Source organism: Pararge aegeria, chromosome 5, assembly GCF_905163445.1.
Source record: "Pararge aegeria chromosome 5, ilParAegt1.1, whole genome shotgun sequence".
NCBI lineage: Eukaryota > Metazoa > Arthropoda > Insecta > Lepidoptera > Nymphalidae > Pararge > Pararge aegeria.
Genome location: NC_053184.1, coordinates 6,680,979 through 6,753,067, shown reverse-complemented (window position 1 = coordinate 6,753,067; position 72,089 = coordinate 6,680,979). Strand labels below are relative to the sequence as shown.

Below are 72,089 nucleotides of genomic sequence, written 5' to 3'. Positions count from 1 at the left end.
CGTAATTTATCACTTTGTATGAATGTAAACAAAGAATGCTAAGAAATCCACACAGAGGAAAAAGAAAATGTATGAAAGAAAAAAGTCATAATGTTACTAGGAGGTCTTACAAAGTTACAAAACATACTACATGGGACTTTATACCATCGCTTCAAGCAGTACCTATTATTTTAATGTTGTTGACGCTCTTATTTTACTTTGTATGAAAGAAAACTGAGTATCAGGAAATCCACTGTGGAAACAGAAAATGTATGAAATACATAGTGTATATAAAATATACTACATGGATATTAACTACAATAGCTTAGAGTAGTATTATTTTTATTTGCTTATCGTTCTCGTTTCAGAATTATCGTCCTTATTTTAATTAAGTGAAGGTTTATGGTATGACAACAGTCATTTTAAGATAATATTCCTTACTCGATGGTATTTAGCCCACAGTTCTACTGAAAAGTACGGTTACTGATCTTAAGAATTAACATGATTAGCAAATGAAAGTGTTAATTAAAAGACTATGAGAAACGATGCTTTATCCGAGTAATCGATAGATCGTATCGCTATAATATTTTCTGTCAATTACGCTGATAAAGCAAAGTTACAAAAGTGGATAGTTAGCGCTTTTATCCGAGTGTCATCCAATTTATTCTCAGGGTATAGGATACTGAGTTTAAAAAAAGAAGATTACATATCTACGATAGACTATATTATGTATATTAGTTACATCATACTGTAGTTTGATTTTTCTAACTGCTTACTCAAACGGACACGTCTATCTTCAAATTTTAAGGAGACCTGTGGCGCCTTCCCACATACTGGGGATAAAGGTAAGATAAGTAGATATATAGGTCAGTACACGAACGAGAATTACAAAGAAAGCAAGTATAAAATCGAATTGCAAAAGAAAGACGAGCGCGAAAATGTAGGTAACTCTGAGAATTAAAACATTGAAATTTGATGTTAGTCTTGTACCAAAGTTGTAGTTGGGCCCCTTCCAGCTCATCTCGCGCTTCACGAAGCTAAAATAAAATTACACGGTAGCAGACTAACTCCTAAGTAATGGAATGGACCTACGAAATGGACAGTCTGCAGAAACTCGAGTAATCTCAACTAAGATTAAGTCCCGAAGTTACAGTATCGACTGTTCGGAGTGCATTATTTCGTATACTGGAGCTCCGATCGTTTTCCAACTTTAAATCCCAACAAACTTATTTTTATAAAGCAAGGGCCTTGAGTTGGACGTAGTTTAATCCAATGTACTAATTTAAAGACGGTGTTTTTCAAAGTTAGATAAGTTGTATCAGAAATTTCGGTTTATTCGGTATATTAGTATTCAGGCCTGTACGACTACTTATAATAGATTTTTTTTTGTAACCAAATTCTTTTGAAACTGGATTATAGAAATTTTCTACAGACAACGTTACGAGAATATAAATTAACAAAGTAATATTGCGAACAACAACGCGTTTGATTCACGCCATGTTAGGAATTGTAATTTGGAATATCACATTATTTTCAATACAATCTGATTGACACACTGTGTTGAATTCACCACGAGATTTCATAATATTATTGTTTGAGAATGGCACCGTTGGCTCAACGGCTTCTTTACTTAAGGTATTATTCCATTAAACTGAATTATTCTTCTAAATACTTTATTATTTCTCGCAGTAGAACTGTGGCTTGCATAGGGTATCAAACAGGCAGGACAGGGAAAAACTCCTCCAATATCATTTATATAAAAACCTTCTAAATGACAGTGTTCTTACGCATAAATTAGGTGCATAGTACTGAATTCAGAACACTTGCGGTACAAACGCAAACGCGAAATCATTCTCCTTTCATGTTTTCCATAACAAGTTATAGCGAGTGGGTTAAATATTTTAGTGTGTATACATGTATGCAGTGGCGTGCAGTTTATACATGCGCAAAAGCAGTGCATACCCAATTTATTTTACATAAGTCGTATTAGAGGGGAGTTTTGGCCGTTTCATGCAATTTTCCTACTGCATGCATACCCTGGTAAGAAACCCAGTGCACGCCACTGCATGTATGGTATAGGTAAGCTGAAAAGTTGGTTCATTCGTTTGTTTGATTGCCTCCATCTCCGCAATTACCCGACGGATTTAAAACATCTCTTATGATTTACAACACAACTCACACTACAACTCTTAGACGCTTAGATAATTATAATTTTATTATTATCTATATCTATATCGGGGTATATTGTGAAAAGTGGCGCGTTAAGTTATGTGTATGTTATATGTGTACAGTAAAGCACGGATCGAATGCAGTTTTATATTGCGTTGCGATAACGCACCGCTTAGTGAGCGTTTGCTTTTACGCGTATATTTTATAACAGAAACGAGAAAGTCGATTGGCACTAAATTGCGATTTTTTTATATCTTTATCTTTGCTTTATTGGTGTTCGCTTATTGCGACGGCTAGTAGAGTTTAGATGCTTTCGCTTTTCGATTAAAGCGAATGACATTTACGAATTCTCTTATTTTGATTGATGGTTTGTAGGTCAGTGACGCTTGGCATCCGTAGGTAAACATGGCTGAGTAAGAAACGTGTTTGCAGCCTCCTTGATCTTGACATAGATTCAGAGCAAAATAAATCTTTCTGCGACTAAACCTGTTTGTTTGGTCGTTCATTTGCTATCACTTACAGAAATAGACCATTAGGAACGCTGAATTCTAGAGATATGCGTAAATTGAAGGTTTGCTTTCTAAAACTTTCATTTTACATAAACACGAACGTATATTAGGTACTATATTTGCTACATACGAGTAGCAAAGATGCGTACCTACCACCAAACCAACCTGCTTCGGCTCAGCGTCTAAACCCCTCTCTCCTATAGGACAAAAGGATAGCAGCGGGATATTAATAGGCTTAGGGTGATAAAAGATACAGGCTCAGGATTTCTCCTTTCCCTCCCCTTAGGATTTACTAATGTTTCAGTTTTTCTTTTTAGTTGCAAAATTTTTATGTACCAATTATTGTTTTCAACGCATGTCTCATAGTCATTTATTTCTTAATCCATATTGTTTGGTTTATTTTGTGTTAACTTGAGGTAACAAGAAACTAACAAATGGAAAGGTCCGTGAATGGATTGCATTTCCATCTTATCTGTAACAGAAATAGTGTCATCTAAAATTTTTTACGTAACTTCTATGTTACGTAAAACGTTAAAAGTAGCTCTGTTTGTTACACTTGTAAGCGCTAGTTAACCAGATAATAAAAATGCGCGTCTTCCAACATTGAGAATTTAAATGCTGTGTAAAATCATATAAATGTTTATTTATGATAATGGCTGAGATAAAAACTGGGAGAATATGGTCGGAGCGGGCGGTTTCTTTTATATACAAAAAACTTGAAATTTACTGCGGGTTTTATAACTCTAAAACCATAGTTTTATCTTAATTCCAGAACATTTTCGGCACTACAATTTTATGAGGTATACGAATAATTTTGAGGTAGAAATTTATAATAAAGCATACGATAACCAAGCATTAAGATAATTTATATTTGTGGGAAGATAAAGATAGTTTTACTTTACCGATTAGAGGTACAAACATTTCGCATTTCAAAAAAGAAAGCATATCAGTTAAAAGGTATCCGAATTTACTTTTGATTTAAGGTAACTTGCCTGAGATTTATTTATTCCACGCATCATATACTTTTTTTTTTTTAAATAAGGAAAATATTGAAGAATGAATAAATATGACCACAAAGAAATATAAGCGTAGCGTATCCATCGTATGCAGTATTTACGGAGCCGTAGTAAGTCAAAAAAAAATCCTTGAGTCTGTCAAAATAGTGTCTGACACTAAGTGAAATAATTTGAGTTAACCTCCTAAAAGTAAAAATTGTAAACTTAATTCATTTAAACGAGAACAGGTTTTAATAATATTTAGAACACCTTAGCACCTATTAAGTCAAGTGTGAAGTATTTCTGATTGCATCTGCGCGTATGTACGCAAAGTCACACCTACAACTAAATTGATTCAATTTCAAACCGAACCAGTGCACAGTTTCCTTTTAGCCGGCATTCACCCTGCATCTAAAGTCAAGATCAGAGGAACATATCCGTCCACTTGACCGACTTGCAACCGAGTTCCATCTTTGACGCTAACTTTACCTTACAAGCCCGTATATTATAAGATATCTTACCATATTAAGTTTGCTCGGGATAATCGATTAATAGCTACAATATTTAGAGGTCGTGTCTAGGCATAAATTGCTTTAATCAAAGGAAACACTTAGAGCGCTATGTTATACGTCACCTTGTAGATAATTGTATTTACATACATACATTATGTAAACATCGAGACTCCGGGACGAGTATCAAAAGTGAGCTTCAATTGTTTGTACTAACTGTATATTTTACTATTAAAAAAAGTGATAAATCGTAGACTGGAATTCTGATTTGGGAAGCATTGAACAAAAATCCCTCTGTAATTGAAGATAAAACGCATGTTTGTTAGCTTCATAAGGAAGAGTCGTTTGTTTGGCTTTGAGTATCTCTGCGTGATAACATCAGAAATACGGCGATCCGTAGGTGGATCTAAGTTCCCGAGCTTAACGAGTTAAACTGGCGAGTAAGGCTAAAATAAATAATGGACGGTAGACTAGGCATAAGACCTCCTTACAAAAAACCTGTGCCTAATAGTTTTTTTTTTCAAGTTCCAATTAAAACGAAGAGGTCTTTACGTTGTTGATGACTAAAGAAATTGTTCTGATTATTCAACTCTCAAGACTTTTATAATTAATAGCATCTAAAATAATTAAGGTGTTCTGAAAAATACAATACAAAGACATTTCCATTTAAGAAGGAAAGCTTTATTTATATAAACTTTTGTCTCAAAGATTTTATATAACTTTGTTAGGGCTATCTGTTAATTAACATCCAAACGATTCTAAATATTGAATGTTGGACATTAAGAGCTAATGGATGTTCCAGACAATTGGTTTAAATTAGTTTTCTCTCTCTCTACAGGTTAATGGCTTTTATTTAAAGACAATCGGAGTTTGCTTTTTGTAAAAGCTGTATAATTTTGCATGTTATTTTTAAATCGTCGTGAACAAGGAATGAAATATATAGCTTGTTATCATGAGTTGCTTCGAAGGTTATCAATGTTGTAACAAAAGCTCCCAAGTTATATCCTGGTTTTAGTAAATCTTAAAATATTCAACGGGTTTTATTTTAAAACGGTATTATTTTAATAGGAAGATATTTGAATTTCGTTGGTGCATACATTTTTGAGCAATTTATGAACATCGTATGATTGCTTTCATAAGAATTTGTAAAATTCTTATCAATATCATTGAAGACAGAGCACGGAACTTCTCAACAGAAAATCACTCGCAGCCTATATTAATAGTTTAGGTTTTTCGACTCTTTGGTGCATCGCTGTATGCTATAAAATACGCTCCAGCCAGGATGAATTGAGATGACCATTTGTAGGTTAGCGCACTTCGTACTTAAACTTCTTTGCCACATAACAAAAGGTGCAGTCACACTTAAGAGCTAACTTTTACTGTTATACCGACTCTAAAATAAAAAAAAACGCCGAACATGAACCTCCATGTTAATAGTACAGTTGTCTTCCAAGAAAGGCTTGGAGGGAAATTAAGAAATAATTATTTCCTTTTTTGACGATACATTTTGGAAGTGTTCGAATACTCTGAGGTAAGTTAAGGTGGAGTTAAATAAAAAAAGTTAGTATTCAGGACATGTCGGGACGGGTGGAGTGAACTCGCTGGGTGCAATGACTCCCTGGTCGAACTGGTACTTTCCATAGAATTGCATGAACCGACCGCCATCTTGGAAGCATAAGGAATTTTATCTGATGCCGTTTAAGAATATCGTTTTGCGGTTCTTTTACTTTAATGCATAATGGATTGCTTACAATGGTTGATTATTCATTCCACATTATACAACATAGCGTGTACATATTTTATTTGATAAAAAATAATACAAAAATATATTTATATTGTTATATTAAGTACGTCTAGTTCCTATATGTTTTATGTACCTGTGTCTATGCCTGTAGTGTACTAATGACTTTTTCTAATTTTTTTAATACTTTAAAAATTTAATTTTGTGTCTCTCTTCAACTCATTCAATCGAAAGGTAAGATTCAGTAGAAATGAATCAAACGTTATAAACAGGATAAAGACTAAATACAGAACAATTATAAGCTCAAATTGAGACTCATCTTTCATCACAGCCTTTTGTTTGGTCTCATAGTGCTAATGTTTAAAACAGTTAAGAGTATATTGAGATTTTTTTTAATTCGTGTTGAAAATAAGTCTTCTATAAATCTTATAATAAATAAAATGAAAATCTGATCATTTCAACGCCGATTTCTGATCATTTGAGGGCCGACTAGTGCAGTGGGCAGCGACCCTGTTTACTGAGTCCAAGGCCGTGGGTTCGATTCCCACGACTAGAAAATGTTTCTGTGATGAACATGAATGTGTCTTGGTGTTTATATATATATTATAAGTATTTATTTATATTATTTGTACAAAAAAATTATTTATCAGTTATCTTAGTACCCATAACAAGCTACGCTTACTTTGGGACTAGATGGCGGTTAGTGTATTGTCGTAGTACCTATATTTATTTATTATTTATTTATTTATCGCCGACGAAAACGCCACCAAAGTTTTTTTATCCGTTGATGTTACTTATCTTCATCAAGTCTCAAGCAATATTTTTCTATTGTAGGAAATATAATTTTATCTGAATATTACATAAAAAATCAGCTTGCTTCCAGTATTATTTCAAAACTTTGCACAACGTTGCATTTCTATAAAGAGGATTCGTATATACTTTTTATTCCTAAATTAATACGTGAACGAGAATAAATAAGAGGCTGAGCCCATAGAGCGTATCTGAGGTATAATTAGTTTAATGTAAACTCTAGTCTTTGATTGTATTAAAATATCACGATTCACAGTTTTAAATGAATCAACAAATTAATTAACGTATACACAGTAACAACTTCATGAATATCGGGATTTTAATTAAACAATTGATTAACGTAATCGTTTAATTGTACTTAAGCTTTAACAGAACGAAATGTAAATGCAAGTTGCCAAATATGCATTTAAATTAAGATCTGTTCTTGATTTGATTCAATTTTATTTTTGTTGTTTTTTTATTTATTTCAACGATGATAAAGTGTATTAAAAGAAGATTGGGCTCTCAGTAATTCGCCTCTAAAGTAGGCATATGTTGTAGGTAAACGTTTTTGCATAAGTGCACGTATAATTTTAGTTTTGTGATCCTAATGTGTGTTGTGAAAATGTAATAGGGTTTTAAATATATCTAAACTTAGGTAGCTCTTTTTCACCCGAGTTATACTAAGAAGAGCTATGCCATTCTGAGGGTTGTTTCACAAGCATCTTCGTATATTTCTGATCTAAACACTGTTAGCTTCGTTGTATCGGCTATCACGTTTTTTTGCCAAACTTCATATTACGAACTTTCGCTTGAGTTCATATTATATTTATGCGAATAGTTCTATAGCGAGACATCGTATAATTAGTAGCGTCAGAGAACCCGCTACGTGCTTTATGCTTTACAACTGGAGGATACATGGTGAGCGGACGCGTTAGCATAATCTACCTGAGGCAGTTGAGAGAGTAAGCAGAGTTGAAAGCAGTTATAAAATATAATGGTTAAAATTTCGCTCGTAAAATTGTTGAAATAATTCTGTAACAAGAATATTTAGTTTCAATGCTTACAATTATGATAAATATTTTTGAAAGGTATTATTCTGGGTAAAGGTCTCTGTGTACATATTATAGTTTATGTTATAAAATGTTATTTATTAATTTCCAAATATATATTTTTGTATCATATTTTCAACTTAAATTTTGTTTGATTATTCATTAGAGCAGGAAAATTTAACTAAAAAATTTAATCTGGTTAAATGAAAATGACGAAATAATAATATTTAATACATTCAGTACTCAGTTATAATATACAAGATATAAAGATACATTACTCTAAATTATAATCACAGAACAAAATAATAAAAAAATGTGCTAAGCTCCTTCACACAATCTTGTAAGATGAGAAAATGCAGTTCAACTAGAGATAATAAAAAATATGATACAAATACCTCGAACTAATAATTGATTTAATACAGGGTTTTTTAATAGTTTCCGCTGTTCTTCTCTACTTTATGAAGAGTCTTAACGTCCATAGTTTGGTCGCGTGTATTGAATATTTTACGCGGAGCCACTTTCACAAGCGCGAGCAAATCTTCAAGCGTCTATAACGACGCGTTTAGCGACTCATCGCACGAATTTTACATTAAGATAAGTTTATAATAATAGATTTCAGATTGTGTTTACACATAACTTAGAAATGATAATATATTACTAGGAAAAAACAACTTTCCAGTCTTGTAAAATATCGATCGGATTTAAGGAAACAAGCAAGCTAAGTCATTCAAAGAAGGTTATTTAAAAGACAGAAATTCAAGAAGAGTATCAAGCAACATTAAATAACAGAAAGGTTTCCTGACTTCAAATATTATTGGTGTGATACTAACACTTAGATGCATTTTTTTGTATAACACTAATAGCAGATATAAATCTAAGATAAGTTATAAGAGTATAGAACACCAGGGTATTTTTTCCGTGGGTTTAAAAGAATTGAGCTGCCAGAAGGAATACATTTTCCTGAAGAAGTACTGTTTAATTACTGTAACTTCATAGTTAAATATCAATATTACTGTGAGACAGTGATAACAAGAAAACCCGAATTAGACTAAAGACCTAGACCAGGGCTCATGTGGAATTCTCCTAGCATAGTTTTAAGTTAAAGAATGTTCTTTTTACCTCTATATGATGGTAACATTTTATATAAATATGTATGATCGCTTCATAAGTGCCTGAGATAAGTCTACACGAATAAAACATTTTTGAATTTGTATTTCGATCAGACATTTCTTTTTTAAATGCCTAATTGAATATAAAGGCCTTGTGTTTATGCAACATGTTCAAAAAACCGATAATGTAAGTTGTTTAAATATACACGCACTAAACTGTCACCTTAGCTATTTATTAACGCTTATGTAACTTATTACGAGGCGTCCGACATAAGGCATGGTTCGTTAGTCGCGAAGTGTGAACAAAGCGATTTGCTTTCTTATTTGGTTAATGAAGTTTAAATAGGAGTCTTTAAGTGACAATAGCTATTTAATGTTGGAGATTTCTTCCGACGCCTACGCAGCACGTTCGATTTGGCATCGGGATTTTTTTTAAATATTTTTAACGTTACATCGTTTATTATAACCAATCATTTTATGCTAATAATAATAATCAAAGATTAATTACTAGACTTTTGTTTTAGTGAATTCAGCATATTAATAATAGTTTAAGACTTAATTTAAGAAGTTATCAACAATTGAACACAACTGATCCTAGGCTAGGAATTAACCTATATTATAGCCAATTGTGAACATTTCCGTATTAAGCAATTAAATATCACTTACTTTAACGGTAAAAGAAAGCATCGTGAGGCAACTTGTATGATTTATAGTTATCCATAATGTTTTAAAAGGCGTGTGAAAATCTACTAATCCACACTGGGCCAGTGGGGTGGACTACTACCTAAATCCTTTCAATTCTCAGAGAAGATCCGTTTTTTAGTAATATCTTTTATTATTAATGAGACAAACAGACACAAATATTTAATTTTTTATTAAAATAAAATACTAACGGATAGTTAGTTAGCTTAGTCGCTTAGCATTTGAACCGATCTTGACAAATTTTGACAGGTAGCCGCTGGATCCAAGCGGCACAAAAACGTGGAATTTGAAACTCCCTTCAAAAGACCTAGGTCTAGCAGTGGACGACTATCGGTTAATATGATGATGAAGATAATGAAATTGCAACCAAAGTGTTAAAAGTTTTTTGTAGCCTACAAAATACTTTCATACCAAGAAGTTTAACTAAGAAATAATACATACGGATGAAGCTCTTCGTAGCGAATATAAATTAAAACAAAAAAAAACCTTGTTTGTTTATTAAGTTAACTTTATTTCTTTTACTATACTTAGGAAAATATTAACGCACAATATCAGTTAATTCATAATTATTGAGGCATCAGTTTAACGTATATTTAGCGAAAAATGTTATACTTTGCATTTGATTGCAAAAGCGTATAGTTATTACCAACATTTTTTACCTTCATTGTTAGCCTTTATGCCTAGTAACTCTATGAATATTCATAGAGAATAATTAAATAATTTGCTTAACTATTTTGCTAATAAATTTTGCTGGTTGCATTAGTTTAATATTTCCGACTGAAACAATTTTATCAAGTTTACAATTTTTATTTCGGTATTGACATAATTAGAATTAGGAGAAAATAATTTTCAATGAAATAACTTTATTGCATAATAAAATAATTACTGACCCTACTATTTTTAAAAATATTCTCAAAAAATATATGCCGGCCAACTGATTGCTTAAATATTAAATAAACTGCATATCATAGTTAATTTTATTTTCTTCTCTTTTGTTTTAAATCTGTTATAATAATTTTAACAATATTGTTCAAGTCTTTGAGCGGCCATGAAAACAATTTGTGAATAATTACTCCTACTTAATAATCACAATGGATGAACGATGAGAAATAATATTATAACAATGGTGTTACTCTACAATAAAATTACTCTTATGAGCCCATTTCTCATAAGCTACTTATTTATAGTCTTTCTGTGTTTATCTGTACTAATAAAGCTGCAGAGTTGTTGATTTTGTTTGAACGGGCTAGTCTCTAGAACTTCCAGACGGATTTGAAAAAAAATATTTCTGCATCTGATAGCCCAATTTTTTAAGGAGGACCTTATACCTACTATAAAACGTAGAAGTCAATTTTGATCTGGCTGGAAATAGTTATATAGGTTATAATAGTTATATAGATTTGTAAAAAATTCACCCCCTAACGCTATTATAGGAGATGAAAGTTTAGTTGTTAGAACGCTCTACACTCAGGAAATATCAGTTCGATTTGAAATTCTTCTTTGAATTTGGTAGTCCAATTCTTGAAGAAGGCAAGCAGGCAAGATAACGTTAGTGTTTTGGGTATGTTATGTGGGATTGCGGAAGAAGAGCAGAGAGTTGATATATTAAAAGTTTTATGCGACCAAAAGTGCGGGGGATCGCTAGTATTAAAATATGAGTTAAATTTTGCACTCCGTCAAGAAATCACGATCATTCTATTGCACTTCACATTCGCGTTATTATTTTAAATGATAGTACAATTATTTTATAGCTCGGAGTAATATTTACTATTCAAGTATGATTGTTCAGTTTAATAGTGGATCTAATTTATATTTTTTAGTTAATATTATAATTTACCTTTCAATAAAATAATTTGAGACTCTACACTGTTCTTTGCTTCTGGTTAAAAGGAGTGTAATAATGTGACTGTAGTGTAGGTATATTTGTATGTATAAATTGCAAAACGAACCTACCAACCGTATTAAAATGGTTTAGTGAATATTCAAATTCTAAATTAATTTAATTTAAACCCTATAAGCATTTTTGAATAGGCATCAAGTCTATCTGTTCGTAGTGACTCTACCACCGGTTTGGAAGGCAGACTCTACCGAGAAGAAACCGGCAAGAACCTCAGCGGTTGCTCTTTTCCAATATTAACAATTTGCAATTTAATTTTCATTTACCTATATTATGAGAGAAGAAATGCAACCATGTCATTATGAGCAATACAGCTAATATGTTTTGAAATATATATATCTTGTTGGGGTTTACAGGTGCTGGAATGGCGATCTCACATAGGTAAACGCAACGTTGGTTGGCCCCCAACTAGGTGGGCAGACATCAAACGAATCGCTAGAGGCCGCTGGCAAAAACGTAGATTTTGGAACTCCGTAACAAAGATCTATCTCCAGCAGTGGACTTCAATCATTTGAACTGATGATGATGATGTTGATATCTCAAAATAGGTATTATAAATTGAATAGAGGTTAGATTTATTTTTAGTATACACGATGAAATGCGAATGTAAGGTGCGAGCGCATTAATATTATTAATGGATAGTAATTTGAAATGTAACTTATTATTATTCCAAGCCGATGTGTTCAAATTGACTTATTATAAGTTGTAATAAATCAAGGCACAAATTAAGTCGCTTGTCTACCGATAGTAGCCTATGCTAATTGCGCTAATCGAACTAATAAATTTAACAAAGCACTTCTTTGCCTGCCTATTTATAATGTTTAATTATTAAAATTACAATCCATAAAAGTTTTACTCGTATGGAAAAGTACTACTCGTATCATAGTATTAAGGAACAAGTAAACGGATAAAAAGCTTGGGCGGAAAAAAAAGGTTCTGACTCAGGTGAACGTTGTTGATACTAATGTACGCGCAACGCTGGTATTCTGTCATTTTTAGTATCTGTGCCATTCAGAGTTAATTAACATAATTAAAGATTTGACTTAAAATAGTAAAACGTTATTTTGGTCATAGATTGCATAATACCGTCCTAAAGTTTTTGCTTCCGTCCGTTGTTCGTGACAGTGAGAGTGGTATGTATTTAGTAGGTCGCCGAGATCGCACCTTAGAGCTAACTAGCGTGGGATATTTAGAGCAAGAGAAAACTCGTATAATACTACGTTTTGCTGTAAATTATTCAAAAAAACACGGCTTCATTAGAAATTGTTTTACTGAGGCAAGAGATCAATAAAACTCAATGCTTGTACTCAGAAAAAATTAAATTATAGTAAAAAAATATTTGTTTACTTAATTAGAAGCGGTGATAGTCCAGTGGTTAGGATTTCGGCTTCACTTTCGGGGGAGCGAGTTCGAATGCCAACTCGCACCGCTAACTTTTCTAAGTTATGTGCGTTTTAAGTAATTAAAGTATCACTTGTGAAACCGGAAAGCCTGAGAGTTCTCCATAATCTTCAGAAAGAGTTGTAAAGTCCACCAATCCGTACTGGGAAGAGATCCGTGCCCAGTAGTGGGTCGGTAATGGGTTGATATGATGATACTAAATTACAAAGGGTGTGCTGTCACTACAGAGTACATAAACATTACATAACCGATATTTAATACTTACTTACTACTGACGCGAGCAGAAGATAGCAGATATAGTATAAGTAGAATAAAGTAAATTAATTAAAAAAAAATGGCAAACAATAAATAAAGAATTGTTGGAAAAATAAAGCAAGAAAAAAGATTCCGAATGTTTTTTACAAATTCATACCTAGGATAACTACTTGAAAGTTAAATTTAGGGGTAGGATTAAAAAAAAATTACGCGAGGGGCTTCATGAATCTGGACCCAAGCCTGATTTTAACTCAACAATATTACTCAGTTAAAATAAGAATAATTTACTATTTAATTTAATAAAAATAGTAAATTCGATATAAAATTAACGAAAGATCTGCAGTTTCGTATCCTTTAAGGTAAAGCTATGACTGTTGTGGTTAATTTTATGGCCAGTAATTGAAAAGGAGTACGGTTTTCGAAACGTAGCTTATTGAATTCGTTATTGGGGCCAATTTTGATTTATTACTTATAATTAACTACCTTCCCACAGTAGCCGCAATTCAAGTTATTACTTTATATTGGAAAATATTAAGCTTGCTAGGTTTGATTGTGCGTATTATATTGTATTATTTTAATTATATTATGGCTAAACATTTATATTCACGATTTTGGTAGCCTATATCCATTAATTGGACAAATTGTTTATTTTATTAAGTACATAGTGTACCTCTTTTATAATTTATTGATTTATTTTTGTTGTGAAATAGCAATATCCTTTATTTTAAATTAAATCGTTTTGTTTTAAATATAAATAAGTAAAATTTAATAAAAAAAATTGACAAAGAAAATAACTTGGTACAAAATTAATATAGGTACTACGACAATACACACATCGCCATCTAGCCCCAAAGTAAGGGTACCTTGTGTTATAGGTACTAAGATAGCTGATGAATATTTTTATGAATATAATACACATAAATACTTATGATATATAGAAAAACACCCGGACACTGAAAAACATCCATGTTCATCACACAAACATTCGAATCGAACCCACGGCCTTGGACTCAGAAAGCAGTTTTACCCACTGCGCCAACAGAATTTTGTATGAAATATAATTATACTATAATATACCGTTCAAATGTTCGACTACAGTTACTCGAAACTCTTTTTACTGTTTGGATTGCTAGACATAGATAGACGTTGGCAAACTATCTAAGCATCAGCTCTTGGTCAACCGAGCACGTGGATGGTGGAATTGTTATTGGAACGCGATAATATGAACACCTAAAGCCCCTAGAGTCTTAAACGCAGACACTGCGAAAAACATAACCCTTAATAATAAATTAGTACTGAATAGGATACAGAAGGCAGTAGTCCTTGAAACGGCGCGTATTGTGAGGTTCCTCACTCTGGAGCCCTGACCGCCGCGCCGGTTGCTTGGGCATTCAAAAGCCCCGCAAGCGGAGGGTGTTATTTTTTTTTTCTCATAAATTTTTAATAGTGTTTTTTTAATTTTTGGAAGCATTGTTAAGAATTAAAAAAAAAAAAATTAAAATCAATAAATGATAGAATATAAAAATTAGTACCTATTTACATTTGAGCCTTGATTTAATATCTTACTATTTATTGTCCCTGCATGTGAGATGTAAAAAGGCTGTATTGAAATTTGGTCTTACATAAAATATTTCAGTTAGCCAAGGCAAGTCTAGTTTTTTTTTTAATAATTTTCAGTCTTGTAAAATTAACCGCAGTTTGCGAGTTTTAAAACTGACAGGCTTTCGCTATGTTGTTACATATTTCGTGCGAACCGTATCGGACGTTGCGAAATTAAGGCGAAAAAAAATCATCGATTGTTACAGGCATGCTAATTTGAATGTTGCCACATTGTTTTCAGTATTGCCACATTATCAGCTGTATTAGACAACACAGCTCCGTTGCCAATTTTCCTAATTGTTTCGCGAAATAGAACGAGAAGACGCCAAAGCGCTGGTTATGAAGTATTTTTCTTTTAATCGCGCTTCGAACTATTAACTCCTTCCGTAAATTCGGGTATTTACCCAAATAAACAGGTAGACTCTCTGAAATTTATTTTAAATTTAAATAAACTTTAAAAGTTTTATTCACCTTAGTATTCGAACCAGAAGAAATTCTTTTGTATAAACTCTTAATTTTTAAGGTAAATAAAAGTAGTATTTCTCAAATAGATTGAATTTAAACTGTACATTGATAAAATAATGTTAGAAATATTTTTTTACTCGTGAATACTTTGTTTCTGGAACAAATGATTAGAATTATTTTTTTATCTATGGATACATACATTTTGTAACTATTTAGAAAATATTAGTTGATGGATTAAGTATTAAACTAAATCTTTATTCTAATTTGAACCAAACTGAATTATTAGTTTTTATTACAAGGTGATTGAACTTTGCCAAAGTCAATGCTGGCAGCTTTGTAAAAGCGAACGGGTTCTGAGATAATTATATTTACTTTGACATAATATAGAATTATGATGTCAGTTGTTTTCGAACTTAAATTATATGTTAAAATAAGTCCTTTTACTCTAAGCAGGTATCTCTTAAAATTAAACTTAGTATTTAAAATAATTTAATTTTTTTTTTCATTTGATATTGAATATCAAGCATATATTTCACTTTAATTATTTTTCAATTTATTAATATAAACAATTAATTAAAATAGTTTAACTTATTTTTAAAACCTGTTTATCTAGGTTTTATCATTATTAAACTAAAAAAATGCATTCTTAACTTTTATTACGACTGTTACACAAATATAAGTCAATCTGTATAATAAATAGTTTTCATTAATGATATTTCGGAAGCTTATTATCATATTATATTCTATGCTAATGACACGATTTGTACCGTACATTGATACTATTTGAACTATAGAAAATAATTTTACTACTTACCGTTGTTTATTATACAATTCGACTGGCTAAAAAAGTAATCGATTACTTTTTTAGCAAGTCAAATTGTATTTAAAATTTTGACATTCAAATCAACTTCGCAATATTTATAGGTCATAGAAGCTCGCTAAATTTTGTAACGATAACAGAAAGCTCGGCAGTTTTCATTGTTTCAGGAACTGTATAATTTCATCCCACACTCAATACAGTAATTAAGCATTCCATAAATTTACATACAATAATAAGAAGTACCTACCTCTTGTACGAGTATAATCGAAAAACACACACCAACTTAAAGCACAGGAAAGTTCAAGCCACAGTTCACAAGTTATGCCCGAAGCGCGTATCGTTCGTCTTAACTTAGTTCGTACTCAACCACTGTCGTTATAACACTGAGCAAAACGGAAGAGTGTTACCTGCGCGGACGCACGCCTAAAAGTAAAACCGAAACCGTTCGCCGCATAAATCGAAAATATAACCAATCTATTCAACAATGCGTAGATTATATTAAGGTTAAGGTAAGAAATAGTAGCAATGGGAAATTCTCGATAATCGATTTGTAACATTGCTCTGCTCTCACTAATTCAGCTAATTCATACAAATGGGAGCGTGTGAGCAGTTGATATGTTCGGGTAAACGTAGGCAACAAACAACTAACAACTAGACCTAGTTGTGAAACAACTAAGAATTGTTTCTTAAGAAATGTGTGCGATCATTAAAGATTTATCGGTGAGTTACATATACAAGATTAATGATAAAATTTACTCAATTCCGCTAGTACATATGTATACAGAAATTACCGTAACAGTTTCAGTGTTTTGCCCATGTGTGTAAAATAATAACTATAAATTTATGTGTGTAGTCAAAATATAAAATAAATATTATTTTGAATTATGTGAAATTTTAGATAAAATAAATATTATTTTGAATTATGTGAAATTTTAGATCGATTTATTTATTTGTTACCTACTCAATAACGTCAGAAAGGCTGAACGAATCTGGATGAAATTTGGCCAAGCCTGGTTCTCGTGGGATAGTTTTTTTTTTTTTGCAGATTGGTGGACTCGCCACACCTTTGTGAACATTATGGATGTGATGCTTCACCGTTTAAGCAAGTGGTTTAATTGCTTAAGGTTGCTTAAGGTGCTAAAGGTTTAACGCACATAACTTATAAACGTTAGACGTGCGTGTATAGTTCTTTAAAATAATGTTCGATATTGCGTGTCTATAATTAATGTATATTTATAATTTCTCAATTTTGTGTGATCGGGTATGATGGTAGGCATCGGCTGTGGCTAGTTACTATCTTACCAGCTAGGCATGTCACCAAGGTATTTAGCGTTCCGGTACGTCGCCAAGTAGAAATCGATTAGGGGAATGGGTTTTATTTAATCTTAGGCCAGTACAGGTAATATTGCAGTCAAGGGCTAACTTGTAGTGGGAAAAGGAACCAAAGATTACTTAATAACCAAAGCTAAAAAAAAGGATGATAGGATAGGATACTTTTGAAGTATTTTTTTAATGGTTATGAGTTTCGTTACCTACATTAAATACCATCATATGCCATTTATACATGATTGCTATTACTATTGTATTATTACTATCATATATTAATGCATATTATTATATACATAAATTACTATCCATCGCACAGACAAGGAAGTATATACAGGAAGTCATCGTATTATGTTGGAGAAATTCTAGGGTTTGTCTAACCGGCTAACATTATATAGGTGCAGTAGATCAGCTGAGTGGCATTAAGCTTACGAGTTGCACTCTCTCTTTACTAATATATTACTAACCCATTGCGCATTACCAAACTAGCCGTAAGCAACGAATTAATCAGTTAATGATCAAATTTATAAATTAATTATTAGTGTAGGCTTATCACAAGCACATATGAAGAGTTCATATACAACGTGTAACTGAGTTACGAAATAATATTGAAGGATGCATAAGTATATTTCATAAGGAATCACCCTGTAAAAATATGAAATCAAAAATAGCATATTTGTTTTTCATACAAATGAATTCAAATCATTCTAAGTGACAACCCTATCGAAGATAAAAGGCCGATAAACACATAGTACCTACGCTACGCGACATGTAATTAATAAAGTGACAGACTCCTGTCACATGGTTTTAATTTTGCATGTGATGTTAGGGCTGTATCTGATTTCTTTCATTAAAAACTATGGCAATGGTATACTCAAAAACTAATATTTATAACTAAGTTTTCGATTTCACAAATAAGTCTTAGAAACAGAATATAATGTACCTATAAAGCCCGTAAAGTATTCATTCGGTTTTCATTTGCACGTTGTATATTTTCAATTATTTTGAGGAGATGGTGGACTGACTACATTAGTTAACCTAAAAGCTAAAGCTAAAATAGGAAATATCTATTTTTTTTTCAAATTCCGTTGATTTTTTTGTACAATTCTGTTAAATTTTTACTGCAATCTGTGTGACAGCATCCTTTAAATGTGTTGGTGTTCCGTACCAAATTAAATGAAATAAAGCGCAATTGCCCAATTTGCTTCAGCTGCTATTTTCAATATTTCTTTTTAAATAGTTAGCTAATTAATTCTGCAGTTTTAGTGCTCTTTTGATATGGGTATCTTTAGCATGCGGGAAGGCCAACTTTAACTAGTTTAAGTGACGAACGCTAAAACACTGCCATCTTTATATATTTTGAAACATTGTTTCTTAAGTTATCTTATCGTAGTGCAACCGGACTTCCAGCGAGCCTAAATTAATCTAAATAATTATTAGATTCAAAGTAACTAAGTTAGTAGCTGATATTTTAGGTTATTACTATATATATTACTATTGGAAAGTGAATTTAGTAGGTTGTTAGTTATTAATAAAAATAACTTAATAAAACATCAACGGTATTGCGGTACTGCACCAATATCTACTTATTTTTATGTCCAAATAAAAGGTCCAGCTAAATAATATAACTTCGCCAATAAGAACTATGACGATAATAAAATAGATGTCGTAAAACATACCATATTGGTATTTTATGACACGTATTGTTTGGTCTCTTTTGCTTATTTTTATGAGGTGTATAATACGGTTTATCATGACAGATTTTTATTTGTACCTTTCTAATAATGTACTAAAGAGCCCTGGATAATATCTACTCAAGCGCGTGCAAGCCAAGCATAATATAGTTATGCCAAAAAAAAACTGAAGAAAAACAGTAGTCCTGCAAAGTACACTTTAATCCCAAAGCATTTAAAAAGTCAAAGTCAATGTCAAAGTCAAATATTTCTTTATTCAAATAGGCACATAGATGACACTTTTGATGCGTCCATAACATGTAATATGTGACATAGGAGTGAGTTGATGGCGATAAATAAATTCGTCAACTTTTTTTTTCTTTTTCTTTATTTAACTTAAAACTAAAACTACGAGGGTTCCAAACGCGCTCTGGTTTAAGAAGAAGCCCACAACAAACTTAGCCGGTTGTTATGTTTTTTTCGTTATCACCATCTTACATTGTCATCAACTTTTTAGGTACGACCGTCAAGCTGGTTCTAAATAATGAGAAACAGTGTAGTAGAGCTTATTCTAACAGAGAAGAAGAAGAAGTATCGCCAAGGTTATTTTTGTCACCAAGCAGCACCACTGCGTTCCTGTATGAAGGGCGAGGTCGGTGTAATCAAAGGCACATGAGGCTTAACACTTACGCCTCAGGTTGAAGGATAAATACCTGCATGTATTTTGCATGGCGTTTTTATAAAGGATCGTTTTCTGATATTAATCAGAAAGGCATGTGCTTGGACCGCCAATTATGAGATACTAGCTGTCCCGGCAAACTTCGTACCGCGGGTAATTTTTTTTGATGTATGTTATATTTTAATACTTATCATCCTATTCCGGTCTAAGAGGCATCCATAAAATCAAATATCATAAAAATTGGTCCAACCGTTCTTGAGTTATAAATGGTGCAACTAACACAACTTCCAAATATAATAGACAGTCATCAACACCTTTTTTTTTATATACATAGATTTAAAAAAAAGTATTGATGACTGTCTTATTTACAAGTAGCATCGGAGCAACAAATCCAGGTGATTTATGCACAAAGTTAGAATCCACGTGGACAAATTTCCCTGGCAATAGCGACTAAAAAATGGAAGCAAAAAATTAAAAGACAAATATTTTGAAAATATGTATTTGATAAAGAGTGACAAAACATTTTACGATAAAGGTTCTGCGTTTGTCAGGGGAGTGAGAGGCGTCGACGTTGTTGCTGTAAACAATTAACTCGGAGTCGGAAGTGAAATCTTTAGAAATTCATGGGCTTCTTCAAAAACTTTGCGGGCGCTCGTTTATTATAACTTTGCTTGTTTTGGAAATTATATTGTTCGCTTACAATGGAAACAGAAGTCTACGAAATTGAAAGTGTAAAACAACCATTGAAAACATTTAATTTCGTAATAGGTTCGTTTAAACGCTATGTACGTTGGATAAGTTTAATAGTTTTCATGTATCATTAAAAGAAATGACAAAATGTTCAAAATCAACGAGAGAAAATTAATGATCTAAAATGATATTCTTAACTTCATGTACTTAATTTCATTTGGTAGGTTGCCTGGTAGAGATCGCTTTTACGCGATAAGGCCGCCTATTGTACCTTTTCTTCTTTATTTTAATTGTGTATTTTTAATGCTTTGTATTTGGTGTACAATAAAGTGTATTCGATTTGATTTGATATTGATAAAAAAAATCACGACAATGTAACTATCGAATATGAGGAAAAATAAGTTTTTAAAATGAATATAATTCGAAGATGTTTCCCATTGAAGCTTGAGGATTTTGTACTGGAGTAGAATTTATATGCCATGAAGTTGAAGACCAAAAATATGATAACTTTAGTATTTTTAATGAGAATATTAACTTGTCATTATCAACTTTTTACCGCCTCACAATAGGGCAGCGGTCTTTTCTCAGAATGAGAAAGGTCTTGGCCGCAGTCCACCACGCTGGCCAAGTTCTGATTTAACTTCAAACACCTTTGAGAACTTTATGGAAACAAATAATATTTTATTGCTTAAAAATGCACATAAATCTACATCATAATCTTTTTAATATTTGAGTTCAAGTGAGATTTTATCAGATATCAAATGATTATATTGTTACAAAAAAAAAATCACTGCGTAGAAACATCAAAGTAGTTTGTATTATTTATCTAAATAATGTAATGGGCCCCATGTCTGGTCCCAATTTTGCTCAAGCGGAATCTCATTTGAAATAACTTTACTCTGACATCGTACAGAGATAGCACTGACCAATCTCGGAGACGAGTGCCAGTTGTTTCTTGAAACTTATGAAGAACATTACTCTACGTCGCACCCTGTTATGCTACTAGATTGTGTGACTTGTGAAATAAGGTAACTGGGGTACAGCAAATTGTAAGAGCTTTAAAACAACAAAAGGATATTTTGTGATATATCGAAAAAAAAAACCTCCTCATTGCGACAATGGCTATATGACTTTCGAATGTACCTAATGGTGGTCCGAACAATATTATTTTGTAGATCTGATTACTTAATGGCTTGGCTCTGTAAAAAAGTCGCGTCATTTTGGTTTTTTTTTTGTTGCACTTCTGGCGCATTGTTGACCTCTGTGGTCTAATAAGGTCCCAGGTCACTCGCTCTATCTATATTTAATATCCGAATTTCTATGGTCTGGTGTGTTGGGAGGCTTCGGTAGTGGCTAGTTAACGACAAAGAAGCGCTGGTAAACGTTCCAAGGCGTCTTACCGTTCCAGTAGTTGCGATGCATCGTTGAAACTGATTTTGGGGTATGGATTAAATATCACTGCCATACCCCTGACAGATAAGCCCGTACGTTACCATCGTAGCAACCGTAATCATATTAACAACCAGGTGAGATTGCAGTCAAAGGTATTTTTATTTAAAAAACAAAGTCCTGATTTATTTAATAACAACGAAACTCCCCAACAAAAAAGCCTGCAAACTTAAGCTTTTATTATTCTATGTAATAATAAAAAAAAAACATAAAAATAAAGCGTTTTAATAGTCGAGTAGTTAAAGATGACCGAGTACTTACGTTTTCCAGTACGCACCTCTAGCTTTTCGGAGTTATGTGCGTTTCAAGCAATTCAAATATCACTTGCTTTAACGATGAAGTAAAATATCATGAGGAAACCTTCATGCCGGAGAGTTCTCTATAGCGTTATCAAAGGAGTCCGCGCTTAGCCAGCGTGTTGGACCGCAGCCTAAACCCTCCTCATTCTGAGATAAGACCCGTGCCCATAGTGGGCCGGTAATGGGTTGATAACGAAGATGGTCATAATTAAATTAAATTAAGTGATATAAGATATCGTAGGCAGAGACGTGTTTGGTATTCAACCGTATATTTCTGAACGGCACGAATTTCCCCTGGTGTTATATCCTACACCACTCAGCTTTCAAAAATTATATGATATATATTATAGGCTATGCTGTAGGGGTTCTCCTTATTTTTTTTACCTTTTATTTATCTCTTATCTCTCAACCTTATTTTTGCTGTAAATGTACAAAGTACGTGTAACATAAGGCAACGTTATAGGTTTTGTTATGGAGTTCTCCTTATTCTTTTTACCTTTTATTTATCTCTAATCTCTCTACCTTATTTTTGCTGTAAATGTGCAAAGTACGTGTAACATAAGGCAACGTTATAGGTTTTGTTATGGAGTTCTCCTTATTCTTTTTACCTTTTATTTATCTCTAATCTCTCTACCTTATTTTTGCTGTAAATGTACAAAGTACGTGTAACGTAAGGCAACGTTATAGGCTTTGTTATTGGGGTTCTCCCTATTATTTTTATCTTTTATTTATCTCTTATCTCTCACCCTTATTTTTGCTGTAAACGTACAAAGTACGTGTAACGTAAGGCCACGTTAGGTGTAGACTATCGTAATTAGCGCACAAGACTGTGGAAAAGTCTGTATGGGACTCACGGCCACAGAGATTGTAGAATCATTTGCATTGGACGTTATAATGCGTTTGACTCTAGGCGGTTTATTATATAATTTGACTTTATTAAACTTTATAAGTTGTTTATACCAGTCAATATTTACTGGTATAAACGGTGATAGCCCAGTCGTTAGGACTTCGGCTTCGGACGCCGAGTTCGAATCCCAGCAGTGGGTGCTTTGCTCAATTCTAACTTATGTGCGTTTTAAGTCATTAAAATGTCACTTACTTCTGTGGTAAAGGAAAACATAGTGAGGAAACCTGCACGACTTAAAGTTCTTTATAATGTTTTTAAAGGCGTGTGAAGTCCACCAATCCGTTCTAAGCCAGCGTGGTGGACTACTGCCTAACCCTTCTCACTGTGGGAGAAGAAGCGAACCCTGTAGTGGGCCGGTAATGGGGTGATTTGATGGATATGATGATGATGACGGTTATAAATACTTTGTATATCCTAACTAATATTATTAATGCGAAAATGTATATGTTTGTTGGTTTGTACTTCCTTTACGCCCTAACTAAGCAACCAATCCAGTTGATTTTTGGCATATATAGTGAAAAGTACGGAGAGTACCATATGGTAGTTTTTACCCTAGACAATGACACAGAAATTTGTAAACCCGTTACAAACGCAGGCAAAGAATGGGGGGAATAATTCTTACACCATTAAAAAGATATTTTATATAGAACTAACATCGGCTATAATATTAGTAATTTTAGTATACGTAAGTTTTACAGATAAATAGCTGAATAAGCCGTATAATACATTGTAAGTGATATACTTAACTATATTGTACCAAGTATTCCATAAGCATAAAATGAGGAAGTTAATTTGAATTGCATTATAACATAACATCAGCCGATCATATAGAGAACAGAATAAAATTAACTTTACATAATTTCCAATAGTAGATATGCTTAGAATGTGACATACATTCTCGACAATTACATATAATATTATACACAATTATTAACCATCTTGGTTATTAATAAGAAAATGATATCTGCATAATTTATGATAATTGCTCATATTTATTGTTATCATTCGTTTTGTGCGATGATTCGTTATAATAGTTTATAATGTAATGAGAATGATAAATATGAATGATAATGGAATGGAAATAAGATTTTTTATTACGTAAATAAAAATACTTTGTTAATGGTAAACACCCGGGAATTACTTAAAATGTATTTAAATAAACAAACATCCCCATCTAGCCTCAAAAGCTTGTAAGCGTAGCTTGTATTATAGGTACGAAGATGACTGATGAATATTTTTATGAATAATATAGGTACGTAAGTACTTATAAAATACATATAAATACCCAGACACTGAAAAGCATTCATGTTCATCAGTGTTTTATGATTTTCCAGAGACTTCTAAAAAGCATTTTATGCAACCATAATTTTTTTTTTGCTTCTGTGTTATTTTCCTTTCATTCCATTATTTTTTTTTTGGCTTGTATGGTATTTTTTTTATTTGGTTATATTTGATATTTGTGTATATTATTTTACTTCTAAAACTTAGACTATAGGGTTAGGTTGTACACAAGAGTACAACCTAACCCTATAGTCTAAGTTTTTATTTGTTTCCCTGTCCTTTGTGGGTTGCCTGGCAGATATCGCTTTTTAGCGATGAGGCCGCTCACCGTACCTGTAAGGTGTACAATGAAGTGAATTTTCAATTCATTTCATTGTATTTCATCACTTTTTGTTGGTTGGTATACCGGGTGGAACGACGTCTGGCGGGTCACCTAGTATTGTATAAAATAAGCCGCGAATTGAGAAACATAAGCACCCTACTCAAATAAAAATAATAATTTTATCCTTAAAGATGACTAACATCAAATGATTTCAATCTTTTATTTTTTTGGCTGTTCTTTGAGGCCGTGGGTACGTACTGAAGACATCATTAGACGATATCCTCTTATCGCCAATTAAAACAATTCGGTACGATAGTCACGCCCGGCCAACGCAACAATTACGCTAAACACCCACCTCGTAAATAAGCTGTTAATACCTATCTTTATTTCTATTTTCTTTATATATTTATTTAACAGTCCTTACTTATTTTATGAAGTACCTAATAAATTTCTGATTTTTTGAAAGATTAAAAAGTTTCCCCGCAAAGCCTATACCTTACACCTTCCATTCAAACTCCCCACTCCCCTTTTACCCCTTTAGGGGTTGTCTGTTCACAAAATTTACTTTGACATCTCCTTACCTATAAACTACCCACCTAGTTGTGAAATTTAACTTTTTTGTGTCAAGTAGTTGTTCTTTATATATAGATGCGAAAGTATGTTTGTTGGTTTATCTCTCGCCTGCTTTACAACCAAGCATCGCATAGACGTGATTTTGATAGAAGTCAGACTTTTTTCTCAGAAATAGATTTCCTATTGGATAGGTCTTAAATAGAATTCTCTAATTAAATTACCAGTTAGTCAGTAGTCATCACAAAATTTTAACGGACCTGAGTATATAATATACTAGGAGTTGCCCGCGACTTCGTCTGCGTTTGAATTTGTTTTTTGATGTGGCATTAAATTTAGTTGTAGATCTAAAAAAATTTAAAGTATATAGTATCGCTAAGTCTTGAATGAGAGGTTTGCCGCTGTCCGCTGAGGAGTTTTGTCCTCTATCTCCAACCTCTTGAAAGATATGATTTTGTCATATCTTTGGGCAAAATTAAATACATATTATAATCTCTATAGTACAAAAATAATTATTGAAATCGGTTATAATTTGTAGGAGTTATGGTATGAAATCGTCAAACACTCATCCCCTCTCCCAAAGGAACCGAGCTTAATGTCGGGATAAGAGGTATCCTATATTACTTCTAACACTTTCAACAATATGTGTAAAAAGTTTCATGGTTAAGAAGATCGGTTAAGAAGTTTTTGCGTAAAAGCGTAACAAACAAACTTACATTCCCATTTATAATATAAGTAGGGATAGGGAGGGATATAGGTGTCTTAGATCTTAGAAAACAGATAAGTCATTCTGGAACTGAAAGAAGCACTGCTTTATACACTTGTTCGCATAATAGGCATTTCTAGTAGACGATTCAGCCTCTAGTGCTAAGGAACACATTTGCACGATTGACCAACATAGATATTTCTATTGAAAGTTTGTAAGGCAATCCACACGATTTTGTATAGGTACACAGAAAACTTTCAATTAAAGGTTTGTTCAAACTGCGGGGAACATCATACAGGATGCGGGACGCAAGTCACTCACACCGATTGTGTCAACTAACTCCTACAATCTGGCGCAACGGTCGCTCGGTCGACGCGAAAGTAAAGCAGAATGTCGCATCCCGCAACACGGGATTTTATTTCCTCACAGCATCAGCTACTTTTAAATAATAGATCAAGAAAACTAAAAAACACGCTTGAACCAAACTAATTTCTACCTTTTAGGTTTAGTTTATTTAAAAAAGCGTGTTTTTTTAGTTTTTCTTAAGCTATTATTTTTATTAGAGCAAAACTAATCGGTAACCCATTAAATTTGTTAATATTAGAGAAATCGGCTAAAGATAATGGTTGTAAATTATTTTAATAATTTACATATATACTAATACTACCTACGTTGAATCGTATGGTTCATCCTATCCTGCTGCAAACAATATAAAACTTCTTCTTCTAAAATTAAGACACAAGAATAACACGAGGAAGTAGCGTCAGATGGACTGGCTTAAAAGTGGGCAAGCGGAGCTTTAAACCGGGCACTCCTTCCCTCACGGGATTCGCTTCAGTTTGATCAGGGGTTAACCCAGACATTTGCCGTTTACGATGATATGTGTGCACAAATGCAACAGTAGGCACGTCCCTAGTGAATTTCACGGTATCGGACTCTAGAAAACCTGACCCTGTTATTTCTGGAAAAACGCCAACCAATATGGCATCTGATAGATTTGACAGCAGTTTAGCCTCGTGATCTGTAGTCGGCCACGCTAACTAGTAGACCAAAGAGGTAGTTTTGATCATTTCACTCAGCAAAAGTGTATTACAAAATAACCATTAACGCATGAAATTGAGACCAGCGCCAATTGTAAATTGTATTGACAGCATATTACAATTGGAATTGCCGAATGTTGAGTAGCAAAAGTTTCTTAACTTATGAAATTATGCAAATGTCGTTACGGTTAACAGCCATGTATTTCATACGTGAATTTCACAATTTAACCTTCGTGGCCTAAGACCCGCGTACGTGACACTATTCTATCTGGGGGTTTAATTAGCCGAAAATGGGCCGAAGTATGGCCAAGTGGCTATAAAATGAATAAACGTTAATCTTTTGGGTTCATCTGTGTGCCCAATTAGTCTTTATGCTCATACGCATGTAATATTGCAGAACATAGCTAATATTTTAATAAACCTAACTCTCGTATAGCTCTCGTATGGATAGGCTTCGAAGGTGGCCAGTGAGGTAATTTAAAAATTTTAGAAGGAAGTTTGCCTAATATCCTGAGAAATCGGAAGTTCAGAAATAAAAATTACGATCCGGATATGTAAATTTTCGTAGCGATGGATGGAAGCATTTATTAATTTTTTAACTAGCAGAACTGGCAAACTTGGCATTGGCCTGAAAACAAAAGAAATTTAAAACGCGTTCAGTAATTTTAATCTACATATCCATATTATATAAAATTCAAAGTCCGTGAAGTAAACAGCCTAAACCGCCGGGGTTAGAAACTTGGAATTTTGAATGTAGGTTTCTGTTATGACGTAACAGCGCACTAAGGAAGGATTTTTGAAAATGTTAAATAAAACAGTAAAGTATAGTAGAAAATGTAAACATTCAGATAAATATTGATATATAGATCGCTATCATGTTCATTGGGGCAGTGCAATAAAATTAACAAAATTATTTTTAAATCCATAATTAATAGTTTGTAATATAATAAAATTCCTAAGGATTAAAATATATTTGTTAACTTAGAAGATAAAGACAATTTCATTAGTGAGTCCATCCATTTTCATAAGATAATTAATTGACGATTAGAGCCTGTATTCAAATAAATACAATATGGCATTTTCAAATTCACACCAACTATTGATTGCTAAATAAAGAGCTATTTGGTTTAATGCAGGGGTTGGGAACATTTTTGGATTAAAGTGCCATTACCTACTGTAAAAAAAATGTTTAATGAGCTCAAAGACATGCCGTGAAATAATAACGACTAACTGATATTTGTGAAAATAATAAAAATTAAATACTATCAACTTAACACTCTTACTTACTCTCAACTAAATAAATTTTGCACTATATATCAATTGATGTTTAGTTCCAGTGGAGTATTGCTAGGATGCGCGCTAGCTCAAGGCAGAACTATTTGGTCCTTATTTCTGGGGACATAAGTAGAATACAATCATCAAAAGTTATAATAGTGCACTTCTGGAAGGCCTATCCCAACGGAAGGGTTTGCACATAATTGGTTTAATACCACATTGGGCTGACGGGTTGGTAATCGCAGTACATTGTAGTATATTTTTATTTATTTAAACATACTTTATTGCAGAAAGTAGGAAACAAACACAGGAAATTCTTATTTAAATATTTTATGTGCAAAAGGCGGCCTTATCTAAAAGTGATCTCTTTTAGGCTACACTTACGGAATAAAGCAATAATAAGTGATATTTCTTTAGACACCTCGTATTACACTTACGGGAAGATAACTTTATTCTGATGTCACCAAACTGCACGGCATAAATTGAAAACAGTAGGTACTACACTGACGTAATACGTCAGTGAGGTACTCAAATAACGTATGATTATTCCTTAGCCCACGTTACGTTAGCCCACTTACTGCAGTCACGTTGCTATCACGAGAACGCAGGGTTATTTTAACGAACCCTAAGATGCTATTCGTTTGCTTTAATTTTCTTAGCATTCAATCTTAAAAGTTACATTGACTCAAATATAAAAAGTTTACGCGCAATTCGAAGATTTAGATTTAAAACTCAATCCACTGAAAATGCGAGTACCACTCGTAAATGTTATATAAAGCCTGGAATGTTCGATTGTCTAGACAATAGCTCTCTTCGTAAGCACTCGTGTAAATAGACTTGCATTTTATTGCGTGGCGTATAGAAAGAATAAATTGCTACGAGAAAATACGCTTTTCAATAAACATGTTTATTTATAATCAAGTTGTGGACTCTTTTTATTTATTGGGATGTTTCGTATTACTAAAAAACCTATAGGGTCAGTTCGTAATCCTTAATAATACGTATAGTATAAACAAGTGAAAGTTTTAAAATAATTCGCAAGTGTTGCGACCCGTCGCAGAATCGATGCACTAGAAATGTGGTGCTGGCGGCGACTGTTGCGGATCCATTGAACAGCTTTTCGGACTAACGAGTCGATCCTGGAGGAACTAAAAGTCAAAGAGAGGTTATCGTCGACTGTGCAGATAATCCTCAAGTTCTTTGGACACATAATTAGGAATAAACACTCCATGGAACGACTGGTTGTCCAGGGGAAAGTGGAAGGCAAACGCTTACGCGGTCGATCACCCACGCGACAGACATAATAAATGTTCCCGAAACACTGAAGGAGTTTTCGCGGGGGCTGCTGTAGCCAAAGAAAATGTATCATCGTCAACCACGACCACTGTCAAGAGTGAACGTCTAGGAGGAGGGTTCGACTCACTGCGGCTTTATTACAACTAAAAAATTAATTTTTTTTTAGTTAAATGATATAAATAAACATAAACATGATATGAGCTGCATATTAGTAGTAGATTAAAGCATTTTGTGACCGAGCTTGTCTGGTTTATCGCCATGCTTACTCCTGCCGCTAAGCAGGTGATTGCCGTTATAACAACAGGCACATGCCTAAGGTTTTTGACGGCCGATTGGAGCAGTTTGCAGCGACCCTATATAAGTTATATAATAGTTGACATGTGGTTACTATACGATTAATTAATTTCTTCACGAAAAGGCTGCTTGGAAGCAGGCTCAGCTCACATCTCTCACAAGATAGTGAATTTAAAAGATTGTAAACTGTAAAATTATGTTGAAAAAGAGCAATCTGCTGAGTTTCTTGCTGGCTCTTCTCGGTGGAATCATACTTGGCGTTTCAAAAGTGGTTATAAACTGAGCCTATTTAAAATAAATGAATTTTAAATTTTGTTTTTTTTTTTTAATTTTGACAAATTATGTTTATATGAAAATGTTGTTGAATTATTAATTTATAAGTAGCCTACATATTGGATACGATACATTATGAAAATTAAGCTTAATCTGCTATACACTTTTCTTCCTTATGGTTAAGAAACAACAATTTATAAGATTCACTGTAAAGTCAACATCTACTGAGGATGCTCCGGTGCCGGAGCGAAACATGCGTAGCCTACTGCAGAAGATCTTGATCTGTTTGTTGTGGAGTATAAAGATTAAAGAAATTATAAATAACACCATACAAATTTCTTAGGATTTTCGCGGAATATAGCAAGTTTAGCTTAATTTTCATAATAATAGTAGACTACATCATCAACGCATTACTGGCCCACAACGGGGCACGGGTGTCATCTTTCAGAATGATAAGGATTTAGGCCGTAGTTAACCAGATTGTGGAAGTGCGGATTTATAAATATCACCCGGCTTTTAGAACAATATGGAGATCTCTGAGGTATGAATATTTCCTCAAGATTTTTTCCTACGCCTTAAAACAAATGATATTTAATTGCGTTCATTAAATTAAAAACAAAAATATTTTTATTGTTACATAAAAATGACAACATTTATAGTAGTTTTGACCACTGATGCCGAAACTAAGTATTATTATATACTATAGGCTGCCAAAGTTACGAATTTTTGTTGTGTAATTTACTTTAGAAATAATAATTATTGATGAATCATATCAAGGCTCAGAGTTCAAAGACTTCACCAAAGTCCCTACGCAACATAAATTTGGCTGTCTCACATTTTTTCTTATACTTTGGACGTGCGCAATAATTTTAACCTTTTTAAATGGATTAGGTACCGTAACCAATTTGGACCAATATTTTTTTGGTTGAAGCAAAGGGACAATATTTTTTTAAGTTTTAGGTGGTCATTAATTATGCGGACTGACAGTTTTATCAATGGTGGTAAATTTATGACAAGTGCAATAGGAATTTATCAAGTTTACTAACAAAGGGCTAATGTATTTTTAATGGTAATTTAATATATTATTATTACCATAGTTTTTTATCTGTCGCTTTTGGTCATGGATTTTCGTAAAATGAAGTGATAAATTGCTCGCTATGGCAGATTCGGGTTTTGTACTAAATGTTTATTTTCTTACATACAAAATGAGAACTGAAAATTGCCCCTAAATTCTCTAAGTGATGACGTAGTCTAAGAGTTGGGATAACCCGCTAGGGTTATGCCAGTTGATTTTCATCATCACATGATGACCTGGCATTACCGGCCCACTACAGGGCACAGGTCTCCTTCGACAATGACCAGGGGTTAAGGACGTAGCCCACCACGCTTGCTCTGTGCGGATTGGTGGAGTTAATAGCAGCTATGTATATTTCATCATCATCATCATCATATCAACCGATAGACGTCCACTGCTGGACATAGGTCTTTTGTAGGGAGTTCCAAGGGAGGGGTGTAAGTGGGAGGCTAGTACCAGTCTACCTCCCAAGTTGCCATCCTCACCTGCCCGTGGTGCACCCTGCCGTCTCTGGCAGGCTCGAGCTCGTGTGGGGCAACAGCGACGCCGGTACGATCAGTCTAGCCCTGCGATGACCAACCCGCCTGCCCAGCGTGGTTATTATCGGGCATATCTTTAATGGGAAGGAGAATGTATATTTAAAGACCCGGAATGCTATATCGCTTGGAAGCACGAATAATCATTAGCTATAACGGAAGCCTCCCACCAGTCATGAGAAAAGTTATATTCATATTTCATGACCCCTGCTAGAATCAAAACCGTCCCATCTATAAGACCAAGGCGCTAATCACTGTACCACGGAGGTCGTTTTTTGCGCAAGCGACACTAAAGAGTATCAAGAGGGAAATAAGAAGTTATTGCCTATATAATAATATAGGCAATAACTTCGTTTCTTTTTGTTATAATTATAACAAATTTGTATTTTAATAATTATCCAGTATAACGCGTAATTCTCGTAAAACAATTAATGGTACAGCTACATAGGTATAGAAAATAGAGAGGTATGTTTCGGATGGAGTTTAAATGAAGTGTAAAGTGTCGACTATATTTATTTCTCCATAATATGCTTTTCGGCAAAAGCTTTGCTCACAGATGCATAAACAAATATATTGAGTCCTCACAACACATCATAGAGTTAGTCGAGATTTAAGAAACTGGCTTTGTCGATTGCTTTGGAGTGCACGTAAGATCCCGGTTACTATCACTCACAGGTATCTAACAGTAGTTAGAAAGATAAGATTTGTTCCGAGCCGTGGGATTAAAAGGCTGGAGAGAACAATTACACATATATAAACGTATATTTGTCCAATGATACCAAAAAGTAAAAATCGTAACTTTTGAATAAAAAAAATATCCTTTAAAATAATAAATTACTCTATTCAACCCATACTTCAAATTGTTTAATCAAACATATCTGAGTACATTTATGACTATTAAAAACAATTTTATACTTGAAACATCCTTCGCAAATAGAAACAATATTCAGTGTATAAATATCCGTGCATGACAAATTCGACATTGACCGTTCAAATTGACGTCAGATATGTTGAACGAGGTACATTCACACTGAATGAGCTATTTAAGAAGTTCACAAAAAGTGTTAAACGACGCGTCACTTAAAATAGCGTAGACGGTCGAACAGTACGTACCTTAATCATTACTTATGCAGTTGATTTACTAATTTACATAAGTAATAGATAAGTTACTTTAGTAAGTTGTATTAAGTTCGTTAATATTTATTTAGTATTAAACATTACTTAATTTATTAAGAAACACAAGGCATAGTCGCCCAAATACATGCAGGTACTAACATTTATCTATTACGTAAGAAAGTATTTAAACCAAAACTCGAAAAGAAATTATATCTGTAAGAAATTGTACCTGTATATGAGCGAAACTGGGGGCTTTCTACTATTGCTTGAAGCAGTATTATTTTAATTATGTTAATGCTCTTGAGTCACAATCAATGCAATCCTTAGTTTTTAGGAGAATCAAGGTATGTCATTTACACTGATAATACCTACTGTGTAGCAATATCATTGAGTGTATCTTGATCAAATTCAAATTCAAATTCATTTATTTCAAGTAGGCCTACTTTATAAGCACTTTTGAAACGTCAAGTATGCATGTTTGTGTGACTCTACCACCGGTTCGGAAAGCAGATTCTACCGAGAAGAGCCGGCAAGAAACTCAGTAGTTGCTCTTTAATATCGATCGAATTAATATTTACTTTAATTAATATAGATTTCTAAATAGGTACAAATTTTTAATTAATAACGATTTCTAAATACTAATTGTAAACCACTATAGGTAGAATCTAGAAATCTATAGTATCTATATAACGTTAATCTATTTAAAATTATTGGGTTAAAAAATTAAACTAAAAATTATTAAGTTAAGTTTTCTTTTATCTTATTCAAATCACTTATAAAACTACTCTTTATTAAAATTGAAACAACTTTATAAGGCTTCTAATATCAGATAATTCTACGTATGTAATGAAAAAATGTAGTTCCAGTCAATAAGATTTAGCCTACAATGAAAAAAAATAAGAAGCCTTCACTTGCCCGCGATAATATTTTATACTTACATAAAAAATAATGGCATTCAGCGTAGTTAATAGAAAACTTCCAAAACTAATGGATAGTTTTAACGGGCTTTATTCTTACTGACAGGCTTTTATGGATTACCAACATTATTGTAGTCATAATAACAAAAAGCGGCTGCAATTGATTGATAGTCGCTTGATTAAAAAGATAATGTAAATATTATAAAGTCATTTACAGAATTTGTGTTCAACAACGCAATATTAATTTAGTCTGTAATGTGGTCGGAATTTTAGATTAAGGGTAAATAAAAGCTTTCGATACGTATAATGAGCGACCGGGGAAACGTATTTTCGATACATATAATATGAAGATTAATGCCCAAGTGTTGTAAAACATTTTAGTGGAAGATTTAATTTTTGATGTAACGGGGTATAGGTATGTAGAATTCTTGATGGTAATTAGGTATTCCTCATCATGTTATCATTTTGATGTACATTATATATAACGTTAGAACTTATATATAATATCTATAAATAAAATAAATGAAACTATTTTGCAGTGGGCAAGGTAAATTTTATATTATAGCCATAAAGATAATATAAACTAATACAAACAATAATATTCTTATCTTTCTACACACCGTCGGGGTTTTTTTTTTTTTTAATAATAATTATAAACGGACCAAGCAAACAACCCACCTGATGTTAAGTTGAAAACCATTGCCGCACAGAGCAATACTTCAAACAACACGTCTTAGAATGAACACGTCCTGCAACGAAATAGCAATCCTTTCGCCCCGTTTTGCAATCACTGCGCTATTTATTTTATATTAATTTAGTAAGTATAGTAATTAAAAGTTAAGAATGTTGAATAAGAAACTGTTAAAGCAGTAGCACTGTGGAACTCGCTCCCCTGGGAAATACGTCATTCCGAATCTATTCACCTATTTAAACATCGCTTAAAATTATAACTAATCTATGTAATTGAGTATTATGTAAGTTTATAATAGCATAAATATATATATCATAAATATCTATTATAGTATATATACATTTTAAATCGGTATTTTTGTAGTTAATTTGTAAATGTAGTATGTATGTTCAAGTAAGTTTATTTTATTTTTTTTTAACATCCTTCATGCAACACCCACTTTCCACTTTTTTATCGGCTTCGTACGCTCAGGTTGCCTTTAAAAGATCACTTTTAGTGATAAGGCCGCCTTTGCACCCTAGCACTAAATACTATTACTGTTTTCCTTGTGTTTTTCCTATTGTGTTGTGTTGCAATAAAGTTTTTGTATTCTATTTTAATGGTGATTGAGCATTTTAACTGCTTACAAATTTTACCTAGGTTTTGGGCACATCACCATTAAGAATATGTAGTTGTTTTGTTTCTGAAGAATTCCTACTTACTTGGATATTTGGTCTGAAATAAAAAAAGATGCTTTGAATGGTAAAAATATATCAGAAATGAAGAAAATAACAAAACTGCCTATTTGTATATCTTTAATAGATACAATTGTAGAAAATCCTGCACTAAAATTACTATTAATAACTCTGTTATCATCAAAACGACTTGTACAAACACGCTACGATAATTTCAGCAGCATATTATAAATAGTCCTAGTTTTTAAATATTTCTGCAACTGAATTTTTATATTAAATTTTTCGTTCAGGCAGAATGGAGAAGTCAAGTTGTATTTTTATTTTATTTCTTTGTGCCTTTCCAACAGGTGAGAGTGTAGTTTTCCAGTACTCTTGAGTGTTTTCCAATCCAATCTAGTGCACTATTTATTCGTACTATTTATTGTTTGTTAAGCTTTTGAAAAAGTTGGAAAAACCTGTTGTAAAAGAAATAGCTACTTCAAATATGTTGTTACAGAGTACACAATTGTGTACAGACAATTAATCTATTGCATTGGAAGTCAACCATTATTTTCGACCTTTTTCACATGTCCCTTAATTTTTTTTTATATTAGAAGTTAGCCATCATTTATCTATCTTGTTTTATTTGTGCTATTGAAATAATACTTTTGTATTAACTAGAACCTAAATGGTGATAGCCCATTGGTTATCACAAAGACCTCCCTTTCGAAACGAATCCCTGGGAGTTCAGTCCCTGGCCTCCCTTTTAACTTTTTTAAGAATGTGAATTTTTTATTTTTTATTTCTGTAACAATTATTTATTTGTGTAACGGCGAACGACAACATCCTAACAACGTTCTCAAATGCGTGTGAAGTCTGCTTTACCCTATAGTGGATCAGTGACCGGTGATGATAATGATGATGACAACAAAAAGCAGGCTAATATGACTTTTGGGTGCTCTATTGCATTAATTATGAAACTGAGGATTTTCATCTCATACGAAACAAGTATATTGATTTGCTGTTAACCAAATACAAATCTTTCGGTTTACTTATCATCTATACTGATGCAAATTATATGTGATGTAAATTCTGTATTTTAACATTCATCGAAACAGTCAACGAAAGTATTTGTTTTCGCCTTTACAGAAATAAGTATTAAATATGGCGTTGGCCGTGTCGTTGCGTTGGGCCGATCGCTCGAGTCTATCTGAGGATCCCGTAGTGGGGGGTTAGCCTACATCGGTTTTTTGTCCCCTCGCCCCGGGCAGTCCCTCTAGCGCTAACAAATACAATCATTTAAATCTAGACGGATTATAGATATTTCAGTACGTTGTTTTTCTTGCACTTTGAAATTGTAAAAAAAGTATGAGTTTCTTTTTGCATCAATTTTTTTCAGCCGAAAATGAGAATGGAATGAAATATCACTTTTTGTTATTGTCACTTATAAACCCTTTTGTCATCAGAGTAAACGTAAATGTATTATACACTTTTAGACGATTTTTTATACGTTCATACTGTATGGCTACTGGGTGGCTTAGGGAAATGTGAGTGAAATTAGTTTCTGCGACGCATAGTATGATCAGAGAATAGGGAAGGTGGTTTTAGTTTAAACAACTCCTCAACACTTCCCATTATGGAGGCGATAGGACACACAATGGGAACCGATGTCTGTGCGGTGCTCCAAAGTTTCTAACTCGCTGGAACTGACCGATTTTGAATTCGATCAAATTGAGTTATCTCGGTTCAGAGCTGGAAACAGTACTCCATATGAAAACAAACTTTTGATTTATATAGCACGATATTTATAAAGCAAAAGTATATATATGTATATAATAATCAACTTTTCCTGTTATATTGTAGGCAAAGTTAGCATAAACGGGAGACAAAAAATATCCCCTGGTTATATCCACTGACACGGGAGGGATACAATTTTCTTAGAAAAATAGATATTTAACCCATGTAATATTATGTACACATTTATTATTAAGATATTATTTCTACCCGTGCGTAGACTATGAAGAAGAAAAACATTTTGTCCTTTCCCCGGGAAGAAAAATGTCTACAGCCCATGCAAGCTCACCCTGCAGGTGCATGTAATTTTACGTAAAGTACCGAAACGAAAAGTTCTTTTTTTAAATTTCTATTCCGTTGTGGTAGTGTGTGATTATTTCTTTCACAGCTTATGTACATTATCTAGCTCCAAAGTTTGCGTTGGACAGGAAAGCTAGTGACAAAAGTTTCGGGTGGACATTATTTGTAAATAGCAGTTTTTTCAGACATTTCGTCCAGACGACATGGTCATCGCACTAAAGGTAATGATAGCAAAATCGTCGGTGGCTACGATACGACCATTCAGGACTTCCCATACCAAGCATATCTGCTGCTGCAAAAGGGATCGGATTATTACCAATGTGGAGGATCGATCATAAGCGAAAATTACATTTTGACGGCGGCTCATTGTCTTTCTGGGTACATAAAGATGTTTCCTTTATTCCATATTTACATGTGTTTCTTCAGAAATTATACGACGCTTTATTAAAGCGCGAAGACGCTTAAATTAAGGTGTTCGGTTATTTCGGTGCAGTACAAAACTTATATTTAAACAGACTTTAAAAAAAGAGGAGGTTCGGAATTCGACTGTACTTTTTTTTTTGTTTACTTCTTTATAACTTATTTACCGATTTGAAAAATTATATTTTGCCTCAGATAAGTTTTTTCAAGTTTGTTATTGATTATGTTGTTATGATTGGGGATTACAAGGAGTATTGGATAGAAGCAGGCGTTACTTTGCGGAAATCCATGATATATTATCAAAATTAAGCTTAATTTGCTATACTCCGCGAGATGTTGACTTTACAATGAATAATTGTTAAGCGGTTAACAATTATTCATTGTAAAGTCAACATCTCCTGATGATGCTCCGGTTTCGGAGCGAAACGTGCGTAGAGGGTATATTGCCGAGGATCTGTTTGGTGTGGGGTATAAGGATTGAAGAAATTATAAATTACACCACACAGATTCTCCTGCTTTTCGCGGAGTATAGCAAATTAAGCTTAATTTTGATAATATGATTACAAGGAGGTTTTCGTGAGCATTATTTTATTTGCACTGGTTGCGCATAGAATCAGTCGCCGCATTTATCACAATCAGCATTCAGCATTTATCACAGTTACAAAAAAAGGTATTTTTGATGCTCGAAGTTAAATTTTTTTTAACCCCCGACGCACAAACGAGAAGGTATTTTAAGTTTGAGTTGTATGTGTATGTGAGTGTGTGTGTGTCTGTGTCATCGTAGCTCCCGAAAGTCTGAAAAAATTTCGATTTTAAAATGTGTCAGGAATTTTTTTAGCTATGTTTAGATTAAAATGGCCACCACCACAAAATAGCCGATTACATATGATATTTTCTCAACTGCCCTAATATGGAAATCAAATGCATTAACTAGTAGAATAATGTATACCATATTCAGTGTAGGAGATTATTTATTTATATATTGTTAAATTGTGTAACCCTGATTATTTTAGGGTATCAAAAGCTATAGCCCGGGTAGGCAGTACCAATGGTGATAGCGGTGGCACTCAATACAAGAGCAGACAGCTGAGAGCACATCCAAGATTTAATCCTGCAACATTGGATTACGATGTGGGACTGATTCGATTTTCAAACAAGATAAATCTTGATGGAGAGACCACTAAGGCTATTCAACTAGCTGAAAGTGGGAGCCCTGTGCTTCCGGACACTACTCTTACCGTATCAGGCTGGGGAGCTACTTCTGTAAGTGTTTTTAAACGTCATTTTAAACATTCACGTTTTATTATAGCAGTAGCCTGTAGCAGTAGAAGATAAGATTACCATTGTAGTCATGTAACAGTAAAAATGTATTAGAGGCATTGACTTTTCTTACGACAGTAGTAGTAAGAGCTTAGTTGATTTTTGAGGGAAGCGTTGATAGCCCACTGGGCAGGACTTCAACTTCACTTTCAGGGTCCGAGTTTGTATCCCAGCACGCACCTCTAACTTTTCTAAGTTATGTGCGTTTTTAGCAATTAAAACATAACTTGCTTCATCAGTGAAGGAAAACATCTTGAGGAGCTCTTCTGTCCCTAACTAGCAACTCGGTTCCTTTGGAAGAGGGGATGAAAGTTTTTATCGATTTTACACCATTACTCCGACAAATTATAACCGATTTAAATAACTATTTTTGTACTATAGAGGTTATAATAAGAATGTGTTTAATTTTGCCCAAACTGTGGTTGGAGATAGAGGACAGAACTCCTCAGCGAACAGCAGCAAACCCCTCATTTAGGCTTAGCGATACTGGATACTTTAAATTTTTTTAGAACTACATTGTCTTCATACTTAATTTAATGAAGAAGTCGCGGGCAACAGCTAGTAATTTTATAAATTAGTTTTCTATTAATATTTTACGTTTTGCTAAACTTTTATTAAGGAAAACGGAAACGTCAGTCCAACTTTAATGGCTGTTCAAGTCCCTACAGTATCTACGGAGGAATGCAACATGTCGTACGGATATATATCGAAAAGGATGATTTGTGCTGGTGTGCCTGAAGGTGGCAAGGACTCATGTCAGGTACTGTTATATTATGCCTAACTGCTGTAAAAAAAAATTGAAAAAGCACAAAAAAAACCCCAGGCTTGTATTATTAAGTTTAACCTATCATTTTAAAATGTTTTAAACGGAAACTTTCTTTGCAGGGTGATTCAGGAGGTCCTGCTGTAGGAGACGGTCCGATTCAATTAGGAATAGTATCCTTTGGCGTAGGTTGTGCCCGCCCAGGATATCCCGGAGTTTACTCAAACGTATCGAGTCTAAGAAATTGGATTAGAAAGAATTCGGGCGTATAAATCTGGTTCAGTCTTCCGTCTATCACAATTGTATATTGTTATCTGTTCCTGGGCCGTTTCCGCACTTGGTTGTTCTGAAACCGTCCGTTGTACGTATTAATTGTTATGTTAAAGTTAACAACTGGATTGTGTTTAAAATGCAAGGCAAGCATAACAAATTCTGTTCGAATAAAGGCACTGTTACTGTACATGTTATATTGTTGGTTTTATTATGAACTGGTAGTAGAGATTTTTGCTAAAGAGCTTGTCCGGGAACTTCCGCAATAGTTTTTTTTTTTTTTTAAATATTAATAGCGGGCAAACGAGCAAGTGGGTCACCTGATGATAAGTGATCACCGCCGCCCATGAGGAGCCACCGATGCGTTGCCTGCTTTTAAGGAATTTGTTTATCCGCCCCTTGAATAACCCTAGATTGTAATTTTGAGGAAACACATCAGATGGGAGATTGTTCCATAATTTGCAAGTGCGCGGTAAAAATGATCTGGTATTTCGAACAGTAGAAGAATTTTTGCTGCAAAGTAGCACTCCTGTCGCCAAGAAGCAGTGGCGTGCATAGAAGGTATGCACAGGGTATGCAGATTATATAAAATGAAGAAAATCTCCAGTACGAGATATAAATATTTAAGAGTAGGCTTTTTATAACTCTTACAATGCCTATCCTTAAGTTTTTTATAACTTGCACTGGAGAATTTCTTCATTTGATATCATCTGCATACTCTGTGCATACCCTCTATGCACGCCACTGCCAAGAAGCATTGCTTTGTTCCTTCTGAAGGATGCGGATGCCTTGTGTAATTATAGGCACATGAGGCTTTACACCCATGCATCAGATTGATGGACACAGGTCGGCACTTTGCAGGACGTGCCCCTCGCATACCATGCGAAGTTTTGCTCTGTTGTTTTGAGTAATATTTGCCAACGCTACAAAATACAATTATAAGTTTTAACTAAATTCCGTGAAAGCGATAATTCCCACTAGACTTAACACTCGAGTCAAACGATCCTTCGCACTATGAAATATTAAATGCCTGGTGAGCGTATGGAGCGTAATAAAGAAAAAAATCAAATTACTTCTAAGCATGTTTTTAGAAATGCTATTAAGATAAAAAATCAGGTCAGATTCGAGTCAGCCTCGAGCATACGGGTTCCATACCACAGAAGCAAACATATGAATATTTATTTGTTAGTTCAAGTGGAATAAAATAAAATCACCCTTCCTCTTCCCGTAAGTGTCGAAAGACTAAGGTAATATAACGGAGAACGGGCATTAGCGTCTCTGTGCTACTACAACCATCTATTAGAGTATTATTTTATTATTTTATTATTTGCAAAGAGTCCAAAACGCCTGCGCCAGATTTTGTTTTTCTATAGCTCCTCGTTCTCATGTCAGCCCTTATATTAATAGCGCAAATATGCTAAACATGGAGTCTCGACGTAGACTCCATTTAGCTACTATGCTGTTTGGCATAATGTCCACAGGCAAACCAGCATATTTGCGTTCAAAAATAAAATGGGCTCACGAAAATGGAAAACGTAGCACAAGGTCTGCGCCTCGGATCTCAATGCCATGGCATAAAACTGCTGCTTTTCGTGGTACTTTTAAGTACTCTGCCTGTAAGGTCTGGAATGACCTTCCACCTCCAGCCCGTATGAGGAAGTCAATGATTTCGTTCAAGAATGCCATTAAAAAGGTATTTTTGGATAATCAAAAAACTCATCAATAAAAAGACATTCCGGATCTTTCAGACTAATTGCTTGTTGTCGGGCTTACGCGTAACATCTGTTTATATGTATATATATATATATATTTTTCCTTTTATGTGGTGGTGGTTCTATTGTATCGTTTGATAATTTTATATATATATTATTTTTCCGTATACTCCCTCTTCTTGTCAAGTTCACTTCGCTTCTTTTTAAACTTTTCCCGGCAAATCCGTGACGCCAATCAAGGCTATACCTGAAAATCAGCGCTGCAGTTGTCAAATACTGCAGCAGCATGCTGAGGTAGCAGCCTTTTCAGCTGAAGCACCTTTCGATAAGGCATTTATTTTGTAAAATAGTGTATAATTAGTTTTCATTACTTTTAATGTAATTAGTAATTAGTTTTCATTAGTTTACTTATGTGTGGAAGCTGAATAAAGTTTATTATTATTATTATTATATTTTTTGTATTAAATTCAAATCTCTTCTTTACGAAGGTATAATTAACAGAGCACGGGCCGGAGCCAAGTGCAAAATCAGGGGAATCATGTCAAAAACCTTCGCACCAAGCGACATGTGTTTAATATAACGGCTTTTTGTAGGAGTGTATATGCAGACTTATGTATATTTAGCGTTTTAAGCCCTACGTGGAGAGTGTGAGGTATTACTCCTGTGGATGAAATAATTATAGGGATAGTTTTGGAGCTATTGATTTTCCACTGTGTTTTTATTTCTATGGCTAGATCTGTGTATTTTGAGATTTTATCGGTGTAGGTGGTGGTTAAATTATGGGTGTTACAGATTGCAATGTCTATCAAATAAACTGATCTATTTTCTTTATCTAGAATTGTTATGTCTGGTCTGTTGTTGTGTATAGTTTTATCTGTTACTATAGTTCTATCCCAGTAAACCCTGTAACTATTATTTTCTAAGACTGATTGTGGTTGGTATTTATAATAAGGTACTTTCTCTGATATTAATTTATATTGAAAAGCTAAATTCTGATGAATTATTGCAGCCACTTGATCATGGCGGTGCTTGTAGTCTGTTTGTGCTATGGATTTGCATGCGCCGGTTATATGCTGTATAGTCTCGGGACTGCTATGGCAATGCCTGCATGTATCGCTGATGTTGGGTCTACGTATTATATATTTCTGGTAGTTCTTTGTATCGATTACTTGATCCTGTATGGCAAGCATGAAACCCTCAGTTTCTGGAAATAGATCACCTCGTTTCAGCCACGTGTTCGACGCTACCATGTCGACATGTTGTTGCTGTAAGTCGTAGCGGTGTCTTCCGTGCAGAGATTTCTGAGACCACGCTTTTATTTTGTCCTGGTGATCCGTGAGATTCTGATTTATTTGAATGTTTCCGTCAAATAAATTAAGGGGTGTTAGGCTTTTATCAGCGCTTACTATTGATTTATGTAGTTCAGAACTATGTGCCCGATCATGAAAATAATTTCTAAGTGCGGTTATTTGTCTGTTGTGTAAGTTAGTTATATCTATTATGCCCCTACCTCCCTCGTCTCTTGGGAGTGTTAATCTTTCCGTGCATGATCGTGGGTGATGTTTGCGTTGTTTGGTCATAGAGGTATTAATAACACGTTGGAGTTTTTTGAGATCAGTTTGTGACCACTTTATTATTCCAAAAGAGTATGTGAGGACCGGAATAGCGTATGAGTTTATGGCTTTTATGGTGTTACGAGAGTTTAATTGAGTTTTTAGAACGGAGTTAATTCTATGTGAGAACTTGCGGGTAAGTTCTATTTTGGTATCTGTTTGGCGGATTTGTCGGTCTTGTTGGAAACCTAGATATTTGTATGAGTCGCTCAGATCTAATGCGTTCATTTTTTCTCCTGTACTTAGGGTGTAATCATTTAGTTGTAATTTGCCTTTTTTTAGTGTAAAAGTTTTGCATTTGTCTATGCCGAATTCCATACAAATGTCTTTTGAAAATTGTTGGGTTATGTCTGCTAGCTGGTGTAGGGATATTACAGTGCTACTGTACAATTTTATGTCATCCATATATAGGAGATGAGAGAGTGAAATAGTGGGTGATGATTCATCTCTTGAAGAGTTAAATCTGTTTAAGAGATGTGACAGAGGATTCAACGCAAGACAAAACCAAAGAGGACTAAGTGAATCTCCTTGAAATATTCCTCGCCTCATTGGTATTTCACCAGTTTGTATAGTGTCCGTTCCAGTTCCTATTTTAAGGTTAGTTCTCCAGGATTGCATTGTGTGTGAAAGGAAAGTTATAAGTGTAGGGTGTATCTTGTAGAGGTGCAAAACTTGAACTAACCAGCTATGCGGTACCGAATCAAAGGCCTTACGGTAATCGATATACATTGTGCATGTATCCTGTTTTTGTGCGTATAATTTTTTCATGTATACAGAGTCTATTATAAGCTGTTCCTTACAGCCTTGGCTACGCTTACGACATCCTTTTTGTTCTTGAGCCAAAATATTCTTGCTAGTGATATGTTTGTCTATGAGTTGTGTTATACATCCTGTAAGAATTTTGTATATGGATTGTAAGCAGGTTATTGGTCGGTATTTGGCTGGGTTTTGTGTATCATTATTATCTTTTGGAATCATAAAAGTTGTACCTTGTGTTATGTGTGTTGGCATTAAGCTTGGGTTTTCAATGAACAGATTTAGCTGATTGTGTAATATGGGGTGTGTCGTAGGAAATTTTTTATACCAGTAGTTATGGATGTGGTCTGGGCCGGGTGTTTTCCAATTGTGTGACTTTTTTAACACATTTAAAAAGATTTCTAACGGAATATTCTCAAATATCATTTGTGGTGTATTTATTTCGTTCTGTGATTCAATTTGAAACCACTCGGCTTTTTTATTATGTTGTACTGGGTTATCCCAAATACCTGACCAATACTCTTTAACCTCTTCAAGGGATGGCGACGGTTTTGATATAGTAGTGTCTGTCGCATGGTGTGTATTGTTAGTACTTTGATTTAATTTCCTATAAAATAGTTTTTCGTTGACTGCAAATTGTGTATTTTGTTTTTTTCTTAGCGTACAACTCTCGTATCGTCTAAGTCGGCTACTAGTAGCGGAAAGCCTCTGTTTTAAGCTGTCTAGGTATTGCTCATTAGTAATATTGGATTCTTCATAACGCGAGTGTACTTTATATTTTTCTTTGATAGTTTCTATCTTTGATATAAGCCTATTATTTCTATTTCCTCTAATGTATTGTGTCATTCTACCGATATCCTTTCTAAGAGATTCTTTTTTCTGCTGAAGGCGCTTCTGCCAGTGTGATGTATATGTTTTGTTATGATGTGTTAACGTGTTATAGCTTTCTATGTCTTTAATTTTGGCGCCATTACAAGTAGCCGCAGTATATGCCGCACAGTAAATTATGGTTTGGGTTGTGGTGAAATCATGATCGATGGATAAGTACTCAGGCAAGATATTTTTATCGATGTAACCTACAATATGGGATAATTTTCTTGATGTGTTCTGTTTAGGGATAAATGCTCTTTGTGTTGGGTTACTATTTCTGTATAAGTCGTATGTATTTTCAAATGTTATTTGTATTTTACTGTCGAAATCTACCGTGGCATGTATATACTGTTGAGTTTCGCTGTTATAATTAGAGATACTGATATTGCTGTTTGTAAACGCGGCAGAGTAATTATCTTCGGTTGATAACAATTGGCTTGATGTCGGGTTTTCGTTGTCTTTTTTATTATTGACTGTAATGGTCGGTATTATCAGTGTGTGTTCTACTTCATTTCTAATTTCTAATATTTTTTCTGCTGCAAGACGATTATTCTTTACTATAAATCTTCTTTGGTCCGCAATTCTTTGCTCCGATACGTGTGATATTTGTGTAAATTGTGAAGTAATGGCCGCGTGTAAAGGTCCCCTATAAGCTGTTTTATTTGACTCACATTGAGTAATTTTATAGTATTCTCTTATAATAGCTTCATTGATGTCATCAGTCCATCTTATTCTTGAGGAGGATCCAGCTGTATTAAGTTGAGATTGTGTTTTCTTGTTGTGAAGTTCTTCATTTACATCTTTTCTTATTACATCTATAGTTTCTTGAGGTAAAAGTTTATTCCTTAGTATGGCCCTTCTTTGATCACCTATTCTTTGCTTTGAAACCTTAAAATCCTTGAATTTGTCTGTAAATTTTTTATGTAATAAGTCCAGGTAATGAGGTTTTGATCCTAATTCACTAACTATCAGATATGTGCGCCAAATGAATTTATTCATTTCAATAGTCCACTTCTTTCGCGCACGGTTGTGACCAGAGGTGGGTGCAGAATTTGTAGCGGTTGCCACCTGCACAACAATCTCTGGCCTAGATGAGTTAGATGATGAGGAGCTTAGACTATCCTGTACTTCAAATTGGTGTGGTGATGATAATGGAGAGTCAAATAAACTTTGAGTAGATGATGGTGATGAATGCTGTTCCTGGTAGTGTTCTGTTGAACCTGTGGCTGTTTTCTTTGATCTTAAATAGTATTTTGTAGTGTTTTGTCTTGTAGTGCCTGTTCTCATCATTTTCTTTTCGTTTTTCCTTTCTGTTTGATTATTATCGGAGTCCATTGGTACGCCTTGAGTTGTTTGATGGTTAAAGACCGCCACCCGGAGATTCTTCTCTCCCCTAACCCTTCGAGGCATCTTCCTACCATCATTGAAGTTCCTCTCAGGGTCGCCGGGCACTTGGGGGTGTTCTGTTGCTTGCATTTTCATAATTTTGAAGTGGACTTGTAAAACCCATCATGTTCGTCCAAACCACGTGGGTGCGTAGTGAACTTAACTAGCAAGTTAAGCTCTATGAGCGCCGCCGTTGGTATACTAGATACTCTTTCGCCGCCGCCCTGAGCCAACATCCTACACTGATGCAAGCTATTCTGACTCAGCCTCTTTAGAACACCCATGTCTTCGAGCCTGAGACAGCTTAGGTTGGTGGATATACCTCCTCCAGTCGGTCGCCAGAGCCTCGTTCGTTACTTAGCAGGGGACACCACGTGCAGGTGAGGTTGGCTATTGGAGTGCAAAGATAGAAGTGCACTCCCTTACCCCCCTTATTATTATTATGATTATTATTAGGATCACCAACCCGTCGTGCTGCTTATGGGCAAACCCTTTTGTTGGCCCTTTAGTCCAGTGGGCTTCTATAGGCTTTTGACGATGATATAGTAACTATTAAATATACAGTATTAAGTATTATGCTTTTAGAATATCTGGGTATCACTATACAATTACACCTTTTTCACATTTAGGGGGAGCTAGGAGAAATTGCTATTAGGTATAGGGTTAAGCTTTGCCCACGTCAACTTATTGCAATAATTATTTATTATGCATAAAACGAATGGAAAATAAATAAATATTAATGGTCTTTTTAAATATATTTAATTGAACCGCAGAAAAAGAAATGACACGTTTCATGAAAATGTTAACCTCTTTCAGAACAGAACAGAACAGAACCGCAATTGGCCGTCTTTACGTCGCCCTAAATTTTACTATAACTGCAATCGAAAAATTAATAAAAAAAGTCAAGATTCATATTTATTGCAAGTAGGCTTAATATAAGCACTTTGAAACGTCATGACCGTCTGCTTATAGTTACTCTACCATCGGTTCAGCAATAAAATAAAATAAATTAAACCTGCATTAGTAAATTCAAATTCAAAAATGTTTTATTCATGTAGAACTTATCACAGGCACTTATGAAGCGTTCATACATTTAACATGTTAACACTAATATTAGGTGATGGTGATAACTGCATTCGTTTACTTATAACTAAAGCTAGAAGGGTTCCAAACGTGCCCTGGTCTAACAAGAAACTTAGCAAGGATTTTTTTTATTATTACCATCTCACCATCTCGTTAAGTTAATGTTTAGCTATGAAGTTAGAGCAATTCAGACCCAAGCTTTTTTATCATACATGTAATCCTTAATATTATGATAGGATATAGATATAGTACCTATTCTTATTCCTAATTCCCATACGTTATACTTAGAAGTTCTGAAATATCTAGTTTTACGGACGTCTTCATTTCTACTATTGTGATACGAAACCCTAAAAAGCAGGAATTTTTGCTGTTAACTGCTACTAATAGCTCTATCATCGATAAATGGTGGTTGTGGTTTACATACCAGGTTAATTTAACCATACGGGAGTATATTTAAATTTGATCTGCCGTTGATGTTTTCATAGACAATTTGGCTTTGAGTCGTAAGCATGGAAAAATCATTTTGTTTTATTTTTATTCTGTGGTCCTTTGCTTTTCTGCAGGGTGAGAAAATACTTTTAAACTCCATTCATATAAAGTGTTTCGATAAATTACCAATACTCTCGCAATATAGTAATATTGTTTCGCGAAAAAGTAGTTTTGTTAGTCTACTCTTTGATTTAAATCAGTGCAAAAAATAGCGTTAGGAAACAGTCTAACAACAAATACACTCTCGCTCTATTTCCATAAGAGTATGTTTATGTGCAGTATGCATTTTTTTTGCTCACTTCTATTTTCCTGCAAAAATTTGACATTAAGGATTTTCTTTATTTGTCATCTAAATCAAAATACCCTTGCAGAATCCTGTAGTCCTAGTTGTTTGCATTACGAAGCATTGTCTACGGTATTTTAAAACAAGCCACCAATGGGTACTGCGAGAGTTTGTTGAGACTTTTATTTCTGTTATTCCAGATGTCGAAGCAAGTATTCCCATTAATGCAACGAAGGGAAGTGACGACCATTTTATCGTTGGTGGACAAAATGTTACCATTCAGGAGTTTCCTTACCAAGCATATCTGCTTCTGAAGCGGGGCCGGCAATTTTTTCAGTGTGGGGGATCGATTATAAGTACGCGTTATATATTGACAGCGGCACATTGTTTGACTGGGTAAGGGTTTATTTAAATTGCGATTATATTCGTGACTACTTGTTTTAGATAAATGTATATTATAGAATATGAACCCATAATCCCAATGATCTAACGATAACCCAACGCTGTGTTTGACTGCTTACTGTTTAAAAACAGGTTGCGTAAAAACTGGGCCGCATTCGTTGAGATTGCATCGCAGTACGCAGATATAGCTAACTCTTTTGTATTCATTGTAAGTTATTTATTATTATAATTCTGGAAATAATACTAAAATACCCATTTCAATAAATAACCAACGTTATCCTATTTTTTTTTTGGTTCAAAATGTCGCTGCATTCATTGGTCTAGCTACGGCATTCAATTTTGTAACAATATTTTTGTCGGCACCTGTGCTATAAATCCTGTGTCCAATCCATTCGGCCTATAGGGCACAGGTCTCTGAGGATGAGAAGTGAGTTTAGGCCGTAGTCCACAATGCTGCGCAAGGGCAGATTGCTAGACTTCACACGCCTTTGAGAACTTTATGTAGAATTCTCAGACATGCTGATTCCCTCACGACGTTTACTTTCACCGTTAAAGAAAGTGATATTTTAATTGCTTAAGTTAAAAAGCACATAACGGCCAATTGGCGCAGTGCGCAGCTGCTTTCTGAGACCAAGGCCGTGAGTTCGATTCCTACAACTGTGATGAACATGAATGTTTTTCAGTGTCTTGGTGTTTATCTGTATTTTATAAGTATTTATGTATATTATTCATATAATTATTCATCAGTCATTTTAGTTCCCATAACACAAGCTACACTTAATTTAAGGCTAGATGGTGATGTGTGTACTTATTGTCTTAGGATATTTATTTATTTATTATTAGTCAGAAAAGTTAGACTCCTGTGCTACGGATCTATCTCGTTCCCCTCAAAGGGAGTGAAAGCCTTGACCACTATCACCGTCCTTTTATGTTTTAATCAAGAATATTAATTTTAAAGATCACTTCATTTATTTTCAGCACAACTAAAGTAATCGCCAGAGTCGGTAGCACGGATTCAGATATTGGTGGTACTCAATACACTTCACGCGACTTTAAATCACATCCTCGCTATAGGCGTGCAACCTTCGATTACGACATAGGATACATAAGATTCGAAGCTATTCTTATAGATGGAGTGAATACTGCTATTGTTACACTTGCAGAGAATGGCGCTCCTATTCGATCTGGCACTATTCTTACTGTATCTGGCTGGGGAGCAACGGAGGTTAGTTTCTCCTCAATCACTCTGTTACATCGTAAGAGGTAAAGGGTTTTTTATAAGATTCCTATGCTCGCGTTTATTCAAAATCCCATATGATAAATAGTGTGTGTCCTAAGGTGGGATATGCACTTTACTTGAAGGAATTCAGAATGTAAGAATTACGAACACAAACTATGGAAGGGCGATATGAGAAAAGAGATACAAATCGTTTAATTAACCGTTGCACTGTCTTCCAAAAAAGCTCAGCAGGATTTAAAACCTTGAATGGGTAATATCCTTCTCGTTTCAATTCGATTGAAAAGCGGATAATTTAAAAAAAAAAAAATCCAAGTTTTTTTTTATTACATTACAAGTAAGCCCTCAACTGCAATCTCACCTGTTAAGTGATGATGCAGCCTAAGATGCTCGGGCTAAACTATTAAGGAGAATGGCAGTTCTATTTGACCCATACCCTTAATCGGTTTCATCGCGGCATCGTAACGACCTAGCGGCACGACTTTGTCGGTAGGGCGGTAAGCACTCCGGGACTCGAACCCGGGACCTCCAACTTAAAACCACAGTGCTCGCCGCTGCGTCAGGGAAGTCGTCCTAATAAGCCCAAGCTTTTATACAAGACCTGTACAATTTTTTTTCTTATAGGAGGATGGCAGCGTTTCTGAGAACCTTATGGCCGTGCAAGTACCAGTCGTGTCAAATGCGAGGTGCAGGCAATCGTACAACACGATCACGCCTAGAATGATTTGTGCTGGTGAGCCTGAAGGTGGCAGGGACTCTTGCGGGGTAATATTTTTTGTCTGGTTTTTCTTTCTGGTTTCCATATACTAGGCATGTTAAACTAGGAATAATATTCTGTTTTTAACCTGAACACTAAACGTGTAAATGGAAACCGAAATAATACTATTTCGTGGCTTTAGGGGTATATTATTTACTGTCACTGAGCCCTAACATCACATGCAAAAGTAAAATCAACTCACTGTCACTTAATTAAGTACGCTTCGCGTAGCGTAGGTGGTACGCACGTCAGTCTTTTATCTTCAATAGGGTTGTCACAGAATGTTTTAAATTAGTTTGTATGGAAAAATAAATATGCTTCTTAATTTAATATTTTTACGGGGTGATTCCTTATAAAATATACTTATACACCCTTCAACAGTATTTCGTAATTCCGTTTCACATTGTATAGTAGCCATACTCTCATGCTTTCTTGTCTATAATAATTCCCTCACTCCAGGATCGTTCTTTTTATGAAAATAAGATTTTTAGGTACACCTCTCCTTACCCAACGTTATTCCATTGTCTGCTTTAATTTACGCGACGCTTTGGGTTGCGTAGCCTGAGTACCAAAGGTCGAGTTACATAGCTAGGAGTAAATATGTATGTAGGTATATTTACATTAGGGTCCAAGGTACTGGAATAGTAAATGAAAAGAGTAGCAAGAAGTCTAAAAGAAAATTTTAATCGAATTTCTAAAGTGCCAGTAACATTTTCCAAAAAAATACACTTTTGATTTAGACTGTACATGTCAAATTAAAAGAAATACTATTAATATGCGAAAAAAGACATTTAGTATCGAAATCATTATAATTTCACTTTCACGAATTAAATTACGGACGCATTTATTTATTACTTACGATATCACGATAAATTTTCGCAATCGATTGGAAGGTACAAAACCCGGTCATATAACCAATTTCATCTTCAAATAACTAATTACACATCATGGATTATGGCTTATTTTTTTTAAATTCCTTATACAATCAGTGCCGGATGAGCCCAAAAGCAAAAATAGCAATTGCATCACGTCTCGGGGGGCAACAGCACTGATAAAATATTTGCTATCACAAGAAAGGCAAGTTTGTTTGAAAACCCGCATCTAAAAAGTAAAATTCTGTTAAATAAAATAAAATATGCTTTATTTCTTTGTTATAAGACCTACATACACTAAGGTACTTTATGACCTTTCTCGTAATTGCAACCGATTGCTTAGGGTATAAATCATAAAATGAAGAACATACAGAAACCGTGTACACGACTAATATTGAACCATCAAAAACCACTCTACTTTAGATTGGTTTCTCGAACAAACGGTTAGTCACTTCATACCATTTAGAAGTTCACAGTAATAATTTTACCTCTAATTAACGCTTAGAGCGTTCACCATAAAATGGGAAAATGGGAAAATGGGAAAAAATTGTGAACTAGCAACATACCGCGGGTGTAAAGTGAGACGTGCGCGGGGCGTTTTCACTGTTTTTTGACACAATGCACTGCATACAATAATGGCTGAATGAGGATTCTGTATGTTCTGAATTCAACGGTATATATTATATTAACTGATGGAAGCCCACCAGTTAATAATCTATCAAGTCAAGCTGGATAATAAGTCTTTAGGATTTGAAAATTCCACGGGCGGCTTCCTGCAATGTGATTGATGTCATCTGTTCACCTCGTTGGGGGTCGCTGCACTTACCAGTACGGGGTCGCCATTCCAGGACCTTGGGACCCCAAATTCCATCGATTCTGCGGCCTATGTGCCACGCCCATTGCTATTTCAGCTTCGGTTCTTAATATATAGCTAAGTTCATCATCATCAATCCATTAACGGCGCACTATAGAACACGGGTCTCATTTCAAAATGACTACGGCGTAGGCTGTAATCCACCATGCTGGCCAAGTGCGGATTGGTTAACTGGACACGCCCTTGAGAACATTAGAGAGAATTCTCAAGCATGCAGATTGCATCAGGATGTTTTCCTTCACCGTTAAAGCGAGTGATCTAAAAATCTAGAGATGCGTGCCAGAGTTTGAACTTGGTCCACCCGATAGGGAAGCCGCTATCGCCGCTCTTTTCTATATTTAACTGTTCGTTAATAACTAATAATACATTTTATATTCTAGGGCGACTCGGGAGGTCCTGCTGTAACAAATGAAAGAGTTCAATTTGGAATAGTTTCTAATGGCATTGGATGCGCTCGACCAGGAATACCTGGAGTTTATACAAATGTAGCAAGTCTGCGGGATTGGATCAGACGTAATACAGGCGTTTAGTTTAGGGATATACGTCATTCAATTACAAATAGTAGATACCTTTATTTTTATGATTGTAGAAATAAAGGGTCATTGATAATATTTGTTTTATTGTGTACCTATTATTGATTTCAAAGTTTAAAGTTAAGATTTCCGCCAATCATAGTGTACATTATATGTTTTCTAAATTCTATTTATCAAAATAAATTAAATACAACATTTTTTAATTATTTTCTATCTTACGAGAGATAAGAGCGAAGCAGCCTGCTGCCAAGTAACCTTGTTGTTAAGAAATTCATCAATCGTGTAGTAACCACGATTTATTAAATATGTTTAATGGTGATATCACAAATTTATGTCCTTTTTTAGTAATTCGATTGTTTATATCGACTTCTTGTTTGTAATAACCAATGTTTTGTTTTAGATTGTAATACATTGTATAGGGGCACAGACGGTGGCCAACACTGTTCAGATTTAAGAAGTTAATATAGAAAAACGTAAATAATTACCAATGAATAATTATACCGAATGAATATTTACTTATGTCACCGCACTAATTATACAGAATTAAGATGTAAATTATAGGTAATAGCTCTTATCATTGACAAATGGTGGCCGTAGACATACCAGGTTACAATCATAATACGGGAGTGCATTTATAATTACTCGAGTACGCTACTGAATCTCTCATATTGACATTGGCTGTGATTCAGGATGGAGAAATATTCGTTTATTATTTTTATACTTTTATTGTGTGCTCTTCCAAGAAGTAAGACAGGTGATTTAATATTCGGTTTTTAATTTCTGCTAAATAATTGTTTATCGCTTAGTATTTTTTTAAATGAGGTAATGAGTATATCTAATATTAAAAAAGATAGCTACCTCGTTGGTCTAGTGGTTATCATATTTTTTGAGTGTATATCACGACGTTTTGGTTTCGAGTTCTGGGTTACAAATCGTTAAGTGTTGCAGTTTTCTGTTTATAATTCTAAGAACTAGCCCGGAGTTTGACAGTAGGCAATTTCCCTGCGCCTTGGTACTCGGTGTATTGGAAAAGCGTGGTGAGTCTTTGCTCTAAGCTCTATCTTGTCAAAGAGAAAGCCTGTGCCCAGCAGTGAATCATTAGGACGACTCATAAAATATAATTTGTTAATGGGTAATGTATATAGACCACGTTAATTATTTTCATGAACATTAGTATTTTTGGTGTTTTGTTAATGACTTTTATTTCCAGAAGGCTTTAATGCCTCGTTTTTCAAGTGGTTAGCATGTTAGCTATTGAACACGAGGACCTGGTTTCGATTCCCGGGTCGGGCCTAAAGTTGTTAGTTACTGGGTTCTATTTTTAAAGAATTCTCAGTACCAGCCTAGAGTTAGGAAATTGGCGGTGTCAAAAGTGCCTCTAAGAGCACGTTAAACCATGGCGTTGGCCCCTGTATTATTATTAACCTGTGATAATAGACGTTAAAGCCACCAACCCGAATTGGCGCATTAGAGTTTTCTGTCCCGTTTGTCTTATGCTCTGAAACCCTCTCTTATATGAGAGGAGGCTTGTGCCTAGCAGTGAGACGTTAATAAGCTTAGTGTGTGTGCGTGTGTGTGTGTGTGTGTGAGTGTGTGTGTGTATATGTGTGTATGTGTGTGTGTGTGTGTGTGTTGGTTGTATGATACAGAAGTGTTGCATCTAATCTGCGTCCTTAGCAGCGTTCAAGTTTGCGTCCTGCAAGTGACCAATCACAAGACTCTTCAGGCAAGACAAAATAGTGGTGTTCAACATGCGTCTTTATCAGCATTTAAGTTGCGTCTTGCGTGCGACCAATCTCAAAACTGTTGAGGCAAGGGTAAACAGTTCTCAGCAGCGTTCAACATTGCGTCCAGCGGTCGCCCATGTTTTTAATCCAAGCAAGATGCCGCGGTATGACGCTCGCTTAACTCGCTTAAAGGACTCAAACGTGGACGCAGATGCAGAATAGATACCGCGTTTTGGCCTTGCCTTTACAGCTGTAAAACGGTTGCGATTTATTTTTAATTGCACTGCAAATTAGTCTTTGACTTATCTGATGTTAAGTTATGATGCAGTCTACGCTGACGGACGCGTGCTAATGTGTTATGGGGTCTGGTAGTAATTTTAAACCCGTAGCCCTAAACGTTTTCTACGCGACCGGAAAGCTAAACCGCTTAGCGGCAAGTCTTTGTCTTAGGTCAACAGTTGACTACCACCTATTTTTATTTTTTAGATATCACCTCAAGAGAACCCTCCCTCCCACCTTTTTATTACGTGACTGATGGCAACGATAATAGAATAGTCGGCGGATACAATACAACTATACAGGAGCATCCTTACCAAGCGTTTCTGTTAATTGTCCAAGGTAACGCTTTGTTTCAATGTGCGGGATCTATTTTAAACCATCGTTACATATTGACAGCGGCCCATTGTATACAAGGGTAAGTAACTATTTTTAGCATTCGATTTTTAAATTAATACTGACGGACCCCAGCGCCATCTGTCGGGCTAATTTGTGAATCTAAACCATCCAGGGTGCCATCTTAACGTATACCAAAAAAATCATTCAAATCAATCGAGCCGTCTAGGAGGAGTTCAGTGACATACACGCCATGATATTACGCCATGATTAAAACGTGTTCCTCGAATTTTTTTGGCTCATTTCTGTTAATTATTGATTTGATGTTCTGGAATAGGCCAGATAAAAATTACTTTTCTTTAATTAGAATTTTCCAATATGCAATATTTGGAGACAGGCTTGATATTCTGTTTTTTTCCGTGTTTATTTCGACCGTCGTTACCCCTCCAAGGAGGTTTGACTCCAGGCAGTCATGGTCGTCTCTTGTTTTTGACAATTTATAACGTAGTATAAAAACTGCATTAACTCCCAGTTAGTGTAGTTTTTCAATTAGGTAGATGATTTTTGTGTCTACAATTAAATCAAACTGGAACAAACGGCTTCTCTATTATGAATTTTGGTATTTCTGTTGTTTAGAGCTTCAAAAATAACGGCCAGAATTGGCAGCACATTCGCCAACAGTGGCGGTATGCAATATACATCGCGCTATTTCCGAGCTCATCCCTTCTACAACCCTATGATTATCGATTACGATGTGGCGTATTTACGTACAATGCTACGAATGGAACTCGATGGAGTCAATACCAAAGCTATCGCGTTGCCGCCAAGTGGGACTCCTGTGGCGCCTGGAACAATTCTTACAGTATCTGGATGGGGAGCGACGTCGGTAAGGCACAATATATGTATTCAAAAATAAAATACAAAAGAGAGATAACCACTATATAGGGCGATAGCCCAGTGGGTAAGACTTCGACTTCACTTTCGGGGGGCCGAGTTCGAATCCCAGCACCTCTAACTTTTCAAATTGTACTGTAGGAATTAAAAATATCGATTTCTTCAACGGTGTTGGAAAACATCGTGAGGAAACCTACATGCCTGGGAGTTCTTCATATGTTCTCAAAGGTATGTGGAGTCCACCAGTCCACACTGAACCGGCGTGGTGGACTACGGCCTTAACCCCATCGTGGGCGGAGACCCGTGCCCTATAGTCAGTGGCGTGCACTCCATACATGCACAAAAGCACTGCATACCCTGAAATTTTTGTATGACTCATAAATGCGAAGGATTTTTCCATTTTATGGCACCTTCCTTCTTTATGCATACCCTGGCCAAAAACCCAGTGCACGCCACTGCCTATAGTGGGTCGTTAATGGGTTGATATGATGATAATGATCATAAACCACTATAATGGCTCTTTGATTAAGCGAAAGCCGCAGCGTGATTTGGTCTTGAATTTAAGCGCATTAGATAAAAACTTTGAAATTAATTAATTAGTCGACTAGGTATTCAGTTAGTTACATAGCCCGGAGCCTTCCAGCCAAGTTCTTCAAAATGTATGAAAGTGTGTAACACTTGATTTGCCTTCAACTAGACTTTTTAATTTTAACATCCATTTACTAAAGTATAATATTATCTTTACTTTCTTAGTAGTTTTTATCTATATGAACTTTCCATCGATAATCTTTACAATATACCCCGATCCGTTGCGTCGTTACGCCGGCCCGCGCTTAAAAATCGTTTCTCTCCTTATCACGTCAATGAAACCCCGAAAAACGTTGCAGTCGTTTCTGTGGCTGGCATACAAAATTTTTAAATAGTTTTCTTGTTATATAAATATATTTTTCCAGGAAAACGGCAATGTGGCAAATAATTTAATGGAAGTTCGTGTGCCAGTTGTATCTACAGAACAGTGCAGGAAATCCTACAGGACAATAACAGAGAGAATGGTTTGTGCTGGCGTACCAGAAGGTGGCGAAGACTCGTGTGGGGTAAAATCAATTTTATTTCTCTTTTTTATAACTCTAGAGATAGATAGATAGATAAGTAATACTTGACGGTCCAAGCAGATGTTTTTATTGATGATAAGCGGAAAATTATTGCCTATTCGTTTATAGGCAACACTTCGCAAGGCATGCAGGGAACACGTAAATAAACTTGAGGCAGTAATTAAGCCTCATCATCATCATCATTAGACCATAGTTCACGAAGCAAGTGCGGATTGGTTGGAAAATTCACACTCACCAAGCGTTTCTGTTGCAATGTATAAAATTTATTTGGTTGTTTCATTCAAATCATAGTCATTGAAGTGTCATCGTTTTCTTATCATAAAAATTATATTCTAGGGTGATTCAGGAGGTCCAGCCGTATCAAATGATGTTCTTACAGGCATCGTTTCTTTCGGCATCGGCTGCGCACGACCTGGTGTCCCTGGAGTTTATACAAATGTGTCAAGCGTGAGAAATTGGATAAAGCGTAATACTGGCATATGATTTTAATTCATAGTCTACACTTAAACTTAAAATAATAAACAAATTTATTTTAAATCATAACAGAGACTCATATTTAGAAATAAATATTTTTTAATAAAAAAATATTTTACTATCGAATTTTATTTGAAACATTTATTTAATTTGTGCGAAGACATGCTAAACTGGTAATAACTGAAATATAATAATCTAAGTAGAAAACGAAATTAACAGTTCTGGTTCAAGCTAAAATACAAGCATATAACCCAATATTTTAACCGTGAAAGTGAGTGAGGATTTATGGATACATATCCATAAATCACGGAACGGTTTAAACACTAGATGTGTCCTGCGGGCTCGCACGCGTAATGCGTTACAAGACGCAGCGTATTGAAACATAATCTACACTTCAATAAATCAGATACCAAACATAATGTTTTTCCAATAGTATTGGAAGTGCCATATATACAACCCTATGTAGTATGTGTAGTACAGATAGTATTTAAACATATTTAAACAAACGACTGAAAAGTGGATGAATATTATGTCTGTTCTTGCTCTTGGAGCTATAATCACCCTCGTCCTCTGTACTACTGTTGCCATCGACTGCGATCACAAACCGGTCTGCCAGTGTGGTGATTATGGAAAAATCCTTCCATAGAGGCTGTGGACTGCTATAGGCTATTGATTTAACCCTGCTAAGTTTGTTGTGGGCTCTTCTTGGACCAGGTCGCGTTTAAAACCCTCGTAGCTTAAGGTTTAAGTTGGCAAACGAAGTTATCACCTTCCCCTTACAATTATGTAAACGTATATGTACTAAGCTTCATAAGTGCTTGTGATAGGCCTACAATCTAAATGAATAAACAAATTTAGAATTTTAATTTGATATTGCATAAAATAAGTTTCAGTCCATGATTATAAGATTGACAGCACAAAGACTATGGATAAACTTACTTGGAAGATGTGTTTTATTTGTTGCTTTAGCGAGTTGTTGTAATTGAAATTAATAATCTTTAAATTTTTGAAATGAATTTATGTTAGATTCAGACAATTTATTATTGTCTGTGTATGAGTACTTACACTTGCAACAGTTTTTATGAAATCCAACAAATTTTAAAGAAAAGAGTAAAAATTGAGAAAACGAAAACCTGTTATCCTACGCAATATTAAATATCGACTAAGACCATAGGGACATGTGAAATGCATATTTAATCGATACCTTTACGTTAATTACAAAATGAAGATGACTTTTTAATAATGGCATTTTATCTAAAGAGGAAATTGAAGCTCATGATCAATCTTTTTAATTATACCTAAATAGCTGGTATAAAAATACAGACAAGTATTTTAGCATATGAAATATACTGGAGTCTACCTAAAATGAAGGGGTTTCTGTTGTATTTGTGTTGCCTTTATTTTATTATTTTTATCGGAGGTAAGTATTTTTTTTATTTTAATATTGCTTAGTTCAGTAATCTATCTAGTATTTAGTTTTCTAGGCAATTGTTTATATAAGTTAGAGTAAATTTATCTGACTTTGTATTTTTTTTGACTTGTTTAAAGTAGTAGTAAATAACTAAGTAAATCTATTTATTGACATGAAATAAGACCACAAGGTAATAAAATGTTGTCAGGTAAGGTAAAATTATTCTTAATAAATGCCAAAGAAGAAAGTAATTTGATTTTTTTTAGATGTTTCATGCAAAAAACATGATCGACATGATAAAAAGATGGATGATAAAATAGTAGGTGGCTCCGAAGTAAGTATTAAAGATTTTCCATATCAAGCACACCTACTTATCGAAACGGACCAAGGAGAATTTATATGTGGAGGGTCGATTATTAGCAATACCTATATTTTGACGGCAGCTCATTGCTTGCCCGGGTAAGGATACATTTTTATTCTAACCATACATTTAGTTATTATTCAAATTAATGAATATTTTATAGTTAAGCTACCTTTAATGTTTGTTAGAGGTCTTACTAAGTTACCTTAAATCTTTGTAGGTAAAAAATCAAAAAATGCTTTGTAAAGTAGAAATTACAACTATTTTTAGATTCGTCATTACTTCAGAAATTATTCTATTGTTATTTCAGAGCCAACAAAGTGAGTGTCAGAGTAGGAAGTGCAAATGCTTATGAAGGCGGCGATTTGATAGAATCGACCGACATCAAAGGGCATCCTAAATATAATTCTAAAACTTATGATTATGATGTCGGACTTATTCGTCTTGAATCTCCTATAGAATATGGAGAAACAAAACAACCAATTCGATTAGCTGGTAGAGGAACGAATATTCCTGCGAGGACTAAAACTACAGTTTCTGGATGGGGCACTACATCTGTAAGTATTTTATTTTTCATAATAAAATATATGATCCATTACAAATGAAGGGCAAAATAATAACAATAATGTACATTAAAATGAAATATAATTCAAAAAAAATCACATCAAAGTTCGAGACAACCAGACAGCTCGAGTTCAATTATTGTTGGTATGAAAAATGCAGCTTTGGTATTCACAACTATTTATTATTTCTTTATATAATTCTTTCTTTAGTATTATAAAATTCTTATTCCCGGTTTTTCAAATATTTAGTTAAAACATCGGTCCGGCCAAGGAGGTCAAACAAAATATGTGAGGGTTGCTGATTTCCATATATAAAATATGGCTGAAAATTTTACTAGTTACAATAAAAAATATTTTATCAAATATATACATAATCGAAAATAATGTTAAAAAAATAAACATTATTATCGATGGGTATAAGACTTTAGAGATTGATTGATATTACTTTGTACATAGTGAATTAATTAACTTTAGTTTATTTTTACGGTATCTTATGGATATTTTGTTTTAGGAAAATGGAGAAGCTCCTGAATTATTGATGGCAGTTACAGTGCAAACTTTATCAAATACTAGCTGTCGCAAATCGTATCGATCACTTACAGAAAACATGATTTGCGCTGGTGTTCCTCAAGGGGGAAAAGACTCATGTCAGGTAGTTTTGATTATTCCAATTCATATAGAATTACTGCTAGTTCTATAACAAGGTTTGATCTAATATTATCAATTCCGGCCCACTATAGGGCACGGGTCTCCTCCCACAATGAGAAGGGTTCAGACCGAAGTCCACTACACTGGTTCAGCGTGGATTGGTGGACTCCACACGCCTTTGTTAACATTATGGAAAACTATCCGGCATACGGGTTTCCTTACGATGTTTTCCTCCGTTGTTGAAGCAAGTGAAATTTTAATTGCTTAAAACGCGCATAACTTATAAAAATTAGAGGTGCATGCTGGGATTCGAACTTGGCCCCCAAAAGTATAGCCAAAATCCTAACCACTAGGCTATCACCGATTCGTGGTCTGATTTTGCCTCATCTATTGCCGACTACAAGGTACGGGTCTCGTCTAAGAATGAGAAGAATATAAGTCGTAGTTAACCACGCTGGCCAAATGTGAACTGTGTCACACTTCCTTGAAAACATTGTAAGAATCTCCCAGGCTTGCTTATTAGAATTTTTTCCTTCACTGTAGGTACTGATAATTGGTACTGGATTATTCTGATAAAATTCCGCTCGAAACAAGGTAATTCGCGTAGGTAGTGGGTCCCATGTCTTGGAGAGCACGTGAAGTCGTCGGTCCCGGTTATTTACACGGGATTATCCATCAACACGTACGAAGCGTTTTGCTTCTTCCTTTCTGATCCGCACCGCAAAGGCCTGGAATGCCCTCCCATCTTCCGTCTTCCCTGATACCTATAATCTGGGTACCTTCAAATCAAGAGTGAATAGGCATCTTAGACTGCATCATCATTTACCATCAGGTGTGATTGCAGTCAAGCACTTGTCTATATATTTAAAAAAAAAAAAAAAATGCGATAAGTATTATAAAAGACCACCAAACAAGCAGAGCAGCGTGGTACCCACCACTCTGCTTGCTTGGAGAACCCGCATTGCTCCAATGCGGATTGGTAAGCTTTTAGCTTACCAATCCGCATTGGAGCTCCCCTCACTACTATGGCAGACGAGGCCTGTGCCCAGTAAGGCATAGATAATGACGATGGTATTAATCGTGCTAATTATGTTGTACACAAATTTATATTAATGTCATGACTGAACTAAATTACATATTAGTGGTGTCCTTTTTACAATACTCTCCGTTGAAAAAGATAGAACTATTTTCAGTAGTGGCAATTTTGTTTAGTTTAGAGATTTGTGTGTAAAGAATTGGCACTAATATCTCTTTTACTTTTAAGGGTGATTCTGGAGGGCCAGCAGTGGCAAATAAGCAGCAAATTGGGATAGTATCTTTTGGTTATGGTTGCGCACGTCCAGGATTCCCCGGCGTCTACACAAGAGTAACAAGCACAGCGATCCGGGATTGGATTAAAGAAAACTCTGGAGTTTAAATGACTACAAAATACGCATCTGCTTTCAACAATTGTATAATTATGTATTTTGGTATTGATTATATTGTTTTCAGTAAGTAAATAGAAGATTGTACATTAATGTTCAAAAAATCTGTGTCAAATTGTATAGTTTGTTAGTATTGGTAGTTTTTGATTTTATGTGGACATAATAAAGGCACTGTTTACTGTATGGCATTTTAGGTAATTTTATTATTTATTTCTTTCAATCTCTTGTTTTTTTTAACTACACACGTATCATTCATGTGTTTCATTTGTGACAAATTTGTATGATATTAAGTTTATATATGAACATGTTGCGTAAATAAGGTATTTTCAATCAATAGTCTATAGCAGTAGACTGTTGTACTCAGAGAGGAGAGGCAAAGGCCTCTCCCCACGATAGGATTGCCCATATCATCTCGCTGTGTGTGTACATAGTAGTAAGTAGTGATGGCGATAATTACATTCGTAAACTTTAAACTAAAGCTACAAGGGTTCACTCCGGTCCGGTCCTGCTCCGGTCCTGCTCCGGTCTCAGAAGAAGTCCACAACAATCTTAGCCGGGTAAAATATGGGATAATATGGTAATTAAATAAATTTGGGTGTAAGTTACATTGCAGTAAGATTATTGTGGGATAGCCGGTCAATGAGGCAGTTAAATTAAAAAATTACTCCAAATCAGTTTCATCACGGGATCGTACCGTAACCCTTAATCATTTTGCAGCACATCTCTATCGGTGGGATGGTAACCAGTCACGGGCGAAGCAACTAAAACCGAACTAGTAAAAAATCGTAGCTTTTGCATACAGCGATATTTCCACGCGTAGTAAAACGCTTCGGGCAAAACTAAAACGCTGTAAACGCGATAAAGTCTCATCGTGTTTACTTTTGCATACATTCATAAATCCAGATTGTAGAGCGGTTTACGCGCTTTTGCGAATCATGCGAGTGGAAATGTCAACGTGTACAGGAACTCTAAATGCTATAGTATTTAGTTCGTTGGTATAAAAGAAAAGTTCTTTCAACAAGCAAAAACAAAATGAAACCATCAAAATCAATTAGGAAATGAATTTTTTACTTAAAAGAAGAGTAGATTGATTACTATTTTTTTTTTTTTATAAGTAAATAAATGCAGGCTGCTACTGAAATATTTCTTTCTTTGGGGTAAGGACATCTGCCTTTATTTCGGAGAGAAAGAAGTTTATTCCACGCCATGATCTTCTATTTTCAGAACTTATGTGCGTTTTAAACAATTTAATATCACCTACTCTTAACGCTGAAGAAAAACATTGTGTGGAAACTTGCATGCCTGTGAGATCTTCATAATATTCTCCAAGGCGTGAGAAGTCTACCAATGCGAACTTGGCCAGCATATTGGATTTTTTTTTATTTATTATTATATTACAAGTTAGCCGTCGACTGCAATCTCACCTGGTAGTAAGTGATGATGCAATCCAAGATGGTAGCGGCCCAACTTTTTAGGGAGAATAGCAGTTATATTTTACCCCTTATCTAGATATTGTTTCCCCAATCAGTTTCTAAGCGACATCATACCAGGTGGTAACTAGCCACTTTATAGTATTGACTCTATCACCAGTTTGGAAGCCAGATTCTACTGAGTAGAGCCGGCAAGAAACTTAGCAGATTGCTGATATATTGATTATCAGATGGGCCATCTGCTTCTACTGAGTCAGGGCCGTGAGTGAGGGCTATCTGAGTGAGGGAAGCCCAAGTGTTAATCACTAGTCTATCACCACTCAATTGAATAAGGGAGATCAAAATATATAAATTACACTGCAAATATTTATCCAGAGTGAACGCTTTAGTAAGCCATGACGATTAAGACACAAAAAATATGATATTCATGACTAAATTGCTAAATTATACTAAAACATGTACAGCATGAATACGTTTATAAAATTTTCTCGGTAAACAACAATAAAAACAAAGTTTCGCTCACTGTAATGATTGATTAACCAAGCCTCTCCATATGGTAACTGGATTACCAAATTCAAATATTCTCTATACATGTAGGTCTATCATAGGCACTGCAGATGCACATGACGCGTTCATACATAAGTATATGTTTACATAGTTGTAAGGTGATGGTGATAGTTTCGTTCGCCAACTTAAACCTAAAACTACGAGGGTTCCAAGCGCGCCCTGTACTAAGAAGAGCCCGCAACAAACTTAGCCGTGTAATTTATTTTATTATCTTCATCTCACACTCAATATTAATATTTAGCAACGAAGTCAGAGCAACTCAATGTGAGTTTAAGCTTTTTTATTGTTAAAGTAATCCTTTGTATCATAATAAGATTTTTCTAGAACTTTGAACTTATTGGGAGGAATCTATGAGATTTCAACAGGTAATTAGTTATAAAATAATATACAATTTCCCTTGACTTAATTACTAATTTTATGAAGCCTAATAAACTGCACTACAACTTTATTTTCATTTTTGATAAATATCTATCTATACATATATATATCATAATCATGAACACATTACAGGCCGAATACAAGGCACGGGTCTCCTTTCAGAATGAGAAGGGTTTTGGCCGTATTCTACCACGCTGGCCAAGTTCTACCATTGGTAGAATTCACACGCTTTTGATTATGGAAAACTCTCAGGCATGCAGGTTTCCTCACGATGTTTTCCTTCACAGTATAAAGCTAGTGATATTTAAATTGCTTAAATTGTAAAACGCGCAAAACTCCGAAAAGTCATTGGTTTGTATTGGTCTCCGCGAAAGGAAGGCTGATGCCTTATCCACTATGCTGACACCGCTTCGTGTATATATAGATACTCTTTATTGTGTAATACATATACCATTACCTATTTAATATTTCGAAGGGCATGCAAGGAACCCGTTGTTACAAAGTGACGCCCTGTTTCCATCAATCTGAGGAGTACTACTTACCTACTTAGTCCTACTTAGTCCTAACTTAGTCCTCAGGTACGACCGGAACACTGCAATGGCAGTAGAAACCAGCATGAGGGTAGCACTTTCCCGGACAGGCTTTGTCACCAAAAGCTCTTCTATTATATAATTCGGACATATTAGATATCCACACCTTGTATTTGAGTGGTAGTATTTATTTAGCGCACCTTACATTTAACTGTATTAAAACTCTTTTTCTTCATCCGTGACAACGTGTATGCGATATTTTACAATACTTGCAAAAATTTAAAATCGTCGAACCGAGCCGAGGTCTGAATCCTCGCAGGAGGCAGTCCCGGGTCAATGTCCCTCCTTTCCCATGACTTCGAGCTCTGGGGCTCTTCTCATAGCGAGTTTTAACGCTCGCCCCATCTCCCCGGTGAAGCTTTTTGCACAGTGGCGTCCATAGAGGGTATGCACAGGGTATGCAGACGATATAAAATGAAGAAATTACCCAGCACGAGTTATATATAATACTTAAGGGTAGGCTTTATTTAAATTACAATGCCTATTCTTAAGTTTTTTATAATTCTTCCTGGAGATTTTCTTTGTTTTATATCATCTGCATACCCTGTGCATACCCTCTATGCACGCCACTGCGTGTTGGTCCCTCATTCTTACCCTTAGTTGGTTATCAGCTATTATTCTTCTAAAAATAGGTATAACACTTGGTCAAGTAGAGCATATTATGTGAAAGGATAGCAAACAAACCCACATCTATAACGCTAGTTAGGATAGGATAAAATACAATATTAAACTATAATTTGTACATTTTTACTGAAAAACTAATATAAATGACTTTTTAACAATGCACTAAGGAGCCGCGTAAAGATAAGAAGTAAATCATTAAGATAACTAGTACGTACTTGTTTTAACATATAAAAAGACTGTGTTTAAACACTTGTTTATTCAGTGTCAAAACAATGCGGAAGTTTAGCATATATTGTTAATTTTCGTTATCTCTATTTTATAAGGTAAATTTTTTAACATAACCATTCTCAGTATATAAAAGTATTGCTGGCCATAGGCCTTATTTGCCCTAGCAAGATGAATTTCCACGTCGCTTTAGTGGGAATTCATATACTCGTAAAATACAAGTATTCAACCCCCCATTTAGGTTTCGTCGTCGCGCCGTACGAAATCTGATCTAACTGCAAAAACCTAACAGGTTACCATCTTAGACTGTCATCATGACATGACATCTTAGTTATTAATATTATTGTATTTGCAGATGTCTTGTGTAAGAAACAAAATCTTGATACAAAGGCGAATGATGAGAAAATAGTTGGTGGTTACGTCGCAGATATCAAAGATGTACCATATCAAGCGCGCTTGACTATTGTTACCGATAGCGGTGCATATGGATGCGGAGGATCAATTATAAGCCAGAGATATGTACTGACTGCGGCTCATTGCTTAGCTAGGTATTAACTTGTCATTTATTTATTCATTTACACTAAAAACTTAAATTCTGTTAAACTCTGTTAAACTATTCAGTAGCTTGATTATTTATATTATAACTAGCTGTTGCCCGCGACTTCGTCTGTGTAGTATTTTTTTTTGATGTGGCATTCAATTTAGTTGTACTTAGTTCTAAAAAAAAATATAGTATTCAGTATCGCAAAGCTTTAAATGAGGAGTTCTGTCCTATATCTCCAACCACATTCAGATCTACACAAAGTTTGAGGAAAATTAAACACAAATTATAACCTCACAGTATAAAAATAATTATTTAAATCGTTTATAATTTGTGGGAGTTATGGTGTAAAATCTTCAAACAGTTTCATTCCCGCTCCCAAAGGAACTGAGCTTAATGTCGGGATAAAAAGTATTTTATATTACTTCTAATACTTCCAAGAATATGTGTTCAAAGTTTCATGAGGATCAGTTGAGTAGTTTTTGCGTGAAAGCGTAACAAACAAACTTACATTAACATATATAATATTAGTAGGGATAGGGATACGGATAGGGATAGGGATGGAAAAATCTAACAAAAATGAGTAGTAAAAAACTATTATAGCTACATATACCATGCTATTAAAGGTATCAGTATCATGAATATATTGACCCATTACCGGCTTACTTACCGGGCACGAGTCTCCTCCCACAAATAGGAAGGTTTAGGCCGTAGTCCACCATGCGTTTGGTGAGCTTCACACGACTTTTAGAATATTATGGAGAGCTCTCAGGCATGCTGGTTCCTGACGATGTTTTCTTCCACGTTTAAAAGTTAGAGGGGTTTCAACTCGACCCCCCTATATTATAACTAGTTACACTTTTCAGTGGCTAGGTATTATAAGTATATATGTATGTATTTTATAAAAATATCTGTAATCTTAGTGGAAATAACACAAGGTACGCTTACTTTGGGGCTAGATGTCGATGTGTGTATTGTCGTAGTATATTTATTTATTTATTTTAAAAATTATATCTCATGTACCTTATTCCATCTTATTAAAGCTTTATATTTATTCTTTAAAGGAAAGTAAATGTGTCATGCGCTTTTAACTTTACAGATATCTTTGTTGGGTTCAATATAATTTAAAAAATACAAAATTCAAAATTCATTTATTTCAAGTAGGCACTTTTGAAACGTCAAGTCTGTCTGTGTGTAGTGACTCTACCACCGGTTCGGAAGGCAGATTTTACCGAGAAGAAGCCGGCAAAAAACTCAGCAGTTGCTCTTTTCCAACATTAACAATTTACATTTTACATTTTAAAGTTCCTTTTTCTATCTTGTGAGAGATGAAAGCGGAGCCGGATGCTTCCAAGCAACCTTGTCATTAAGAAATTCATCAATTGTATAATAACCTCGCTGTAATAAATGTGTTTTAACACATTCTTTAAACTTATGCATTGGTAGGTCCAAAATTACCTTAGGAACCATATTATAAAAGCGTATACTCAGTCCCACAAATGACTTCTGCACCTTTCGCAGACGATATGCAGATGTCACTAATTTATGACCATTTCTTGTAAGTCGACTGTTTATATCCACTTTTTGTTTATAAAGACTAATATGTTTTCTTACAAATACTGTATTGTTATAAATATATTGTGAGGCTACCGTAAGGATACTTATTTCTTTAAATTTTTCACGGAGAGATTCACGTGATTTAAGTTTATATATTGACCGTACAGCTCTTTTCTGCAATATGAATATGGTTTCAATATCAGCAGCTTTGCCCCATAGTAAGATCCCGTAAGACATCACACTAGTACGCAAAGTAAACAAGTCTTGCTGTTTCTACGTCAGTAATCTGTCTAATTTTCCTGACGGCGTAGGCTGCCGAGCTAACTTTACCTGCTAGTGTATATGGGTACCCCACTGAAGCTTACAATCCAAGATCATGCCCAGAACAACTGTGGAATCTTCCATTTTTAGTGATTCTCCATTTATTATTATATTTTTATTAACTTTCTTTACATTTGGTAAAATAAATTCCACACACTTAGTTTTTTTTGCAGTTAAAAGTAAATTATTGACAGTAAACCAGTGCGACACATGCGACATAGCACGGCTTACATCGTCAGAGTTATCTCTACCTCTATCAGTTTTAAAAATTAGAGATCTGCAAACAAATATATAAATAATTGACATAATTGATTGCTTTTTATCTTTTTATATTTTCAGAGCTAAAACTGTTTATGTAAGAGTAGGTAGCAACTACGCTGATAGAGAAGGTGCATTGTATTCAGCTACAAAATTCTGGCAACATCCTAATTACAATAATAAAACTATTGATAACGACGTGGGTATAGTAAGTCCATCTATTCCTATCCAATTTGACACAAATACGAAGGCAATCAAATTGGCGAGCAAAGGCAGAAATATACCAGCTGGGACCGAAGCTCTTGTTTCTGGATGGGGACTAACATCCGTAAGTATTGTAATTTTTATGTCTAAAAATCAACTGCTTAGTAGTAGCACGAAAGTCTTTTTACACATAGGATTCTTTCTCGTAGGATGAGTACCAAATACGCGTTATTTAAGAACGACGTCTTAGCCTGCTCTCAGGGATACGGATGCGTCTCACAAGGGTTTTTTTTGTAATAATAATTGATGGCTTATAATAGTGATAGTCTTTCCAGGTGAGACATTGTGAGAAGGACTCCACGATTTTTAGACCTGTCAGTTTAGTATACTGAATTGGCATCATTGTCTTTTTCTTAATTTAGAACTGGCACTGGAAGTGCACTAATCCGCACTGGGCCAGTGTGGTGGGCAACGGTCAAACCCTTCTCACTGTACGAAGAAACCCGTGCAATGAAGACCGCCAAGAATGAGTTGATAAATGATCACCAACCTTAAACCCTAATACCTAGTATATATATACTTAATGATTGACAAACCAAGCAGATACGATGTTGACGGCCGATTGGCGCAGTGGGCAGTGACCCTGCTTTCTGAGCCAAGGCCGTGGGTTCGATTCCTACAACTGGACAATGTTTGTGTGATGAACATGAATTTTTTTCAGTGTCTGGGTTTTATAAGTATTTATTTATATTATTCATATAATTATTCATCAGACATCTTAGTACCCATAACACAAGCTATGCTTACTTTGGGGCTAGATGGCGATGTGTGTATTGTCGTAAGATATTTATTTATTTATTTATTTTATGTTGAGTGGAAAACTTTTGCCTTTGTAAACCTTTGCAGTGCATGCTGGGATTGCGTCCTACTAAGTGCCGCTCTGTATCCATCGTCCATGTCTCTGTATTTACGCTAGCAACCAAGCCATATAGATCGGAACACAGTAATACGGCTTCGTGTCAGAAATAAGAGTAGCTGTAGAAATAAGCATGGTGGTAGAACTTCCCCGGACGAGCTTCCTCCCATACAACTCTACTACTATTTAGTCATTCTACGCACTACCTGGCAAAGCCGACAGGGATATTACATGGAGGAAATTCAAAATGAAATTTATATTAAATTTTTTGTGCCCGACTCTTTTATTATTGTAAAATCATCGTTTCTATTTAGGAAAATGGTAAAGGAAGTGACAGAATCATGGCAATTAGAGTGCCTACTGTGTCAAATGAAGACTGCCGCAAATCATACAGCTTGATCACGGACAATATGATTTGTGCCGGTGTACCTGAAGGAGGAAAAAGCACGTGTCAGGTGACTAATTCTAAAACGTTACATATTTTAGTAGTTAATTACTTTTTGGTTGTTATCAATCATAAAAGTTGCAATATCCTGCCATCCGCAAATTCGATGTGTTCAGTGCCGCCAGGGTTAGCGTCCGATTGCATAAGATTTCACGACGAACATAATCTTAAACAGCAATATTTATCCAGCTCACGCTCTTTCTCTTACTATGAATATATATAATGATAATATTTTCCTCATCCAGCTGATAACATGAGCCTATAATATCTCACTGCTGCTGGCTGGACCTGGGGCTTATAGTCACACTATTGCTCTTATGCGGGTTATGGGTTAACTGATCTTTTATAGTTATAAAAACCAGCTCGGAATTCAATGTCAAGGGCTGATTTGTAGTGAAATAAAAATAAATCGATAATAATTATTTCAGGGTGACTCAGGTGGACCAGCTCTTACAAAATACGGGCAAATTGGTGTGGTGTCATTTGGAATCGGTTGTGCTCGCCCCGGTTACCCTGGAGTCTATGCCAGAGTATCGAGTACAAACATACGCAACTGGATCCAGAATATAACTGGCATTTAAAACACCAATGAGCCAACTACCAATGTCAGATTGACCACTCCATTCTAAAATAAACTGGCAAAGATTTGGAACTTATAATTGATGCATGGAATATTATTTATGCATACAATATTAAAAAAGATTTGGTAGTGTTACGTAAAACTGCTTCCAATTAATTATTATTAACAGGATATCCCGCATAACTCTATTTACGCATTCTTAATGGATTATGACTTAATTTAATTATGGCACTGTTTATTTTTATAATAATAATATGTATTAATACACAAATAGTTACAAGATTATTTTGTTTTTATTGCAATAAAAGTGCTGAATTCTTTTAAAAAAATGAATAAGTCCCGTCCTCTCTCCAGTATTTTTAAGAACTGACCGAACAAGCATGGGTTTTACTTTTGTATGATATTAGGTAGTCACAGGTAGTATGGAAGAAAGAATAAGCTCAATCGGAATCGATTCCTCAAATACTCCACAATGACAACGTTATTGCGTCGCTTGCGTTTGAGACTCAGGACACGATCATAAATATCGTGTTCTAAAAATTGGTCTTGAATTCTGAAGACCCCAGAGCTGGCACTAAGCACCACCAGAGTTTTGGGTACCATGCTCATATTAAGTAAACAATTAGACGGCTTATATTTTTTGTAAACATTAATGTTACTTTGTAATTTTTATTATTTTATGTACTTACCAGCTCAATTAATCTAATCAAATTAATCTATATAAAATAAAATAAATTTGAATACTTGACTAACTAATTAAATAAATGTTATATTGACTAATGTCAGAAGTAAAATATGTGTGATACAGACTATACTTAAAAAAATGGCTCTTATATGTGTTTTATAATCGTTAATGCAGTAACAAGTGTGCTAAGTTTGAATGATGAATGTCAATAACTGGACAAAAACACAATAACTGGTTAAAAACACACCCCGGGGAGAACCCCCGGGGTGTGTTTTTAATACCTAAACAAATACCTATGTTTTAATGATAATTCGGATGGTTACTTGTAGTGATCGTCTGGTTAATCTGGTGGCTAAATTTCTTTTATTTACCTAATGTATAATATTTTGCATATTCATCAATTTCATGTTTTTTGACATGACATGATTTTATACCATTCCATTCCTGACATGAAGACTGATATGGTATGATGGTATGGTTAAGGTTATTTGGAGGAAAGAAAATCGTATTACCAGTAGAATAAATAATTCTGTGGGAGGATAAACCAGTAGACAAATACCGAAGAAGAAATGGATGGATTGTGTGAAAGCGGATATGCGTTTGAAAGGAGTGGATAGTGAGATGATGGCTAGTAGAAGTGGGTTAAAGGAGAAAACAAAGACGTGGAGACCCCCCTACTTATTGTGAGATAAAGGCAAAAAGAAGAAAAACCGAGAATTAAATCGCGACCTGCTCAATGTAGATAAACT

At 34.7% G+C, this 72,089-nt stretch overlaps 4 protein-coding genes across 4 annotated transcripts; all 4 read left to right on the top strand.

Annotated features, from left to right (window-relative positions):
• The first annotated feature begins 35,358 nt into the window (after positions 1-35,358).
• Positions 35,359-40,123, top strand: LOC120623734 (trypsin-2-like). Its single transcript, XM_039889930.1, has 5 exons — positions 35,359-35,427; positions 37,339-37,531; positions 38,587-38,836; positions 39,513-39,653; positions 39,779-40,123. Exons 1-5 carry the CDS (start codon positions 35,376-35,378, stop codon positions 39,926-39,928), a joined length of 786 nt encoding a protein of 261 aa, XP_039745864.1. The 5' UTR covers positions 35,359-35,375; the 3' UTR covers positions 39,929-40,123.
• Positions 40,124-46,443: 6,320 nt separating this feature from the next.
• Positions 46,444-52,790, top strand: LOC120623918 (trypsin-2-like). The gene is made up of 5 exons (XM_039890210.1): positions 46,444-46,459; positions 48,319-48,514; positions 49,499-49,745; positions 50,382-50,522; positions 52,641-52,790. Exons 1-5 carry the CDS (start codon positions 46,444-46,446, stop codon positions 52,788-52,790), a joined length of 750 nt encoding a protein of 249 aa, XP_039746144.1.
• Positions 52,791-53,377: 587 nt separating this feature from the next.
• On the top strand, positions 53,378-57,621 carry LOC120623917 (trypsin-2-like). Its single transcript, XM_039890209.1, has 5 exons — positions 53,378-53,399; positions 55,007-55,214; positions 55,769-56,018; positions 56,980-57,120; positions 57,475-57,621. Exons 1-5 carry the CDS (start codon positions 53,378-53,380, stop codon positions 57,619-57,621), a joined length of 768 nt encoding a protein of 255 aa, XP_039746143.1.
• A 1,351-nt stretch (positions 57,622-58,972) lies between these two features.
• LOC120623916 (trypsin 5G1-like) lies at positions 58,973-70,656 on the top strand. The gene is made up of 10 exons (XM_039890208.1): positions 58,973-59,032; positions 59,290-59,482; positions 59,695-59,941; positions 60,459-60,599; positions 61,860-62,006; positions 62,737-62,749; positions 66,189-66,381; positions 68,592-68,838; positions 69,945-70,085; positions 70,504-70,656. Exons 1-10 carry the CDS (start codon positions 58,978-58,980, stop codon positions 70,654-70,656), a joined length of 1,530 nt encoding a protein of 509 aa, XP_039746142.1. The 5' UTR covers positions 58,973-58,977.
• Positions 70,657-72,089: the final 1,433 nt, after the last annotated feature.

What these genes read in the sequence shown, in the direction of transcription:
- LOC120623917 (XM_039890209.1), top strand. Translation starts at nt 53,378, where the DNA reads ATGGTGGCCGTAGACATACCAG. An exon ending in GGTGGCCGTAGACATACCAG is followed by an intron (nt 53,400 to 55,006) that starts GTTACAATCATA and finishes TTTATTTTTTAG; the next exon opens with ATATCACCTCAAGAGAACCC. An exon ending in GCGGCCCATTGTATACAAGG is followed by an intron (nt 55,215 to 55,768) that starts GTAAGTAACTAT and finishes TCTGTTGTTTAG; the next exon opens with AGCTTCAAAAATAACGGCCA.
- LOC120623916 (XM_039890208.1), top strand. Translation starts at nt 58,978, where the DNA reads ATGAAGGGGTTTCTGTTGTATTTGTGTTGCCTTTATTTTATTATTTTT. An exon ending in CTGGATGGGGACTAACATCC is followed by an intron (nt 68,839 to 69,944) that starts GTAAGTATTGTA and finishes GTTTCTATTTAG; the next exon opens with GAAAATGGTAAAGGAAGTGA. An exon ending in GAGGAAAAAGCACGTGTCAG is followed by an intron (nt 70,086 to 70,503) that starts GTGACTAATTCT and finishes TAATTATTTCAG; the next exon opens with GGTGACTCAGGTGGACCAGC.
- LOC120623918 (XM_039890210.1), top strand. An exon ending in GCGGCACATTGTTTGACTGG is followed by an intron (nt 48,515 to 49,498) that starts GTAAGGGTTTAT and finishes ATTTATTTTCAG; the next exon opens with CACAACTAAAGTAATCGCCA. An exon ending in CTGGCTGGGGAGCAACGGAG is followed by an intron (nt 49,746 to 50,381) that starts GTTAGTTTCTCC and finishes TTTTTCTTATAG; the next exon opens with GAGGATGGCAGCGTTTCTGA.
- LOC120623734 (XM_039889930.1), top strand. Translation starts at nt 35,376, where the DNA reads ATGGAGAAGTCAAGTTGTATTTTTATTTTATTTCTTTGTGCCTTTCCA. An exon ending in CAGGCTGGGGAGCTACTTCT is followed by an intron (nt 38,837 to 39,512) that starts GTAAGTGTTTTT and finishes ACTTTTATTAAG; the next exon opens with GAAAACGGAAACGTCAGTCC. An exon ending in GTGGCAAGGACTCATGTCAG is followed by an intron (nt 39,654 to 39,778) that starts GTACTGTTATAT and finishes CTTTCTTTGCAG; the next exon opens with GGTGATTCAGGAGGTCCTGC.